Raw genomic sequence first — 70121 nt, 5'->3', positions numbered from 1 at the left:
TTGACAATTGGTGTTATTATCATTATTATTGTTGTTATTAATGTTATTACTGTTGTTCTTCCCTCCATTACCACTGTTGTGTTGGCCTGTTACAGTGAGTGTCAAATGCGGGAACGTTACCATGGATTTTTTTTTTTTTTTTTTTTTTTTTTCCCATACGAGATGGTGGTAGTATAAATATTGTGGTGTGTGTGTGAGAAGGAGCGGAAACGATACCAGTCACTTATCAGATGTCGAGGAGAAGACACACACTACCTGATTGCTTTCTTTTCCCACGTGGGCAAAAGTGCATCTGAAGAGCTCATGGCATTGCTTATAAGACTCATCTGATGTAGTTTAAAAGAGCGTATGTCATGGTAAGAAGGAGTGTTACGATATCAGTAATCTTCAATCACTGAGCATATGTCGAGGAGAAGACGCAGCGAAAGTGCATCTGAAAACCTTATGGCATTGCTTATAAGACGCATCTGATGTAGTTTAAAAGAGCGTATGTCATGGTTAGAAGGAGTATGTTACGATATCAGTAATCTTCAATCACTGAGCATATGTCGAGGAGAAGACACACCCTACCTGATTGCTTTCTTTTCCCACGTGGGCAAAAGTGCATCTGAAGAGCTCATGGCATTGCTTATAAGACTCATCTGATGTAGTTTAAAAGAGCGTATGTCATGGTTAGAAGGAGTATGTTACGATATGGTCTAAAGGGAACGTTGCCATGGATTTTTTCTCATACAAGCTGGCAGTAGTGTAAAAATTGTGGCGTGTGTGCGAGAAGGAACGGAAACAATGCCATATATCGTTTCTCTGTTATGAAATGTCCTCCTTTGCATATTATTTGTTTTGAGAGGACGTAAAGGAACGGTCTGTCATTCTCCGCTGTCCTGTAACGAGACTTTGCATATTATAACTCCTCCCTTTGTTTTGAGAGGACGTAAAGGAACAGTTTGTCATTCTCCGCTGTCCTGTAACGAGACTTTGCATATTATAACTCCTCCCTTTGTTTTGAGAGGACGTAAAGGAACAGTTTGTCATTCTCCGCTGTCCTGTAACGAGACTTTGCATATTACAACTCCTCCCTTTGTTTTGAGAGGACGTAGAGGAACAGTTTGTCATTCTCCGCTGTCCTGTAACGAGACTTTGCATATTATAACTCCTCCCTTTGTTTTGAGAGGACGTAAAGGAACGGTTTGTCATTCTCCGCTGTTCTGTAATGAGACTTTGCATATTATAACTCCTCCCTTTGTTTTGAGAGGACGTAAAGGAACGGTTTGTCATTCTCCGCTGTCCTGTAACGAGACTTTGCATATTACAACTCCTCCCTTTGTTTTGAGAGGACGTAAAGGAACAATCTGTCATTCTCCGCTGTCCTGTGACGAGACCTGCCTTCGACACTCACTGAAATGGGCTATACCACTACTATTACTACTACTACTACATCTACTACTGTTGCTGCTGCTGTTGCTGTTACTACTACTACTACTACTGCTATTACTGTTACTACTGCATCATTGTTTTTGTCTTTCAGTCGCTCGGTTAATGGCTGTTGTTGCTGATAAAAAATGACGTTGTTTTGACATTAGCGCGATCACTGTTGTTGTTGTCGATGTTTTTTTTATTACTATTACTCCTACTATTACTATTACTGCTCTTTCCTCCTTTTTTTTTTCTTATCTGACTCTGAAATTCCGTTAGGCTGTTCTGTTACCTCCAGTGTGCGTGCGTATGTGTGTGTGTCGGTGTGTGTGTGTGTGTGTGTGCCTGTCTTGGGGGTAACGTTCCAGCCTCACCTGTGCCCGCCCTAATGAGGCATCAATAAGGTGTTTCTTGTTGTACCTCCAGACGTGTTGCTGACGTGTTGTGTGTTGCGAGTGTTTCCTCATTTTCATAACTCGCCAGTGTGTTTTTTGAGGATTTTTTGATAATATTGATAATTTTTTTTTTTCCCCTTTTTGTGTCAAGATTTTTACCCCTGTTGTTCTTAGTCTCTCTCTCTCTCTCTCTCTCTCTCTCTCTCTCTCTCTCTCTCTCTCTCTCTCTCTCTCTCTCTCTCTCTCTCTTCTATTTTTTATATTTTTTTTACTTTCGATTCAATATTTCTCTTTCTTTTCTCCTTCATTCTTTCTTTTTCTCCCCTTTCTTCACCTTCCTTCTCTCTCTCTCTCTCTCTCTCTCTCTCTCTCTCTCTCTCTCTCTCTCTCTCTCTCTCTCTCTCTCTCGCTCTTCTATTTTTCATATTTTTTCTACTTTCAATTCAATATTTCTTCCTCTATTCAGTTTTTTTTTAATTTTTATTTTTTTAATGTTCACAATAGTACCTTTTTTTTGTATTCTTCTGTTTTTTTTTTTTATTCTCTTTATTTTATTTTGCTTGTCGTATTTTTTCAGCTTTATTTTGCGCATTATTTTACTCTTTGATAATTTTGCTTTTCTCCGAAGTTTCACAGCTTTTAATTTACTACTATAATTTTTTCTTGCCCTATTATTTTCAGCTTTTATTTTATACTTTATTAATTTTACTGTTGTATTTGATTTTGCTCCACACTTTCTTTCTTCCAGCTCTCATTTTTATTGATTTACAGCTTGGTACTTTTTTTTCTAATATTTTTTCTGCCGTTAAATTTTTCAGTATCATTTCTTTTTATGCCTTTTCTTAATTTCTTGGTTTCTATTAAAATCTCTATGTTAAATATTTTGCTTATATTTATTTATTTCCAGCTTTTTTTTTTTTTTCATTTCTGGTAATATTTTTTTCTCGGTTAATTTTTTTGCCTTTTCTTAATTTCTTGGTTTCTGTTAAAATTTCTTAATTCTTTGCTTAGTATTGATTGATTTTCCTGCAGTATTTTCCTTATAACTAAATTCTTTGCTGTATATTGATTGATTTCCTGCAGTAGTCTCCCCTTAATAATTTTTTTAGTTTACGTTAAAAAATCTCTCTTAAATATTTTGCTTGTTTTCTCTTATTTTGGTTTCTTGCAGTATCTCCCCTTAATGATTTTCTTTGCTTAATATTGATTGATTTCCTGCAGTATTTTCCCCTTAATCATTTTCTTTGCTATGTATTGATTTTCTCGCAGTATCCCCCCTTAATAATTTTCTTTGCTATGTATTGATTTTCTCGCAGTATCCCCCCTTAATAATTTTCTTTGCTTCCTTTAATGAAAATCTTGTAAAACATTTCCTTGATTATTATATTATTTTGTGCCACTTTTTATTTTCCTTTTTCTCATTTATTTTCCTGATTATTATTTCTCTTTTTCTTTTTATTCCTTTATTTATTTTTTCTCTTTCAAAATTATTTCTCTTTTTCTTTTTATTCCTTTATTTATTTTTTCTTGTGCCTTATTTTCTTTACGTCTCTCTCTCTCTCTCTCTCTCTCTCTCTCTCTCTCTCTCTCTTTCGTCTCTCTCTCTCTCTCTCTCTCTCTCTCTCTCTCTCTCTCTCTCTCTCTCTCTCTCTCTCTCTCTCTCTCTCTCTCTCTCTCTCTCTCTCTCTCTCTCTCTCTCTCTCAGGTGCCTTCATTTACCGGTATCTCTAGTTTCTTTAATATTTCTTTCTTTTATCTCAATTTTTTTTCATGTATATCTTCTTCTCTGTTTATTATTCCCCCTCTCCCTCTCTCTCCCTCTCCCCCATTGTGTATTAATATATTTACGCTGTCGTGATAAACAAACATTTGCCTTTCTCCTCTCCTCACCCCTGTCTCCTGTCTTGTGTATTGGACGGCGCAGCGCTTGATTGAGGTATTGTAGTCTTGTAGAGCCGATTCTTGCTCTAATTCCTCCATAAACCCGGACTCTAATCCTCTAACTCCAGCTTCTAACTCGCTAACTGCAATCGCTTCACTCTATACCGCTCTTTGCTGTGATTCTGAAACCTTTTGTCTGCGTTCGTGTTCTCAGCTTTTGGGTCTCACGGCTCTATTTTCCAAGGCCACAAAGGAGGGTAGTTGGGTTTCCATGAGTGTGTTTTTATGTTCATGGTGTGGAAGCCTTGTCAAACTATCATTGAGCTCACAAAACTACCCATGGAAACACCAACACAACAACCTCTACCAAAGCCTTGTCAAACTATCACTAGGCTCATAAAACTACCCATGGAAACACCAACACAACAACCTCTACCAAAGCCTTGTCAAACTATCACTAAGCTCATAAAACTACCCATGGAAACACCAACACAACAACCTCTATCAAAACCTTGTCACACTATCACTAAGCTCATAAAACTACCCATGGAAACACCAACACAACAACCTCTACCAAAGCCTTGCCAAACTATCACTAGGCTCACAAAACTACCCATGGAAACACCAACATAACAACCTCTACCAAAGCCTTGCCAAACTATCACTAGGCTCACAAAACTACCCATGGAAACACCAACATAACAACCTCTACCAAAGCCTTGCCAAACTATCACTAGGCTCACAAAACTACCCATGGAAACACCAACACAACAACCTCTACCAAAGCCTTGTCAAATGAAGGTGTGTGAGCTCCCGAAAGTCTGAAAATATGGACCGTAGATTCACGCGAACATATTTCTTCTGGCATTTCTGTGTGTTAATTACCGGTGAGAGAGTCTTGGGGTAGTTGTGCAGTCTCTCCGTGGACGTGAGATGGAGAGGTACGGAGACTCGACACAATTCCCAGAAGCGTCTCGTAATGGTGGAAAAATATTGAGAGATGCCAGAGGTCGTGTTTGTGTGATGTCCCCTTAATGCTTTCTGATGTTAATTCTTGCTTCCTCCTCCTGCTCTCCTCCTCTTCCTCCTCCTCTTAATATAGTCTTCTCTGCCTCCTCTTCTATTATCCTCCTCCCCTTCCTCCTCCTCCTCCTCCTAATATGAATCCGAACGTTCCCTCTCCTCCTCTTCCTCCTCCTCTTAATATAGTCTTCTCTGCCTCCTCTTCTATTATCCTCCTCCCCTTCCTCCTCCTCCTCCTCATAATTATGAATCCGAACGTTCCCTCTCCTCCTCTTAATATAGTCCTCTCTGCCTCCCCTTCCTCTTCCTCCATTCCATATTTCAGCTTATTTATCCTCCTCCTCCTCCTCCTCCTCCTCCTCTGGTAGCTAACATGCATGCAGTTGTACGAGTAGATAGATTTGGTGTCTGGAGGTAAATGACAACTGGATTTTTTTTATAATACCACTTGTTTTGTATCGGGTGTAACGCTGCGTCTTTGTCTAACGTCATTCTCTGCGCTCCTTCCCCCCCTCCCCCCACCACCCCCGCCGCCTCTATGCCCCCCTTCAGAGTCACTCATTTCGTCCCTATAGTGAAATATGTGATTGATTAAGAAGTATACATGTGAAAGAAAGAGGGTATTGTGTCATGTCTCAAGTCGGACCTTTCCCTTTACTCTGTGTGTGTGTGTGTGTCCGATTCATAATATTTACAACGCATTACGTAAAATAAATAAAAACGTGGAGTTCTTGCCGTAAGTCGCGAAAGCCTGACCCCAAAGAAGTAATGACGTTATATGGAGAATGTCCGCTGTTACACCTGTACGTATAAATACACGCTACGCACCTTATACTAACTCACCTGTTATGTAATTAATAACATTCCGCTTCTCCTGGCGTAGAACTAGATCGCTAACGTTAAACTTTCCTTGCCTTGCCTAATTTTTTTTTGTTATTTTCCATCTATAATTCACTACAGCAGTACCTCGTAATGCCTGGCTTGTCTGACTTAAGTGGCTATTACACTGGGCAAATTTTCCGTGGATCTTCAGTCAAACCACGATTTCTGCTAGCGTGCTTCTCATTTGTTTCTTGTTATTGCTGCTGCTGATGATGGTGAGTAATACCGTCGTCCTTCAGTGAAATCTACCGTAGCTTTGGAAGATCGTGGACACGCCAGAAAACCACGGACATATGAGAACCACGCCAGCGGAAATCGTGGTTTGACTAAGGATAATAGCCCCTTTACAGCTCTCTAGACTAGGACACGAGAGCCTATACTGTCCCGTCTGGGTGTTATGTTCGTCTGTCATGTGTCTGTCCTGTCCCGTCCCAGCACCGGCATAGCTTACGAGAGAGGGCTTGACACACGTAACGGAACGGCTGAATCTGCCTCCCTCTCGTGTCTGGTGTTGTGTTTATTTACTTTATCCGATTCTGCACCGCTAGCACAAAAAATAGACTAGTGTACGGTTTTGTCTCTTTTTATTCCTCGCACTCGCATCATTTTAGTCTAGTCGTACTGTTTCATTTTTACGTTTTCTTAGATGTTTGTGTGTTGGCCCGCCTGGCTGTGCGTGTGTGTCCGTGTGTGTGTGTGTGTGTGTGTTTAACCCGGGACCACGGACACGCTAGCACAGCCAAGCGCGGACGTACTTAAATAGAAGGCTTGCTTAAAGTTCTCCCGAGACTGATGAAGCAAGTGATAAGTGATTTTGCTTTAGATGTTAAGAAGGGAGTTTATTACCACCACCACCACCAACAACAACAACAACAACAACAACACTAACCACACCACTACAACTATAAGTAGAGTTAATACCACTACCACTACTATTACTACTACCACTATCTATGCAATACACTACTCACACCAGTACTATACTTAAAGAGTTAATACCATTACCGCTACTACTACTATTACTACCACTATCTACACTATACACTACCCACACCACTGTTATACTTAGGAGAGTTAATACCACTACCTGCACCACTAATCAAAACTTTAGACGCATTGATGGAACACGTAAACACTGATTCCACAAACTGCAACCAGGCTTAGTTTAGATTCAGTTTTTATATTCACGATCATGAAACGTATTCGAGAAATAAACTTGGGAATTAAGTGACGAGAATTATACCACATCAGGGCCAGAATTAAATGATGAAAATTATACCACATCACAGCCAGGCTTCAAACAGTTTACATTCAGTTTTTGTATTCACGCTCACAAAAGTTCTCTGCAAATAATGGCAATAAAAACTCAGATATTAAATGAGGAAAACTATGCCATATCACAACCGGTCTTAAAACAGCTTAGATTCGCTTTCTGTATTCATGATCGTAAAAAAAGCCTAACCGTAAATAATAATAACATAAAATCACATTGAATAAACAAAACCACGCAACAACAAACATCTAAATCGGTCCGTTAACAAAAATACAATACTTCTTACCTATAATACACAAAATTCTGGCGTACTAAAGACCTAAATCAACGTATCCTACACCAGTTGACACCAGACCCACACCTTATCCACACTAACTTGGCACATAAGCCCCTCCCCCTTCCTCAATTAAGCATCCCATTGGCTGGCCCACAAGTAAGCCACGCCCCCTCACCAACCCAGGCTGCATGTGATTGGTGGAGGCTGGGAAAGGCTGGAGTGGGTGGGGCCTATCTTGGCACATAAGCCCCTCCCCCTTCCTCAATTAAGCATCCCATTGGCTGCCCCACAAGTAAACCCCGCCCCCTCACCAACCCAGGCTGCATGTGATTGGTGGAGGCTGGGTTGGAGTGGGCGGGGCTTATCTGCCAAGTTAGTGTGGATAGGAAAATATATATATGTGTATAGACTGAAGCCACAGTGTATATGAGGTGTTTAGTGTATAAGGGGGTGACCTGTCGTTTTAATAGTCTTAAGGATATTGTGTTTTTAAGCGACCAGACTCTGCCCGTCCCACGCCAGCTGAGTGTGGGTTAAAATCATACAACTTTAGGCCTAGGAATCACTCTTTTTAAGGTTGATTTTTCCTTAATTTGCGTCACCACACGACCCAGCAAGAATTCAGATGCCCGATGCCAAAAAAATAAAGAAAAGTGAAAAAGAAAAGAAAACAACAAATCAATATGAAAAATAGAAAAAAACAACAGAACAAAATGTGAAAAAGTAGGAAAAAACAACAAATCAGTATAAAAAACAAAGAAAAAACAACACAATATGAAAAAGGAGGAAAAATCAACAAATCAATATGAAAAAGAAAGAAAAAACAACAAATCAATATGAAAAACAAAGAAAAAAACAAATCAATATGAAGAACAAATAAAAAAATAAAACAATATGAAAAAGTAAAGAAAAAAAAACAGCAAAAAAATATGAAAAAGAAAGAAAAACAACAACAAAATATCGACTTAATTAGCTTGGTCACCCTCTCACACTTAACGCTTCATATATAACAAAACACTAAACCATAAAAACCTAACAGTCACACTAAACTCGACTCACCAATACACGTTTTTTTTTTTTTTTTTTTTTGAACGACTCACCAATACATGTTTTTTTGTTTGCGTTTTTCCCGCTTCCAAACCAACCATTTAAACACACACTAACCCTAGGCCGTAAGTTGCACCACAGTAAGTACGTACGCTTGTTCACCACACTTACACTAAATATAAATTAAACCCAAATAAATATCTAACATAAGAAATAATAAAAGGAAGTGAGTATATATTTTTTGGTTCTATGCAAGTGTGTTATTTTATGCTTTCACTTATATTTTTTTTTCCGTAAGTTATACCATGAAATTTGTATATAGTTTTCTTTGGTTGTTGCATTATCCTTTTTTTCCTTTTTTTTTATTTGCGGACAAAAGCGTGTGTGTGGAATCCTGAACCTTTATGTAAGCAGGATCCAACACCTTTTGTCTGCAAGTTACAGGGTATTTTCACACACAACACTTAACAGACTGACGTTAAAATCCACGTAACTGTTCACTGTTTAATATTTGTACTAACACGATTTTGGGGCAATGCTAACCGGGCATTACTAATTATACTTTTTGTTTGCTTTGGGGAGCTTTAAAAGAACATAATAACAAAATGGAGATAATTATACACATTTTTATTTAATTCATCAAAGTCTTTGTTATTGTTTGGAGTCAGTCAGAATTTTTCTTTTAACTTGTTCAGTCCATTTTTACAAGTTAACGATTTTTCATAATGACTAAACTGACTTTCTTTTTAACGTTTTAAAATTTTGCTCTTTTAAAACTTAACGTCGAATGGATATTAATTGAATAGAAGCTTTTATAATTGAGCTAACTTTATTTTTTTAACTTTTTAGAATTATACTTTTTTAAAAAATTAACCTTGAATGAATATGAGTTAAGTAGACGCCTTTCATAATTGAGCTAACTTTATTTTTTAACTTTTTAGAATTATACTTTTTTAAAAAATTAACCTTGAATGAATATGAATTAAATAGACGCCTTTCATAATTGAGCTGACTTTCTTTTTTTTACTTTCCCATCAAGATTAAACTCGAGCATGAATTAAAATGAAGCTCAAACACACTTGCTTTTGAAATCGATGAAGTTGCTTTCCGATAATAATAATAAAAATAACAACAATAATAATAATAATAATAATAATAATAATAATAATAAAAATAATAATAATAATAATAATAATAATAATAATAATAAACGCAGTAAACGATGCTCACGATTATAAAAGTATGACCACAATTTGAGTTACGTATTCACTTTGTATACCGTCACACACACACACACACACACACACACACACACACACACACACACACACACACACACACACACACACACACACACACACACACAAACACACACACACTAAAAAAATATATATAAATAAACTGAAAACAAACACACAAACACACAAATAATGATGAAAAAAAATTAAATTGGCACCGATTCCATAACGCAAAAATTTAAAATATCAATAAAAAGATAAAATAAGAACAGATTAAACCCCAAAAAATTACACTGTCGCTGATCCTGTAGTGCAAAAAAAAAATAATAATAATAATAATAATAAAATAAAACTAAAACCCGGGATAAAAAATTTAACTTTCCTTGACGCTGTTATGCAAAAAATAAAATAAATAAATAAAGTAAAATTAAAAAACACAAAGGAAAACGGAAAAAATTAAAATTAAACAAAAGCAAACTATGAAAAAAGAGTAAAGTAAAAATAAAAAAAAACATCCAAAATTATATAAAAAAAAATAAAGTAAAAAAAAAAAAAGAAAAACGGATAAAAAAGAGTAAAGTAGAAATAAAAAAAAATACACCAATGATCCAAAATTATAGTAAAAAAAAACAATAAATAAAAAAAATAAAAAGTAAAATAACCAAAACAAAAGTAAAACAAAAAAACAAGAACCACACTAACAACAACACAACACAACAACACACTAAACCACCTCACCTTCCCATCTAATCCACGTCTCTCTCCCTTCCTTCCCGCCCCGTCACGCTCCGCCCCATGCCGCTCCACCTCCTCGGCCCCGCTCCGCCCCTGCAGCAACTGGACTCCGCCGAGAACAAGGAGCGTTTGATCAAGGAGTACCAGGATCGTCTCCAGAGCAAGATCAACCCCAAGAACCTGAGGAAATACGTCGAGGCCTTCCTGAAGTGAGTGAGGGAGGGAGGAGAAGGAGGAGAGGGGAGAGGTAGAGGGAGGGAAAGAGGAAGGAGGAAGGAGGAGGAGGAGAGGGGAGAGGAAGAGGTGGTTGGGAAAAGGAGAGGAGGAGGAGGAGGAGGAAGAGAAAGAGTGAAAAGTGGGTACGTTAGGCTAGGAAAAGGAGGGAGGAAGAGGAAGAAGGAGAAGGAGGAGAGGAGAAGAGGGGAGAGGTAGGGGTGGTTGGGAAAGGGAGAGGAGGAGAGAGAAGGAGGAAGAGAAGGGGAAAAAAGTGGGTACGTTACGCTAGGAAAAGGAGAGAAAGAAAGGAGGAGAAGAAAAAGATATAGAGTAGAGGAGAAGGTGGGTTCATTAGGCTAGAAAAGGGAGGGAGAGAGGAGGAGGAGGAAGAGAAAGAGTAGATTTAGAGTAGAGGAAGAAGTGGGTTGGTCGCGCTAGGAAAGGGAGAGAAAGAAAGGAGGAGGAGAAAGAGATTTAGAGTAGGAAAAGGAGAGGGAGAGAAAAAAATGGAGGAAGAGAGGAGGGGACTATAGTAAAGGAAGAAGAAGGTACCTAACTATATAAACCAGCCCTGCTCTCTTTTAATACCATATGCATCCTTCTCTCTCATATCCGCCCTTTGTATATGTATCCTCTAACCACCTGCGTCCCTTCCCCAGGCGGTCTGACCTTTCCGGCAAGCTGGAGTCCAAGCTGAAAGTGGAGACCCTGCTGGTGACGGGTGCCAAGGCCTCCCATGTTCACACCGTTCACACCATGCACCAGAGTTGTAACAAGCAGAAGGCCTCCCTGCTGAAGATCGACGATGTTGGTGACGTCCTGGCCGAATGTGTGAGTGTGGGATGAGGTTTTGTTGTGTTGCGATGGGGGAAATGTATTGAATGTGTGTGTTTGTGTATGTTGAATGTGTGTTGTATTCTCCCTCCCTTTCTTGTAACCTTCCCTCCCTTTCCTGTATCCCGTTCTGTCCTCCCTGTAGCTAATCCACCCTCTGTCTCCCTCCCAGCCTGAGAAGTTCGCCCAGTCGCTCCAGCTGTTCTGCAAGGGCCTGGGCGTCCTCACCTCCCTGCCCCTGAGCGGAGTGGAACGCCAGCGCACATTCAGCGGCTCCTCCACCGACGAGGAGTCCTGCCCCGCCGGCAGCGCACGATGAGCATGGAGGAGTACGACACCCCCAACCTGAGACGCTTCTCCTTCTCCTCCACCCAGACAGCCGCCAACTAGAGGCCGCGCGGTGTTAGTGTCCCGCTGCGTGTTGCTCCGTAGCCTAACCTAACCTAGAGGGTCAAACTAAGGCTGGATCTCCCTGTAAAGTGTCATTTTAAGGGCTGCTTTCACAGTCATTTTGTTTTGATCGTTACCAATGGCGGCGATCACCACTATAGTATGGGGTGGTGGCGGCTGCGGGGTTAGCCTAGCCCCGCACCTTACCACACACTCTCAACACCTCGCTTCCTCTGCAGCCGCCACTACCCCATAGGCCAGTTTCATGTGGAAATCTATAGCGTCGATCGCCGCCATTGGTAACGATTAAACAAAACGACTGTGCAAGCGCCCCTTAGGCCTAGCTCACCCCTGGCTTGCAGTAGGGTATGTGCTAAGGGTACACACTAGTCCACTTAGCATCTGGCACATGGAAACTGAGCTGAGATGTGAAGAGTAAATATTGTCCGAGGGTTGAATACTTTACGTTCTGGCGGTAGATTTATATATTTGTTTCTTGGTTCAGTTTTCATGTGAGTGCTAAATGGATGTGTGAGTACTACCAGCAGACATACCTTAATCTCTATCTCTTGAATCATTACATTTGTCCCTCTCTTCCTCCTCCTCCTCTGACAGTCCCCGCCCCCCCCATCCCCACGCCCCCCCAGCCCTGTACACACTTTGAGGCCTTCTCCATGGTTCCCCCAGTGGGTGTGTCCGCCCCAGCACCAGCCCCAGGGGAGGGACGCATTTAACACCCTACTGATCCCACCTCCGGCCTGGTTCTGTGGCTGAACCCCTTGGGCTGACCTGGGTACCTCAGCATCCAGGTCACCAGGGAGTGTAGCCCAGATTCATACTTGTGGGCGCCGGCGCAGGTCGTCCCCCCCAGTTGTGTGACCTGGCTGCTTGGGGCGAGGTCAGGTCAGGTCAGGGAAGGTCAGGTTGCGTGCCACTGCCTGTAAATGGTCTGTTGTTGTGGTATTGTTGAATCCAGGTTATATATATTATTAGAGGTATGTCCTGCCGGCCTGCTTGCCTCGACGCCCCGCCCACACCTCGGCCTGCACCCTATACCGCAGCTTGGGGTGTTAGGGGCGGCAGGGGTGTGGTTGGGGTGGCGGTGATGGCAGGTCAGCACACGTAGGTAGGTAAAGACTAAACGCAGTGGGAGTTAAACGCAATCGAGTATCGTAGAGAAGTTTAGTAGCAAAGCGAATAGACGGACAGACAGACGAGGTGGACTGAAGCGTGTTTGCATGTTTGTTTTATATGCACACACCAACACACACACACACACACACACACACACACACACACGTAAACACACCTTGCTTGTTCACGTGTAAGCGCCGCATCAAAGCGAAGCATCACAAGGTCGCTGTCTCGGGATCTTGTTTTAAAAGCAGCTCAACTTAACGGATTTTTTTTTTTTTTTTTATCGCTCTTGTACATAAATAACTACGAGATACGAATGTGCTGGAGAGGGATTCCGAACCTCCTTCACGTCTGTACACTCGGAGGTGACGTTGATTAAAAAGTATAATGGTGAATGATGTTGATGTTCGCTCTACCTACTCATTGTTACGACACTCACGATATATATTTTTATTGTTGTTTTTTGTACACCGAGTGAGTGAGTGAGTGGCCGGTGCACTCGACTCCACGCACGCAACGTAACAACACAACGCTCGCCGCCTCCCTACAGGACACCAGCCCCGACGGAAAGGATAACCGCTCACAAGTTTTCGGTACATTCGCAATTGTTATGGACGCCGAAACTGCTTACGTTGACTCTCGTAATTGTTATAAACGCCACGAGTCACGCTTCCAAGGCTCGTAACTCTATTGAACAGCTCGTTAAGAAGTCATGACACAAGTGCATCCTCTCCTTCCTTACTTCCTGGTGTCCTTGACTGGGGAAACTAAAATAATCAAATAAATGAAAAGCAAAGGTGCAAGACGCAAACAACAACAGTAATAACAACAACTACCGACTTGATAACTGCCAACAACAACAACAACAACAAAAATAATAATAATAATAATAATAATAATAGCGAGATGATTTGTAACGATTTTTTGCTTCAGCTCTTGCCAGCTTCGTCGCCGACTGCAGCACTCCCATCGGAAACGCTCGCGATAAACAAAACATAAATGAAATATCCAAGTAAATAAACGCGCCTAATAAACAATGCATATCCTGATGATTTTACTATATATGAACTTTCTGGACGCACTATTCAAACCTCCAATTTTTTCTATAGTACCCCCTTTCTCGCCCCTCCCCCTCCCCTCCCCCATCCCCCATCTTCCTCTCTTTCTTTCAAGTCTCGTAAAAGTTAAATAATGAGAGTTTGCTTAAATATCTAAAAGGGAGATCTGATGATGGGTGTTTGCAGTTGCTATTCAAAAAAAGGCTTCTGATATGGGTTAGACAAATGCTGTAGAGTTGTGTGATCAGCTGTCTATTTAGAAACAGAAAAAGACGTACTAATGAGTCTTTGCCCATTGCTTCTGATAACTACGTCTATGGAATCACCCTTATTGTTTCTTCTCGTATAATTCGCACCTTAATTCTGTACATATTTCCTGCCCCTTCCATCCTTTGCAAACTGTGTAGGATGAAGGAAAGGGGGACTTGAGAATTACTGATGTCTGATTAAATACTGATTGTTGTTGCTATCATATTGTTTCTCTGATTGTTTCTAGATGGACAGGCTGGCATGCTTTAGGGATCTTAGAAAGTTATATTAGATGAACTAGGGTACACACACACACACACACACACACACACACACACACACACACACACACACACACACACACACACACACATACATACACATACATACACACACACATGGAACGCACTACCAGAAGAAGTTGTGTGTGTGTCAAAAATATTTATAGTTTTAAAGAAAAGTGTGATGAATTGATGTAAAAAAACGGGACAAAACGAGCTTGACTCAGTCCTGTGAAAATACAATCAGGTAAGAACAATTAGGGAAGAACACACACACACACACACACACACACACACACACACACACACACACACACACACACACACACACACACACACACACACACACACAGTTACCTCCTCCTGATTAGCTCATTCTACAGTTTCTTCTTCCTGCCTCTTAGAGAAAAACAAATGCCTAGACAAATTAATCCTCAAACACACGCAAAAGTAATAATAATAATAATAATAATGATAAACACACTTGTATGTTTGTAATCTTAGCAATTTGTTTTCTCCGACACACACACACACACGCACGCACACACAAACGCAGGTACATATAAATTAACAACACTCTCGTTCTCACCTGTCGTCACGTGTATGTTGACTTGTTTTTTTTTTTTTTTTACTTTTTTTTTTACTTTTTTTTCACCGATACGCAAAAAAAAAAAGTACACACGCACACACTCCTGTATCCACTCACACTTCCTTTTGTTTCACTGTATAATTTTTCTTTTTCACACTGCAGAAAATAAATAATGTACAATAATCACATGTAATTCATATAATTATTATTAATACAGTATTTTTACTAAAGTTTTATGCTGTTTGGTATTTATATCCTGGTGGTGGTGATAGTGGTGGTAGTGATAATGGTAGTGGTGGTGATGGTAGTGGTAGTGGTGGTGGTAGTGGTGGTAGTGGTAGTGATGATAGTGGTGATGGTAGTGGTGGTGGTGGTAGTGGTAGTGATGATAGTGGTGGTGGTGGTAGTGGTGGTGGTAGTGGTAGTGATGATGGTGGTGGTGGTAGTGGTGGTGGTGGTGGTGGTGATGATGGTAGATGTGATGGTGATGATAGTGGTGGTGGTGATGATGATAACGGAAGTGGTGTTGGTAGTGATGATGATGATGACGGTGGTGGTGGTAGTGATGATGATGATGATGACGGTGGTGGTAGTGGTGATGATGATGATGACGGTGGCAATGATCAATAAGATGGTGATGGTGGTGGTGATGACATACTCCTATTTCCCGAGTAATGACCAAAAAATATCGGACAAACTACAACTGCCCACTCCGATGATTGATTGATAGTTTATTGTTGCAAGTAAAACAACAAAGGAGAAGGGAGGAGCATGCCATCCCAACCCCCGGGCAGGACAGAGTGTGATGGTATGACTAAGGATACATGTGTAAGTAGCACCAGGAAACTAAAAAGATACAATGGTAGGGTAGGCTACAAGAAACAAAAGAAGATAACGTCGAATATTAGGAGAACGACTAAGGTTACAAGCACATTTTTCAAGAAGCGAGCACACTAAAAATTGGACCTGGAAACCACTAATGGAGAGACTTACGTATGCAACTGGCAAAAAAAAAAGTCCTTATTATTACATGAAGCCTATAAATATTGAAGGATGTAACAGCACTAAATGAACTCAAGCCCAGTGACCACCATTTGGGAAGATGTTGAGCAGGCTTATTAACCCCCTGGATGTGGATTTCCTACAAGAAGACATCACCAAGCTACAGGAGTGGAGCAAAAAGTGGCTGCTACAATTCAGTGAAGAAAAATGTAAAGTCATGCACCTTGGGAGGGGATATTCAGCATACCAATACCAAATGGGAAACACTCCACTATCCACCACAGAGGCAGAGAAAGACCTGGGAGTGTATGTTACCAGGCTACCAGTGAAGGGATATCCAGCACACCAATACCACATGGGAAACACTCCACTATCCACCACAGAGGCAGAGAAAGACCTGGGAGTGTATGTTACCAGGCTACCAGTGAAGGGATATCCAGCACACCAATACCACATGGGAAACACTCCACTATCCACCACAGAGGCAGAGAAAGACCTGGGAGTGTATGTTACCAGGCTACCAGTGAAGGGATATCCAGCACACCAATACCACATGGGAAACACTCCACTATCCACCACAGAGGCAGAGAAAGACCTGGGAGTGTATGTTACCAGGCTACCAGTGAAGGGATATCCAGCACACCAATACCACATGGGAAACACTCCACTATCCACCACAGAGGCAGAGAAAGACCTGGGAGTGTATGTTACCAGGCTACCAGTGAAGGGATATCCAGCACACCAATACAACATGGGAAACACTCCACTATCCACCATAGAGGCAAAGAAAGACCTGGGACTGCAGGGACGTGCACAGGTAGGTTGCCCAGGTTGTCTGAGCAACTGCCGTTTTGCCCTTCTCGGCTGATGTTGCCCTTCTGAAAAATAGTGTTACTAATGTGTGTATTTTTTCCTAATATTATTTCCTCCAGGGACGTTATTATAGTCCCCGTTTTCTATTTTTACCCTCCCTCCCCTAGTGCTGTTGCAAAAGTAACCAATGATATTTCCGCTTCCAACAAAACATTATTACACTGAAATTACCTATTTAAATATAAGTATTCATCAATCTAAAATTATTTTAACTATTTTCTCACATTTGAAAGCTTATAATATTAGCTATCTAGCTAGTTAATTCATTCCCGCCAAAACGTACTTGAAGCGTCCCTCGCGGCGTCACAGTCACTTCCCCCGCGACCGTCGCGACGCCTTCACACACGTCCCCTCGCAGGTAAAACTCCCCCATATTCACCGTATTTTGTATAGTTAATAACCTTCGATAACATGTGCTGCTAGGTAAATATGTATATGGAAGTAAGCAAGTTTATTTTTTTCAATTTACCTAGAAATAGTGAGCTCAAGTGCTGAATTTTTGTTTTTGCTTATTTGTAATATTCTAATAAAGACAGTGTGCATAAAGTGCAAAGCCTGTTAGGGTGTTTTGTTGTTGTTGTTGTTGCAGTTTGTGTGTGTGTGTGTGGGGGGGGGTTGCCCTTTTTTCAGGTTTGAGCAACTGCCCTCTAAAATTCCTGTGCACGTCCCTGCGGCTGGGAGTGTATGTTACCAGGCTACCAGTGAAGGGATATCCAGCACACCAATACCACATGGGAAACACTCCACTATCCACCACAGAGGCAGAGAAAGACCTGGGAGTGTATGTTACCAGGCTACCAGTGAAGGGATATCCAGCACACCAATACCACATGGGAAACACTCCACTATCCACCACAGAGGCAGAGAAAGACCTGGGAGTGTATGTTAACAGGCTACCAGTGAAGGGATATCCAGCATACCAATACCACATGGGAAACACTCCACTATCCACCACAGAGGCAGAGAAAGACCTGGGAGTGTATGTTACCAGGCTACCAGTGAAGGGATATCCAGCATACCAATACCACATGGGAAACACTCCACTATCCACCACAGAGGCAGAGAAGACCTGGGAGTGTATGTTACCAGGCTACCAGTGAAGGGATATCCAGCACACCAATACCACATGGGAAACACTCCACTATCCACCATAGAGGCAGAGAAAGACCTGGGAGTGTATGTTACCAGGCTACCAGTGAAGGGATATCCAGCACACCAATACCACATGGGAAACACTCCACTATCCACCATAGAGGCAGAGAAAGACCTGGGGGCTGGGAGTATAATATGTTACCAGCAGGCTACCACGCCACCGCGGCGTTGTCAGTTCAAGTCAACCCAACACACCGCAGTTGCCAGTTGCTCTGCCTGCTTTAATTATCGCATTTCTGCCATTTTTTGGTGTGTGTCTGCCATCTGCCATACAATATCAGCCATATGGCATAATTATGACAAAATATGGAGACTGTACCTGTATATGTAATGCCAGGACCGTCAAGCAAATTTTGATGTGAATCATCCAGGTGAATGGTGAGGTTCCGCCGGGGATGAACAGGGAGTGGGGAAGGAGTGGTCGCTAAGAACATTAAAATATTACACTTTGACCTTATTTCCACACCACCCAAGGGGTAAAGAGTCTTGGTGCATTTTTTAAAGAGGTTTATTATTAATATTATTATTATTATGCATTGTCGTGCACCATACTCCCCGTATGAGAGTACACCCCCACTTTTCTCGCGCACACACACACAGAGAGAGAGAGAGAGAGAGAGAGAGAGAGAGAGAGAGAGAGAGAGAGAGAGAGAGAGGCATGGTGTGCGATACGAAGAGATAGTGGTATGTAGTAATTCCTCGGGCGTGCGGAAGTAGCGCCATCTATTGCAGCCCACCAAAAACGTCACTTTTCAGGGGTAGCTTTACTATTTTTGAAGTACCTGCCACAGCACCCTATCCAGCCTTTACTTATTTTTTTCATTATTGTAAAATGATTTATTAATGGGGTAAAGAAAAATATATTTGTTCTTATGTTTTATTAGGTATTATCTACACTATATCAATTTGTTATTTTATGAAAAATATGGTGCAGAAAGCATATATATATATATATATATATATATATATATATATATATATATATATATATATATATATATATATATATATATATATATATATATATATATATATGTGTGTGTGTGTGTGTGTAGCAAACATATCCAGTGCTTTAAATACAAGCAAAGCATACATCATTCTATGCATGCTAGATTACTATAATGCCTTTGCAACTGTGGTAACCCGGATGTCACACTGGTCCTGTGTCCCAGGGTAATGGGTTCCCTAACACCACAGGCTCAAGGGCCAATGTTACAGAGATGAGCACTGAGGCCACGCGCTGCTACAGCGTATGCCCCCAACCGTACCTTTACCTTTTGCAGAATGCTCTTAGCTGAGTAAAAATATCATACTAACTGTACAAGTGTAAGATAATGGCAAGCATTGCATACTGCTTGACAGGCCAGAGAACAAAAGCTTCTAATCATTACAACTGAAATAAACAATGGGAGACACTCAAAGCTTGTTAACTGAACATGACCCGATTCATAACAGGCAAAACCAACAATGGTGTGTTATATACAATGAAAACTATATAAAAATGTTGCAAGGCACATCAATATAAGAGCAAAGCACCATAAAACATTCTGAAATACATGATGGAGGACATCAAGAAGGTAACACATGAGTTGTCTTAAATGGAATGCAATAACTTGGTGGTCTTGGACTGGAGGTGAATATGAGATGTAGGACATGATATGATCTCACAAGCTCTGACCTTGGTGTCAGGGTCATGAAGATATTAAGCTCAGTAGGCACAACTATGCAGCGGAGGCACATATGATAAAAGGAAATGAGACAAAAGAAGGCAACTCATAGTGTAAAAAAATAGCAGGAAAGTTATGCTGCAGTATGTGACACACCAAATAACAGGGCAGAGAGTGATATGTATTTCATAGGCTACATCAGTAATCATGTAGTATTTATTGCAGGAACCACACATTAAAGTTAGATGTAATAAAATATATGTTTTTAGCACACATTAAAATTGGATGTAATAAAATCATTTGATATGAAACTCCTTGAACTGGCCAACCAAACAAACCACTCTCTGCCCCCCGTTCCCCCTTTCCCCTTCAAAAAAGCATTATTTTCACAAGGTTTATGAGGCATTAGTCAAGAATATCAACTGCCATTACATTTTGTCAAAAAAAAAAAAAAAAAAAAAAATCATACCTGTGTGATTATGTATATCATATAAAGCAGAAAAAACATTGCATGCTGTAATACAAACAAGATTACTCCTGGAAGCCACATTAATGATGCCAGACACGTGATGATAGACACTTAGTGTGATGAAATTACAAGCTGTATTTCACATTATGAAACCAAGCCAAGTGTCACTGCAACACATTATTAGGTAAGGCAGACACCAAAAGCTTGTTACCTGAACAAGATTAAATATAACAGGCAAAATCCACAATAAAGCATTGCATACTGATGGCTAGGGAAGAGAACAAATGCTTCCAAGCATTACACCTGAAATAAACAATGGCAGATATTCAAAGCTTGTGAGCTGAACAAGACCTGATTTATAACAGGCAAGACCAACAATGGTGCATTACATGCGATATCTGGCAGGGGATTCCTTGCATTACAATTGGAAAGTGGCAGACACCTAAAGCTTGTGAGCTGAACAAGATCAACATGGTGCATTACATGTGATATCTGGCAAGGAAGATAAATGATTCCTTGCATTACAACTGGAAAGTGGCAGACACCCAAAGCTTGTTAACTGAACAAGATCTGATTTATAACAAGCAAGCCCAACAATGGTGCATTACTTGCAATATTTGGCAAAGTATATGGAAAAAAATTCTTGGCGTAACAAGAATAATACTAAATAATGGCAAATCCCACGGAGTTTCTCTTCTTTTGACAAAGCCTGTGCTCTTTGCTGCAGGGCTGTCAGAGTCTGTTTGCTCCAACCAACATTTACTGAAATACCCCTGAGTCATGAGTGAAGTGTTGAAACTGAAGGCAAGTGAAATACTGTGCTCAGAAATCTATTAGCATTTGGACTTTGATAGTATAAGGCCAGAGCAAACCTCCTCTCTTGTAACCCATATCTCTTACTAGGCTTAGATCTTGGCATCTTGCAGCATGTTGAACCTGACCTCAGAAAAAATCCATCCCTATTGGATCTAAAAAATTGCTGGCTCTGGGCAAAAACTGCCCAGGAGTTGTAACAGCCTGGGCTTTGAGCTGCCTTGCCTCCCGGTGCAGACGACAGACTGTTTTGTGCAGCAATTTTCACTTTTCAAGTCTGAAAATACATGCAAAAATATTTAATCACAATTCTAAATAATAAAATATGTGCATGTAATTGCATTATTGTCAGTGCTATAAGGACAGTGAATCTAAGCATTGATATTATGTCTGCACGCCAGCTTCGATGGAAGGCTTCACTTAGATTGCCTGACAAGAGTAATATTTTCAGGAGAGATGGGGGAGAGGATACAACTGGAGACTCTTGACAGATATAATGTCAAGATCTACAAGCACCCATTTACCATATATATCTCTGATGATCAGTCCATACTAAAACATTTGTCAATGTGTTGCCACACTAAAAATCTAAAAATTCCCCGTTTCTTCAATGTTAGTCATACCTAAGCCCTGCTAAACCATCCAAGTGAATCAAGAATGAGTTCTGGGCGGCAGCATGAGCCAATACTAAATGGCACCACTATAAAAAAAATTGCCTGCATCATGATGGGCCTGGGCCGACCGCCAGGCGCCTTAAGAAAATCTACCGGCGCTATAGGCAGGTGGGGAAAAAAAAAAAAAAAAAAAAAAAAAAGATCACATCAGAAGAATGGACAAAGGTTTGTTAGTGGCACTTCAAGGTTATGCTACCTCTTCAAAGATTGGCCAGTCATGGTTTAAAGTGCAACAGGATAAACAAGAAACAGGTAGATATCTGTGGACACTACTGTTACTATCAATTGCCAGCCTATGGCAAAATTTGAACCTATGCTATCAAAAACATAAGACCCATATGCTGATCACTCGACTAATCGTAACGGTACTACACCCATAGAAACATAATAAAGAGTTTAAATATATCATTCAAAATTTCAACCTTTTTACATAAGTTTTTTTTAAGATATGAAGCCTACTGGTGTAACAGTTAAATATTGAACTCAATTTGTATGCAGAGATGTGAAGTATGTTATTAAGCTGTAATGTTTCCAACACATTAGTTGTGATTAAAGCAACATGAAATAGTAACTAAAGAGGATAAATTATCACTGAGAACAAGAGGTTCCTTACTATATTGTGGTGAGCTTGATGGCCGAGTCGAGTTTCCTCCAACCCCATCAAGTTCACACCCTGTTGAGAGGCAATTTTTTAATCAAAGTGAAAAATGGATGGAAATAGTCACTAAAACTAGTAATTATACTTGGTGTCGCAAATTTGGGCAAAGAATTTAGGGAAGGACTCCCGGACTTGGCGTCACTGATGAGGTAAATGATCTCGTGCACTCATTGGGCTATAATATATACATTGTTATAATGTGTATTATTGTCTTGTTGCTATATATTACCTACTTATAATGGAAATACATGTCAGGATTAATCATCAAATACAAGGAAAAAAGAATCATGTATGGAAATTGTGAACTTTTAAGTTCATGTAACAAACAAGGTTTATTATACACAAAAAGGTTGGATACTTCAGATGTAAAAGATTTTTGGATATAACATCACCCCCTTCCTCCATATTGGTTCTTTAAAGCAAGGGTTGACTATAGCTGATTATTGTTTGCGGCAGGTTACACGACACTTTTTTTAGTGCAAACCATCTGGAAATCAATGATCATTATAAGGAATACTTCTCATGAGTAGCTACTAAAACTTGACAACCTAGAAGGATGCACCATCAGACTGTAAAGGATAGATATATTATAAGACATAGATACATTGGTGGATCCAAAGGGGGGCCCAGGCCCCCCCAATGTTCCTGAGTGATACAGGAAAACTAGCTCAAAAGCGCGCTGCGGCTAAAACAATGCTTTGGCACAAAGTCCAGGCCGTTATATCCATTGATTTAGGTCACTCCACCAGTTTTTCAAGATCAGGACTGCCTAGAATGGCTAATCGGTAATGCTAATGCTCCTTCCACCCGCAAAAAGTCTGACGTCCTCCCAAAAACTCATTTCCTGGATCTGCACCCAAAGACATACCGTAACATGGTTCAGTGATCATGGACAAAAAAAAAATGTTAAGACAATCAATATCCAATCATTTCAGGATACATAAATCAGCATCCATATGAAGGAATTCTACAACTTAAAAGTGATGTTGAGCAAGGCATGTGTTAAGTGACTTCCACAGTCTATTTTGTGAAGTCATAATTAGATTAATAACACAACAATCAACAAATACTAGATGAAGTATTCATACCAAAATCAGTACATGGAGCTGGTGCACTGCAATGGGGAGCACATTCCTGCAGCTCACCAAGAGGGTTGGATGCTGCCATGTACTTCAGGGGGGGTGGCTAAATGTCTTCACCCTTGGCCTCTTTCTTGGACTCTCCCCTTCAGCTGCCACATACTCTTGGATGATATCGGACGTGTTCGGATCTGTTGGGATGTGGTTGTGTTAGATGTGGAATAACATACGACAGTGGAACATGGAAGGAAAGAAAAAATTCTTTGGATACTGAAAGGATGTACGGGGACAACTGGGTGATAAGGGAGAGAGATGCAGAATTTTATGTTAAAGAGCTAGTTACACCAATGAAGACTTAAGGCATACACATTCAGAAAGACCACAATTTTGGCTGCTAGACGGAAAAGCACTAGATGTCAAAGTGCCAGGACATTGAAGGAAGTAATAGTAAGAAAAGCAATAATAGTTGATGAGTATAAATATATTTCTGATATTTTTGTTTATCTTAATACTAGTATTGGAATTTTCAAACACTAAGAATATAATAAATAAATATTGATAAATTAATGAAAATAAATACATTAATTGTACTAATACTACCACTAACAATATTAACAGCACTGCACCTAATAGACTGAGCAATAAACTGAGTCTGATATGTAACCATAATTAAACTGTCTCTGTCTGAGTGTTATGTGAAGCTTGCTCCATGCACCATGATAGGAATGGCATAGATGCATGCAGGTTGCTGAGATGCTTACAGTCACCAGCCACTTGTAGATATGGCACCAAAATGTGTTGGAAGCATTGGCGGCCAACTTCCATTTATTTAATTATTATTTTCTTTAAACAAAGGAGACAACTCAAGGGCAACAAAGCGTACTAGAAAAAAAGCCCCACTACTCACCACTCCCAAACAGACAAAAGTAGAGTCTTGATACACTCTTCTTGAAGGTCAAATTATAGGCACGAGGAAATGCAGACAATGGAAGGCTGTTCCAGAGTTTATCAGTGTAAGGGATGAAAGAGTGGAGATACTGGTTAACTTTTGCATAAGATGTTTGGCAAGACAGAACACGCAGTAATTGACTTAAATTAGAAAAGTATAGATTTAGGAGGGCAATGGGCAGGCATTGGCTTAGTAATAGGGTGGTGGGGGAATGGAATAGATTCAGCAATCACATAGTGAGTGCAGGGACGATAGCTTGTTTTAAGAGTAGACTGGATAGCTACATGGACGAGGATGACAGGTGGTAATGGGGAGGAATCTGGAGCTGCCGTGTGTAGGCCATTCGGCCTCGTGCCTTGGGAGGAGGGGAGGCATGCAGTTAGCAAGTTCAGAACAACTGTCAGCGTGAAAATGATTAGAATTTCCACATTATCATTATTTATATATATATATCACTTACCCCGGCTGGCATCCTTCCGTAATAAATGTAGCTTCACACCAGGCTGTGTCCTCTTTATCACCACAAAGGGACATGATTTGAGGCTCCGGCTGGTAAGCGTGGCGGCCGCGGCGGTGTTATGATTTTTGAACGAGGCAGCGTTGCCATCGGAGCAGAGAAAGATATTGCTGCGAATAGCGGTATAATAAACAGTATAAGTTAAGACCAAGATAATTATATTCACCCACTCTTTCCCCCTACAAACCAATGACTCAATGTATATATATCATCATTACTGATGGAAGTCAGCGTGCGTGCTAAAACAATGAGTTTGGAAGAAAAAACATGATTACATAGTTTTAAAGAACAGCAGTTGGGCTACAATTCCTTGGTTCATTCCAGTATGTATACAGAAAGGTTAAACACATAAAACACATCTAACCACACATGCAGAGAAAGTAATATAATTGCGGTATAATAATATAACAGTAATAGCATTACTCATGACATGCAGTCAGGCTATATCTACCTTGTAAATATATACAGTATATATAGTTCCTACTGTTCATTTTAATATTTATCTACCTTTATTTTTTTATTTAAAATGGGAAATAACCAGACTGAAGAAAAAAAGTAGCAACATTTGCTGCTTGATCCCATGTAGCAACACTGCTGATTGGTTCTGGGGGTTGGGGGGGGTGTCTGGAGGGGGGGAGGCGCCTGGATGTAAACAAAGCTGCTCCTGCGCCATCTGTTGCAACCGACATACACCAACACCCGCCCACGGTCTCCCATAGAGGCCCCCTCTCCTGTTCTATAGTCTCCTTGGTGTGCGAGGTCAATTGGAAACGTGGCAACGGGGTCTAGCGGGCTGTCTACGTCAGAGCCGCCACTTAAGATTTGCCGGACTTTAGTGACGCTCGGCGCTCGCCCGCCCGCCTCCATGTGGTATCACGCGATATGGGCCCTGTGTGTAGACGCTGAGTCACTGCCCCGCTGACGGTCTCCTCAAGTTCCCACCATTTTGTTCTGCTTTCCGTTTCCGTCACAGCTCCCGTTTCCATTATTTTATTATTTGATTTATTTATTGGAGTTACTGGATAATTCTTCATGTCCGATTCTTTTTCTTTTTTAGGTTGCTAATAATTATTTTTATTGTTATTAGACTATGATCGAGTACATCCATAATAACTATACATGCTATTTTTTTTTTCGAAAAAATAAATATTCACTTCATTCAGAGAGAGAGAGAGAGAGAGAGAGAGAGAGAGAGAGAGAGAGAGAGAGAGAGAGAGAGAGAGATTTACAAAGATTTACATAGAAAATTAGACCACACAGACCCCATGGTACAGACTAGGTGGTCTGTCCTTAAACCTAAGTGATTTTACATTAATCAGAAGGCTCCTAAACGTTGCATTTCTACTCTAGTTGATATTAAGTTGAAGGAAGAGAGAGTTTTCTTTACAGGAAATTTGTTTGGGAATTTCATCAGAAGTCATTAAGAAAAAAAAAACTCCTTTGGGTACCGGTACCGGTACCGGTACTAACGGTACTTGAGTTTTCGGTACCGGTACTACCGGTACTCAAATTAACGGTACTTGCCCATCCCTACCGATCAGCTGGTCCCCCCTTTAAATGGGGCGGGCCAACACGGGTCGGCGCATGCGCAGTAGAGGGGGGAACAGGGGGGAACGTTCAGTCCTTGGAATTATTCCTTAACGAAGGCTGTTACGCTGCTGCTCTGCGGTAAATGTATCGGTGAGCTCGGTTATAACCCGCCGCTCACAGCAGGGCAGGGACGGACGTCCGTCACGGTCGACGACTACTTTATAAATGACTTCTTTCACTCCGAAGGACGCCCCATGCATAGTTGTTGGTGATTTTCGACTGCAAGTGACATATAGTTCCTCAAAATAGATATACTGAATGATATACTAGGCGATATAAGTTTTTAGGAAAGTAACGAGTGTCGGAGCATGTCCCCATTGGATAATGTATGGGGGGGAGAGATCCTCTCGCCGCGGACTCACTTGTCGTTCTGCCGGGGTGCGGTACGATATGTTGGATCGGTCACTTTTTCAGATCGGTCAAAATATCTCGCCACACCGCCACACCGCCACTTAATTTGCAGGAAGGGAGGGTGGGAGGGAGAGAGAAAGAGGGAGAAAGAAATTGTAAGATGTTTCGAAAGACGAAAGGAAGTAAAGAGAATGGAAGAAGGGAGAAGATTCCAGGAAGGGAGAGAAAGGGAAGGGAAGGGAAGGGAGGAGATAATTATTATGAGAGAAGCAAAGGGAGGGAAGAAGGTAGGTAGAGGTAGGGAGATGTTTTGGATCCTTCTTTTCTTGTATTTTAATTTTTACTTTTTTATTTCATTTGCATTAGCTTGTATTAAAACAACTCTTTCATCACTCATTAATTACTCCATAAATGATCTCACCGTCTCGTATCCCTGGTAGCGTGATCCGGCTTAAGTTGTTATTGGAGACTGGTGTTCGGGGATAAACAAGGGAAAAAGAAAATATACATTTATTTAAAATTAAATGAAAGTAATTGCCTTACGCAATATTCTATGCTCAGACGATCATAACGCTGGCATATTCAGCAATGGATACAACATATGACAAACGACATGTCTTAAACATAATACTACAATATGTGCTCAGTTGTTGCCAATAATAATAACACTCATCATTCCACAAGCAGTGGTTTGTTTCTCTCTGCTTACATCACAATATTTAAATACTCTCCTCACATCCTGATAACACATTCCTATAGTATAATCTACTACAATTTCACGGAAGCACCAAATTATACCACACCCAGTGCTTTCTACCTTTGCTTTACATCGCAAACAAATAATCACAATCCTGTCCCACTCACAATCCTACAACACATCTCCTACATTATAATCTCCAGGACAAAACAATCGGTTTCCCTTAGATTCTCGAATTTCTACTCACGATTAAGATCACAACAGCCATTCTCAGCTGAGTGAGTAGCAAGTCTGCTTGAAGCGAGTGCAAGGCTCGGTCTGCCCATATCACTATTGTCTAAGTCACATTTTTCCTTGCTTGAGGCGGAACTACATCTTTGACACGCCTTCATTTTCTACATAACCAGTAGCCAATACTTCCTGTCAACAACCGTTGGCTCGCTCATTATGTTATATTGTTTACTTCTACTATTTGTGATTCACTCTTAAGACACTCCCACAGTGACTTCTCTTTTCAGTTATTCGCTTATAGCATTTCGTCACACCGCACGTGACATGTTAGAGTCCTCTTGAATGGTTATCCACACTTCCTGACCACGCCTACTGGGTATCTGTTTTCTGTATGTGGGTCTGGGTATTTTCCATAACCTCTCAGTAGTGTTAGTGCTTATCAGATGTTTACAACTTTGTATATCTGACTAATTTTTTCCTTCCCTCTCCTATCATATTTACAATTCTTGTCTCCATATCTCCACTCGGTATTTGCCTCTGATTGGGGTCACTATTAATTAACTGTGCTGCTATGGTCGTCTTCTGTTTGTCCATATTCTGGGTCCCAACAGATGAAAAGGGAAGGGAGAAGGGAGGAGGAGAGAGGAGGAGGGAGGGAAGGAGGGAGTGGGAGGATGAGGAGGAGAGAGAGCGGTGAGAAGGGAAGTGGGAGGGGGATGAGAGAGAGGGGGTCAGGATGTTCTCCACGGTGGTAGGCAAAAGTTTAGCCCATTCTCCCCTGAACCTGAGAAGTGGGAAGGTGTTTCTGTGGTGAGTGGTGGGTTGGCGGTGCGGTGGTGGTGGTGCGTGGTGAAGCGGTGGTGGTGATGGAGTGGTGAGGCAAGGTATTGTATACTAATTATTTGATGGTAGACACGTACCAGATGCAGAAAATAACGAGGAATCCAATTTGGCCTCAGAATGGTGTCACAGCAAAACCTAACGGAGGTATCAAATGAAAAGTTGGAAATTTCGTTTAGTCTGCGCAACATCTGTGGTCATATGCCGGAGAGACAGAAACATGGAAACATGGAAACGCAGGCAACAGAAAGCCTAATGGCTCATTACGAGGTTGCCCGCTTTGGTGATTTAATCTGCTCGACAGCCTGGGGCCTGGGGAGCAGATGAAAGCACCTCGACATTGAGGAGCAGATGAAAGCACCTCGATATTGAGGAGCAGATGAAAGCAACTCAATATTCAGTTTACTCCCGACGCAGCGAAGTGACGGTCGATTCTATATTTGAAGGAGTTGATGGTATTCGCATTTACTACTTCTGAAGGAAGATTGTTCCAGTGACGGATGACTCGGTTTGAAAAGAAACTCCTTCCGATGTCTGTGTTACATCGACTAGACTGAATGGGTAAACCGTTATTTCTAGTTCTTAGGTTGGTTTGCAATTCAAAGAAATTGGAGTAATCGACGTTATTGAATTTTTTCAGATACTTGAAGACTTGAATCATATCTCCTCGTAGGCGTCTTTTCTCTAATGTAAAGAGATTGAGTCTGGCGTTTTACTCTCGAAGTTCCTCGCTATGAACCCGAGCATAGTGTTGGCTTTGTTGTATGCTTTTTTACAGTGATTCGCGTGTTTCAGGTCACTGCTGATAGTGACTCCAAGATCCTTTTCCTCCTGCATCGCTTGCAGAGGTCTCCCATTCATGATGTATGTGTGGTTACTATTTCTGGACCCAATGTGCATGACTTTGCATTTGTCAACATTAAAGGACATTTGCCATTTTCCGACCATTCGATAATGTGATTGAGGTCTTTCTGAATGATTTCGCAGTCGGTCTTTGTGAGGGCCTTTCCCCCCACCTTAGTGTCATCAGCAAATTTCGATATTGTGGATTTCAGTCCTGCTTCGAGGTCGTTGATATATATGATGAAGAGAATGGGTCCCAGCACTGACCCTTGAGGCACTCCACTAGTGACTGGAAGCCAATCGGAAGGCTGTCCGTTGAGTAGTACTCGTTGTTTTCTGTCGGTGAGCCAATCTCTTATCCACGCGATCAGATTGGCTCCAATGCCCGCCGAGTGCAGTTTTTTAAGGAGTCGCTCGTGCGGTACCTTGTCGAAGGCTTTCTGAAAGTAAAGGTATATAACATCACTGGGGATGTGGGCATCCCAGTTCTTATATATACCTTGGAAGAAGTCTAATAAATTCGTTAGGCAGGAGCGCTTGTTTCTGAAGCCATGCTGGGTGTCGGAGATTACATTATTGTCTTCTAGAAACTTAACAAGTTTGTCTCTAATAATCTTTTCGAGTATTTTTCCTGCCACTGATGTCAAACTTATGGGCCTGTAGTTTAATGCAACACTTTTGTCTCCTTTTTTGAAAATTGGTGTTACGTTCATCATCTTCCAGTCTTCCGGGACCTTTTTCAATTGAACAGACTGGTTGAATATGTTAGTGAGTGGCTGAAGTATTTGTTGTTTAAGCTCTTTTTATAACCGCGGGGACAAACCGTCAGGTCCTGTTGACTTGTTCGTGTCGAGTTTATCCAAATACTCTTTCACTTCTTGGTCGCATATTGAGTCAATTTTCAGGGGCGTTATTCCCCTCGGCGGGTCAGGGTTCTCGGGCATGGTTTCGATGTTCTCGACTGTGAATACGGATGCGAAGTTACTGTTGAGGATTCTGGCCATCTGTTTACTGTCCTGAGTTGCAGCTCCAGTCTCGTCTGTCAGGGGACCAATATTGGATTTTACTTTCTTTTTCGATCTGATGTATGTGAAGAATTTTTTTGAGTTTGTCTTGATGTCACGCGCTATTTGTTTTTCGTAGTTGCGTTTACTACTCCGAATAAGGGTGCGACAAGCTCTGAGGCTGTTGTGGTACTGAGTACGGGCTTCGGCCGTGTCATTCTCTTTCATTAGGTTATAATTCCTTTTTTTTAAGTTTACCGCCCTTTTTATTTCTCTGGTCATCCACGGTGGATCTACGGCACCATTTACTCGCCTGGGTTTCGTCGGCACTGTAGCCTTTTCTACTCCCAAAAGCTTATCTTTGGAGTTGTTCCACACGTTGTCGATTGTATTGTCGGTTAGGTGAAGTTGGTCCCAGGTCGCAGAGGGAAGCAGCTCACGAGCTAGGTTGAAATTTGCTATTTTGTAGTCTGGTATCACTGACGGATTGTCTACGAGTTTGTGACTTATGTTGACATTGAAACGGATTAAGTGGTGATCGCAACCGTTAATTTTTTCACCAACTTCACAGTCGCGAATGAGGTCGGGGTCGCTTACTAATACTAGATCCAGCAGATTGTTTTCTCTTGTTGGTTGAGTTACAACTTGAGTGAGGAACGAATCCTCCACCATTTCTATAAGCCTGTTACCCTCTTGATCTCCAGTCAATTGTCCCCAGTCAATGTTAGGGCAATTAAAGTCCCCAATTATTATTGCTTTACTTTGTGTTAAAGAGTGAAGCTCTTCGTACAGGGCAGTGTCATCGGCTGCCTCTTGTTTTGGAGGCCTGTATACGGTCGCAAGTGTTAGTTTCTTATTATTCGCAGTTATTTCCACATAGACGGAGTCGTAATTCTCTGCGTCCTGTTTGTCTATTTTTATGGCAGGGAGCGTACTTTTTACGTAGCAAATTACTCCTCCTTTCTTGTGCATTCGATTTTTTTGGAAGCTTTCGTACCCGGGAAATGACAGTTCAGATACTAGATGTGCAGAGTTGGCCCAAGTCTCTGTGATGGCTACCACATCTGGTTTCTCAGTTGCAATATACGCCCTAATTTCGTCCTTTTGGGTAATAGACTGCGTGCATTTGTGTACAAAATGGAAATGTGACTACTGGTTTGGCCGCGTCGTGTTGAATGAGTTCGCTTGTCGGAGGCGTCGTTGGTTACACAGTTTCTTGCAAGCCGCATCGACGCTACGGTTCGGTTGATCAAGGGTTGCCTTTGCCTTGCCCTCGCCTCCAGTTTTTTGAATAGCTTTTCGAGAAGCTTTCAACTGCATCGTTCAGGAGCCTTCCTAGCCGCGCCGAACCAACCTCGTTCAAGTGGAGTCCGTCCTCCCAAGACAAATCTGGGCGCTGGTTGAAGTGATGCCATGCGTTCATGAACCCTACGCCTTCATCGTTACATAACTGCTTTAGACTAGTGTTGACGCCGTACGCTTTACTGTTGTTGTATCCGGCGAACGTATTGACTCTCGGTAGAATTCCAGAGACGATGATGTGAGGAGACTTGGTCTTGTATTTCCGAATGACTTGACGGTATTTTGCTAACAGGTCCTGAATTTGAGTTGACTGAAGGTCGTTGGTTCCCGCATGGATCAGATACACTGTGTCGTCCTTCGCATTTACTGAAACTGCATCGACAGCTGATTCAATATCGTCCAGTTTGGCTCCGGGGATACAGAAACGCTGCCGTGTCAACGTATTCCGACCGCAAAACTCCGTAAGTTGGCCTCTCACCACACTGTCTCCAACTAAATTGACTCTAGTAGTTAGTTTGCCCATACCAGGAAACAGCGTCTGGTTCGTACAAGTGACAGCTGGTAGAATGGTCTTGTGATTTCTTCTGGAAGGGCGCGAGGTACAAGAGGGAGCGCGGGCTAAGGTGGGTTTGGAAGTGGTGGTGGTGATAGTAGTGGGTGGTTGGGGAAGGGTGGAGGGTGAGGTGTGGATGGAGGGAGATGTGGTATCAGAAGTGGAGGAGGAGGCGGAGGTTGAGTTCGTGTTGGAGGTGGAAGTGGAGGATGGAGTGGTGATGAGGATAGGGGAGGAGTCAAGGGTGTTGGAGGGAGAGGAAGGGAGAGCGGGAGAAAGGGGAGTGGTACTGTGGATGGAGGTGGATGGGGTAGGAAGGGAGGTGGATGGAGTAGAAGGAATGGTAAGGGTGGCGGCGGGTTCAGGCGTGGCAGAGGAGATCGTGTTGAAGGTGGAAGGGGAAGATGGAGTGGTGATGAGGATAGGGGAGGAGTCAAGGGTGTTGGAGGGAGAAGAGGGCGTGGGAGTGGATGAGGTAGCAAGGGAGGTGGATGGGATAGAAGGAATGGTAGGGGTGGCGGCGGGTTCAGGCGTTGCAGAGGAGTGGGGTGGTTGAGGCGAGGCAGAGGAGATCGTGTTGGAGGTGGAAGGGGAAGATGGAGTGGTGATGAGGATAGGGGAGGAGTCAAGGGTGGTGGAGGGAGAAGAGGGAGTGGGAGTGGATGAGGTAGCAAGGGAGGTGGATGGGGCGGAAGGAATAGTAAGGATGGAGGCGGGTTCAGGCGAGGCAGAGGAGGAGGAGGAGGTATGTAATTGGGTCAGAACGTCAGAATATGAGTTTGAGGAGGAGGAAGTTGGAGTAGGAAGGGCGGGGAAAGAAGTCACAACTTCCCATATCAATACGTTTGAGCGTTTCAGCTCATCGTTAATCGAGCTAAGTGCTTGGATACGCGAGTCCAAGACACAATATTTACATTTAGACTCGCTGAGTTGAAAGTGGATCGTGGCAAATTTCTGCGAACAATTACCGCAAGTGAAATATTTGGGCATGGTTACAATTCCTTTTTTCTTTTCTTTTTTCTGTAGCAAGAAACTTTAGTTATGATATATTTAGAAACCGCGTGGGTGGCTTGCTGATTACCAAGAAGGAGCTCAACTGAACACCTGGAAGGAGTTAGGTAGGGGTCGGGTCGAGTCCCGCGGGGGTAATTAGTTGGACGGTAGAGAGGCTTGTTTAGTTAAAGGAACACAAAGGAACACAAAGGAGGAGGAGGAGGAGGAAATAGTTAGAGGAGGAGGAAATGGTTAAAGGAGGAGGCGGAGGAGGAAATATGGGTTTGGGCGGAGAAGGAGGAGTAGGGAAGGTGATTAAAATAGAAATAGAAATACCTGTGTTGATTAGGATTATTTAAGGAGTGCCGGGTGGTTTCCTTCGTTAAGCCCTCGGTGGCTGTGGGATATGGGCGGGTGTGTGAACACCTGGGTCTTGGTGTGAACACCTGACTGTCTTGGTGAGGGAGTGCCGGTGAAAAGATTAGCCGACCTCACTAATCCCGGAAAATTTCAGACTTAACGGGCGGTACCGGGAGTAATTATACCCCTGGGAATAAATAGGGCGGGGTTCAGGAACGATTGGTAATGAACAAGAAAATACAGTGAGTTGTGATCTGACCGTTTACTATAGTAATAAAATAAATAAAATACTCGCTATAATAAGTGTGTAAATGTATCACTCGGGTTTATGTTTAAACAATGTGTGTGCTGTTGTTGAAATACTTTACTTTGTTACCCTGTGACAGGTACGGGAAGCAGTAGAATTATGACACTTAGCGTTCCACAGCGGCGGTGATGTCTGCTAGGCAGTGAAGCGACGATGAAGTTACCGATGAGCGATGTCCAACCTCTTCAAGTAATATCAACTACAGTTAAAGTCCTCGATGGCGTATAAAGATTGCACAACACACTTGGTGAACACTAATTCACGGAATCACGGTTAACAGTAAATTGAGGAATCACGGTGAGCACTGAATTACGGAATCACGGTTAACACTGAATCACGGTATCGCGGTTAACACCGAATCACAGAGTCGCGGTTAACACTGAATCACGGAATAGCGGTTAACACTAAATCAAGGAATCACGGTTAACACTGAATCACGAATCACGGTTAACACTGAATCACGAATCGCGGTTAACACTGAATCACTGTATCACGGTTAACACTAAATCAAGGAATCACGGTTAACATTAAATCACTGAATCACGGTTAACACTGAATCACGGAATAGCGGTTAACACTGAATCACTGTATCACGGTTAACACTAAATCAAGGGATCACGGTTAACACTGAATCACTGTATCACGGTTAACACTCTAGCCGGAGCGAGCGGGGGTCATGACCTTAGCCTAGGAGGGTCAGGAAACGAGTGAGCCTAGGAAGGTCAGGAAACGAGTGAGCCTAGGAAGGTCAGGAAACGAGTGAGGAGGGTCAGGAAACGAGTGAGGAGGATCAGGAAACGAAGGGGAAGGGACGGGAAAAAGTTGGAAAGTTTCGTTTAGTCTGCGCAACATCTGTGGTCATATGCCGGAGAGAGACAGAAGGGTAAGGAAAAAGTTGGAAAGTTTCGTTTAGTCTGCGCAACATCTGTGGTCATATGCCGGAGAGAGACAGAAGGGGAAGGGACGGGAAAAAGTTGGAAAGTTTCGTTTAGTCGGCGCAACATCTGTGGTCATATGCCGGAGAGAGACAGAAGGGGAAGGGACGGGAAAAAGTTGGAAAGTTTCGTTTAGTCGGCGCAACATCTGTGGTCATATTCCGGAGAGAGACAGAAGGGGAAGGGACGGGAAAAAGTTGGAAAGTTTCGTTTAGTCGGCGCAACATCTGTGGTCATATGCTGGAGAGAGACAGAAGGGGAAGGGACGGGAAAAAGTTGGAAAGTCGTTTAGTCTGCGCAACATCTGTGGTCATTATGCCGGAGAGAGACAGAAGGGGAAGGGACGGGAAAAAGTTGGAAAGTTTCGTTTAGTCTGCGCAACATCTGTGGTCATATGCCGGAGAGAGACAGAAGGGGAAGGGACGGGAAAAAGTTGGAAAGTTTCGTTTAGTCGGCGCAACATCTGTGGTCATATGCCGGAGAGAGACAGGAGGGAGAAGGAATTATAGAAGAGAACAGATCCCAGGAGACGGGACACAACGCCCGATTAATACCTGGTACCCATTCACTGCTGGGTGGACAGGGACGTAGGGTATCGGAAAAGCCGCCCAATTTTTTCCACTCCACCCGGGAATCGAACCCAGGCTCTCTCGTGTGCTAACCACTGCACCACGAAGCCCCCTGAGGTATCAAAGGCATTCAGATACTACCGACTCTCGCAAGAACAAACTCAGCATTCTGTTTTATCTCTGGCAATTGTGTATTGAATAAATGAGAGAACTGTGATTAGTTTGATCTAAAGGTCGACAGACTTGAAAAATAGAGCAGGAGTGCGCTTGAACGAACTAGATAAACTATGAGTGGACGGGGAAATGGGGGTGACTGAGTGAAGTGTCTACTCAGCGAATAAGTTGTGGTAAGTTTGTGGAAGGATGGCAGACTCCTCCACTCCACAGATGTGTAGGTTGACAAGCTTCCTCCACCTTATGATTTATGTTCTTGTAATTAGTGATCCGTGGCTCTTTAAAGTTGTTATATAAAGAAAGGTCAGAGGAGTTAGAGCAGACTTAGGAGATTTGAACCCTAAGCAAAGGTGGAATTTGAGTCTGTAGATTTGTGTCGAGAGGAGGAGATGGAGAAAAAAGAGGAGGAGGAGGAGAAAAAAAAGAGGAGGAGGAGGAGAAAAAAAGAGGCGGAGGAGGAGAAAAAAAAGAGGAGGAGGAGGAGAAAAAAAAGAGGAGAAGGAGGAGAAAAAAGAGGAGAAGGACGAGCTAGACAGACTGCATGACTGGGCGGGGAAGAGGGAGAGACTGAGGGCCGCTTTCACAGTGGTCTGGTATACGCACCCTAACCAAAGGCCCTACCCTCCTGGCAACAGCCGTTATCATCGCCTCGATCCGCTTTCACAGTCGCTGTTTTCGTGGTATCGGCGACTACCAGCGTGGTGACGGTCATGACAAGACGAAGCGGCGGGAAACGTCAGCATTACATCAGCTGAGCGGAGGATTATGAAGGAGTAATGTGAAAAATAAACGTACAAAAACTAAACGTGAAGAATAAACATAAAGAGTAATTGTGAAGAATAAATGATGAAAAAATGTGGAGTGTCTCGCTGATACACCGCTCAAATCTGCTGATAGCCTAATATTTCCTAGGCGGAAAAGGTGAAATAATGGTGAGAAGTATTAATTAAAGTTCTCTTATATTAGCAGATGTCAGCAAGACAGACTCTTCACCTATATCAATTACATTTATTCATTATTTACACTTATTTATCAGACTTCACATTTATTCTTTACTTAATAGGGCTGATTTCGTTATATATATGCCCTATGCATACATGTTAGGGTTAGGCTAACTAGAATAATACGAGTTTGGCCAAGAAGGCATAACAGGTGAATAATGGTGACAAGTATTAAAGTTCTCCCTTCTTCTTTGTTGTGTACTTTTGCAACAATAAACCATCAATCAATCAAATTGAAATTCTCAGCAGGACGTTTACTGGTCAGCAGGTGAAGTGAGTTCATGACATTCAAATTCTTCTAAATTTGTTCTCATATTACTATTGAAGCCGTGCAACGGGTTGCTGTATTGTTTAATATTTTTTCACATCTATTTAAAGAAATAATATAACCAATTGAGAGCAAGAATTTGTATAATTTACTAATTAATGTCATTGGTAAGCTCCATTGGGGAGCCCCCGTGGCCACCAGAGCTCCGTCACCAGAGGTTCCAGTCTCTGGTGCTGTGCAAACAAACAGCGCCGCGAAAGACGACTGTGAAAACGAATTTGTTGTTGGTCGCGGCGATCATTGGTAACGATCAACACGAACAAACGTGACTGTGAAAGCGGCCCCTAGTATACTCCAGGACGAGGTAGACAGACTGCATGACTGGACGGGGAAGAGGGAGTGAGACCGAGTGAAGTGTTTTTGATCAAGGTATAAGTCTGTGAATGAAAGGAAGGATGGCAGACTCAAAATACTCCAGGACGAGCTTGACAGACTGCATGACTGGACGGGGAAGAGGGAGTGAGACTGAGTGAAGTGTTTTTGATCAAGGTATAAGTTTGTGAATGAAAGGAAGGATGGCAGACTCAAAATACTCCAGGACGAGCTTGACAGACTGCATGACTGGACGGGGAAGAGGGAGTGAGACCGAGTGAAGTATCTGCTCAGCGAATAAGTTGTGATAAGTTTGTGGAAGGATGGCAGACTTAAAATACTCCAGGATGAGCTAGACAGACTGCATGACTGGGCGGGGAAATGGCAGATGGAGTTCAATGTCGGTGAGTGCAATGTTCAGATTGTATATGGAAAACTAATCCCCCTTCACGTAACTCCTCTTTAAATGGCAGACTCCTCCACTCCCCAGATGTGTAGGTTGACAAGCTTCCTCCACCTTATGATTTATGTTCTTGCAATTAGTGATCCGTGGCCTTTTAAAGTTGTTATATAAAGAAAGGTCAGAGGAGTTAGAGCAGACTTAGGAGATTTGAACCCTAAGCAAAGGTGGAATTTGAGTCTGTAGATTTGTGTCGAGAGGAGGAGATGGAGAAAAAAGAGGAGGAGATGGAGAAAAAAGAGGAGGAGGAGGAGAAAAAAGAGGAGGAGGAGGAGAAAAAAGAGGAGGAGGAGGAGAAAAAAAGAGGAGGAGGAGGAGAAAAAAAGAGGAGGAGGAGAAAAAAGAGGAGGAAGAAGAGAAAAAAAGAGGAGGAAGAGGAGAAAAAAGAGGAAGAGGAGAAAAAAGAGGAGGAGGAGAAAAAAGAGGAGGAGGAGGAGGAAAAAGGAGATGGAGAAAAAGAGGAGGAGATGGAGAAAAAAAGAGGAGGAGGAGAAAAAAAAGGAGGAGAAAAAAAAGGAGGAGAAAAAAGAGTAGAAGATGGAGAAAAAAAGAGGAGGAGGAGAAAAAAGAGGAGGAGATGGAGAAAAAAAGAGGAGGAGGAGAAAAAAGAGGAGGAGATGGAGAAAAAAAGAGGAGGAGGAGAAAAAAGAGGAGGAGATGGAGAAAAAAAGAGGAGATGGAGAAAAAAAGAGGAGATGGAGAAAAAAAGAGGAGGAGATGGAGAAAAAAAGAGGAGGAGATGGAGAAAAAAAGAGGAGGAGATGGAGAAAAAAAGAGGAGGAGATGGAGAAAAAAAGAGGAGGAGATGGAGAAAAAGAGGAGGAGATGGAGAAAAAAAGAGGAGGAGATGGAGAAAAAAAGAGGAGGAGATGGAGAAAAAAAGAGGAGATGGAGAAAAAGAGGAGGTGGAGAAAAAATTGGATGATATGGAGAAAAAAAGAGGAGGAGGAGAAAAAAAGAGGAGGAGAAAAAAGAGGAGGAGATGGAGAAAAAAGAAAAAAAGAGGAGGAGGAGAAAAAAGAGGAGGAGGAGAAAAAAGAGGAGGAGATGGAGAAAAAAAGAGGAGGAGGAGAAAAAAGAGGAGGAGATGGAGAAAAAAAGAGGAGGAGGAGAAAAAAGAGGAGGAGGAGAAAAAAGAGGAGGAGATGGAGAAAAAAAGAGGAGGAGGAGAAAAAAGAGGAGGAGATGGAGAAAAAAAGAGGAGGAGGAGAAAAAAGAGGAGGAGATGGAGAAAAAAAGAGGAGGAGAAAAAAGAGGAGGAGGAGGAGAAAAAAGAGGAGGAGAAGAAAAAAGAGGAGGAGGAGGAGAAAAGAGAGGAGGAGGAGAAAAAAGAGGAGGAGATGGAGAAAAAAAGAGGAAAAGGAGGAGGAGGAGGTAAGATAAAGGGCAAGGAATAATAATAAAAAAAAACAAGAAAAAAAAGTCAACAAGGAAAATCTCAAATAACACACACACACACACACACACACACACACACACACACACACACACACACACACACACACACACGTTCGAGGACACAGGAAATATAGGTTCGATTTGATGATCTCATTATTATTATTATTATTATTATTATTATTATTATTATTATTATTATTATTATTATTATTATTATTATTAGTATTGTTGTTATCTGCGTGAATCGGTGGAACGCGAACCTATCTGATCATTGTCAACAAGCTGGAGGAGGAAGGAAAGGAGAAAGATATCGATGTAGTGATGAGTGATTGCCAGTGTATAGTTTTTTTTTTTTTTTTTTCTTACAGTGAAGGAGGCAGTCGAAGGGGAAACACATACAGCATAAAAGCCCGCTGAGTGGATGTGGTTCACCCGGTAGCTGCGGGGGTCATGTTTCTTAGGTCAGGTTAGGTCAGGTCAGGTTAGGTTAGGTTAAAGGCCCCTATACGTAAAATAATGAGAAAGAATCATCACTCACGCAAACCATTTCATAATATATATATATATATATAGATATATATATATATATATATATATATATATATATATATATATATATATATATATATATATATATCACCGCATGTGTGATCAGTTTATGCATCATCTATTTTGGGAGGTTTATATCATGGCAGAAATTTGGCCCGTCGCTGGTACACGGTAAAGCCGCAAATTTGTCCCATCGCTGGTACACGGTAAAGCCGCAAATTTGGCCCGTCGCTGGTACACGGTAAAGCCACAAATTTGGCCCGTCGCTGGTACACGGTAAAGCCACAAATTTGGCCCATCGTTGGTACACGGTAAAGCCGCAAATTTGGCCCGTCGCTGCTACCGGGCTAAGCTATCGTGATTCATGAGTGTGGGCGCTGGATGGGGTGCCTTCTCCTGGCCTGATGAGAAACGCTAGAGTGACCCAGGGGTCGGCAACCTTTGGCACGCGTGCCAGACTTGGCACGCAGAGTGCTTGCCTATGGCACGCCACGTGATTCGAAGAGGCAAAGAAAAAGTTATAACAAAAAACAGAATAATGAGAGAGAGAGAGAGAGAGAGAGAGAGAGAGAGAGAGAGAGAGAGAGAGAGAGAGAGAGAGAGAGAGAGAGATGTGATTATTGTACATCCTTACTTTTATCACAGTTTAAGTTTTCGAACGATTTTAAATCATTCTTTCCTATGATACATTGAATTAAAACGAAAATGTTTCGTACCCGCGATGAGGAATACGTGAGTACAACGAGATGTAAACGAGTATGAGACACGTTGCCCCCAGCCGCTGCTGACGCATCAGTCACGCAGCGGCAGCGTTGCTATTTCTGCTTCAGTAACTATTTAGCCGCCGTGAGTGACATTCTTTCTAGTTACTGTCGCCATGGCTACTGCGAAAAAAGTCAAGCTTGATGTCCGATCATTTCAGGCATCATGGACAAATGACTTTGGATTTATTCAGCAGAATGATCGTGCTGTGTGTGCTCTCTGCTGCGAGAATGTCGTGTGCCGCACATCGAGTGTTAAAAGACACTTTGAAACAAGACACGAGAAGACTTTCAAGGACAGTACAGACAAGGCTGCAGCGATTAAGAAAGCAGTATCGCGCTATGAGAAACAAAGTAATGTGTTTAAGAACCTGAGTGCTAGCAAAAACAATGCAACTGAGGCCAGTTACAAACTAGCTCTGTGTATTGCCAAGCATGGAAAGCCTTTTACTGATGGAGATTTTATAAAAGCAGCTTTCCTAGAGTGCTCTGAGGTGTTATTTGATGGCATATCAAACAAACACATGATCATCTCAAGGATAAAAGACATGCCTGTCTCAGCTAGGACCGTGGAGAGACGTATTTCTGAAATGGCTGCTAATGTAAGTGAGCAGCATACTGTTGCTTTAACAACTACACCTGTGTTCAGCGTGGCCCTGGATGAAAGCGTGGATATAAATGACATTCCCCGCTTGGCTGTTTTTGCCAGGTATAGTGACACAGAGATACACGAGGAGCTGTGCTGTCTTAAACCTATGTGTGGCACTACCAAGGGAGAGGACATACTGAAGACATTCACTGATCATTTTGAGGACAGAGGGGTTGACATAAGAAAGATTTTTGCAGCTACAACGGATGGTGCCCCTGCCATGGTAGGAAAAAACAAGGGTTTTACCAAGATGGTTCAGGATGAAATTGGGCACCCCATTCTGAAATTGCACTGCATAATTCATCAAGAAAATTTATGTGCCAAGATCTGGAGCTCTGATCTCAACAAAGTGATGCTACTGTTACAAAAGTAGTGAGTTTTCTTGTTGCACACTCTTCTCTTTCGCACAGGCAGTTTCAAGCTTTCCTTGAAGAGGTGGACAGTGCTTACAAAGATATACCCTTGCACAGCAGTGTTAGCTGGTTAAGCTGTGGGAAGGTATTGGAGAGATTTGTGGAATGCTTTGATGAAATAAAGATTTTTTTATCAGAAAAAGCCCAAGACTATCCTGAGCTGGAGGACAGAGACTGGACTGTGAAACTTATGTTTCTCTCAGACATCACCAAACATCTAAATGACCTCAATCTTATCTTGCAAGGTGCAGGAAAAACAGTGATGGATTTGTATGACATTTGGAAGGCATTTGTTGCAAATCTTGCAGTTTACTCATCAGTTATCAAAACTGGTTCTTTCCGTTACTTCAAAAACTTGAAGAACTTAACTGCAATTCATCCTGTCAACACTACTGATCTTCAGGTGTACATGCAAGAATTGAAGTCTGAGTTCTCAATCAGATTTCAAGATTTCCAACACTGGCCCAGTGTTTTCGTTTTTAATCAGACCAGACACCTTTCAATACAGTGAGTTGGACGAGTCTCTCTTTGAGTGGATGGAAACTGAGGAGTTGGAAATGCAGTTGATTGACCTTCAGGCCTCATCATTGTGGTCAGCTAAATTTAAAGATCTTCGAGAAATATTGGAAACTAGTACGAATGGTCATGCAGCCTCCATATTAAGTTCCTGGACCTCACTGCCTGATAAATTAAATTGCATGAAGAAAGTAGCTTTTGCATTGCTATCAGCATTTGGATCTACATATCAATGTGAGCAGATATTTTCACACATGAGGCACATCCTCAACCCCCATCGCCGCAAGCTTACAACGGATCACTCTGAGGGTTGTGTGAGGCTCAAGGTGTCCAGATACTCACCTGAAATTTCAACTTTGGCCAAAGGGAAGCAAGGGCAAGGATCGCATTAATATTGTGAGTATAAATTTAAAATAAAAAAAAATATGTTTTTAGTTACAAGGAATGCTAATTGCTAAAACATGTAACATTTCTGTTATACATGTGCAGGAAAATACACTTTACTTTAGTTATAATGGTCACTACATACTCTGTGTCTAGGATTATGATCTCAATTTCCACAGGACATACGCTTTATAATGTGGGAAAAAATAACCCCTGGCACGCAAGGTAGTAAAAGAAAACGCATTAATTAGACTTGGCACTCTATGTTCAAAAGGCTGCTGACCCCTGCGCCGCTAGACTGGGGGCCATATAACAGAATGCAGGGGCAGGCTCTGAAGCTATATACAGATTAAACCAAAGGGGTTCATCGGGTAGGCAGCTAGTGGAGGGAATTTACAGGTCAGTTCAGCAGGTTCGTGTGATGTTAAGCTGCCAGACATGTGAGTAATGCGTCCCATCTTTTTTTCTGTGTAATTTACCTTATTTTATCTGGTTATGTGTTCTTGACATAAAACAAGATTTGGAGATGTTTTAGTGTAGGAGATGATTTTAACTCAACATAGTTTTAAGGCTTCCTAAGCTGTGGATTCTGTATGATAACCTGGTCTTGATTCTCGAGTATCGATCAGCAAGGATGTTCAAATTATTCAGAGCTATCTTGACATTCACAGCAGCAACACTCATCACCGTGTTTGCCTCCCCATAGAGTTATCAGTTTGCCCCCATCTTTGAATACTTCAGTGTTATATGAACTTAAGCCAACATCAGCACCCATTTAATGTAAGTAAGCTCTGCATAGTTACAGGAAATGGTGGAGTGCTTTTTTTATTTTTTATATGGACCTATAGTCTTCCAAATATATCGAGGCCGGTCTGGCGTAGGCTCCCGCGGGTCCTTTCCTCCCCTCTGCTCTGCCACACCGTCCCAACACCTATCCCTTCCTAAAGCCAACGCCAAAACGGACTCGACAATTTGGTTTCACTATAACGAGTGTAGGGATGTAGACAGTCACTGTAGTCACGGGTTATGGCGGGGGGGGGGGAAACCAGGTGAAAAAAGTTTGGGAACCACCTCGCCATAGAGACACATGAGCCGCCTGTGATTTCCGACCCTGAAGACCCCTTGGGCAATACTTCCTTTGGCTGTTGTTGTTGTTGTTGTTGTTGTTGTTGGGTGTATATACGTACTCGAGTTTCCTTTCCACTTTCTCCCTCATTACGTCTTTTCTTGTTTTTGTTTTTTTCTTGTTGTTTTGTCTTCCTTTCTTCTTCTCCTGTTTCGTTACTTTTTTTTTGTAGTGAAGAAGAGGTAGAGGAAGAAAAAAAAAAAAAAAACCTGGCTTTTAATAAGGTGAGTATATTCGTGAACAACTTCCTTAATAAAAAATAAAAAAACGGTACAATAATGTGAAAGCAACAACGAGAAGAACATCAACAGTAAGGGAGGAGGAGAAAAAAAAAGAAAACTTATATTGAGGTGAAGGTAATATTACTGACTACATTAAAAACATCAACACATTATAAATATTTGTTTCTCCAATAATAATAATAATAATAATAATAATAATAATATAAACAAGGAGAACAAAGAGTGAAGAATCTTCACTCTTTGTTCTCCCTGTTTATCTTCTTCTTTTTCTTCTTCTTCTTCTTCTTCTTCTTCTTCTTCTTATTATTATTATTGGAGAGAGAAACAAATATTTATAATGTGTTGATGTTTTTAATGTTGCCAGTAATATATGAGTTTGATATTAATGTTTGCCTACTTTTTGTTTTGTTTTCAGAGAGAGAAAGAGAGAAGAGAAGAGAAGAGAAGAGAAGAGAAGAAACCACAACAGACCTACAGCAACCTACCTACACACACACACACACACACACACACACCCACACACACACACACACACACACACACACAAACGTACCCATTCACTCTCTCCCTCACACACACACACACACACACACACACACACACACACACACACACAAACGTACCCATTCACTCCCCACACACTCCCCCACTCCCCCCCAACCCCCCCCCCCCCCACACACACACAATGGAAGGTCTAATACTATTGAGGTCAAGACCGACCCTGCTTAAAGCCACCTTCCCCCTGCTGCGCACCTGTTACTATCAAAGACCGGTTCCTGCTGCCCTCATCTCTTCTGCTGCTTACACATCTGCTGCCCCTACTGCTGTCCCTGCCGTGCCTCTGCCAACCCATGCCAGGTAAGGAAGGGGAAGGAGGAGAAGGGAGGGGATGGAAGGGAAGGGAAAGATTGGAAAGGGAGAATATTATGGAAGGGGAAGAAAGGAGGGGGTAGGAAGGGAAGGGAGAGTGTTATGGAAGGGGAAGAAAGGAGGGGGTAGGAAGGGAAGGGAGAATGTTATGGAAGGGGAAGAAAGGGGAGGGAGAGATTGGAAAGGGAGAATATTATGGAAGGGGAAGAAAGGGGAGGGGGGGTAAGAAGGGAAGGGAGAATGTTATGGAAGGGGAAGAAAGGGGAGGGAGAGATCGGGAAGGGAGAATATTATGGAAGGGGACGAAAGGAGAGGGGGGGTAGGAAGGGAAGGGAGAGATGAGAGATTGGAATGGGAAAATATCATGGAAGGGGAAGAAGGGGAGGGGGGTTGGAAGGGAAGGAAGATGAAGGGGTAGGAAGGGAAGGAAGTTTAAGGAAGTGGAAGAAGGGAGGAGGAGGAGGGGAAGAAAGGGGAACGAAGGAAGAGAAGAACTGCACTTGGACCTTGAAAACCACACTTGAAAACCCGGGAGCGAAAGAAGGGAGGAGGAGGAGGAGGAGGAGGAGGGGAAGAAAGGGGGACGAAGGGAGAGAAGAACTAGACCTTGGCCTGGAAAAATCACCCAAGAAAACCCAGTTAACCTTCTCTGTGGCCTTGGAAAATAGCCGTAGGGGGCGCCAGATACGTTTAAAAATGTTGTTCCACGCGCAGGATGGTGACGTCACGCGGTGGCTGTCATGAATCTAGAGCTTGACTTTAGGGCCGTACCAAGAGTCGTGAAGGTCGAGCCGCGTACCTTCCCTTCGACAATATAGGCACGACCTCAGACCGTGCCTTCAATCCTTACCACAAGTCGCTCGGGAAGGTAAATGCACATACACAAACTGCTATTACAGCCATGATATTGTCCGTTTCATTCCGTCTGTCCACTCGTGAACGCAGATGTGGCACCTGCGCATTGTGAGTTTGTGATTGCGTGAATATCATTTGAATGTTTGTGTATCCAAAAAATCCTCAAACCATCGTATAATTATGAACCGCAAACAGAAGATTTGCATCGATAATATACCATACAAGGATACGAAGAAACAACTTGTATATCAAACAGTATAGTTTGATCATACTCGAACGATCTATCGCCTTTCAGATACTCATATTTCATCTCATTAAGGGATATAAAGTGACATACGACTCTGCAAGTCTCTATACATAACGAATTTGATGTTGCATGTATAAATAACATGGGTAGCCTAATATATTCGAAATAGCCAAGCATCGCATTCAACAGTTATTATTTATTATTTCATGTTTTTTTTCCATTATTAATCGTTATTTGCATGCAGTAAATTATTAAGATACCCTTTGTTTGCACTTGCAGAGCCAGATGTCTTAACTGAAATGAGAGTTTGAAAAAAAAAACCTACCTCTGTGCTTTGAAGGCGTGTGTTGTTGTTGTAAACAAGACAAACATATTCGCTGCAACTATAATATATGTCTTTCCAATAAGGGAAAATATTCTCTCCGGTTGTTTTAACTGAACCGTAACTATTGGCCACACCAAATTTGGAAAATAAACATATTTTTCCTCGAAGGTCTGAGGGAAGACACGGGGTAGACCTTGCCTTCCCTTCGTCTCTCCCGCAGACCTTCGTTCCAAAAATGCTAGTGACTTTAGATACGCACCGTCCTGCCCTTCGATCTTCGTCGCTAAACCTTCGTGACTCTTGGAGCGGGCCCTAGTACGACACCAGCCTGGGTCATCATTAAGAAAACTGTTATCAAAGTCAGCCAGGGGTTTGTTATTGACGCTTTGGATTCTTTTTAGGAGCAGCGAGTAGCGGGCTTTTTTTTATTAATGTTTACTTTTTTGTGCCCTTGAGCTGTCTCCTTTGCTGTAAAAAAAAAAAAAAAAAAAATGACACGCAGGGATATACAACGTCAATATATATGAACACGATCAAGGAGGACACCTGCTGGGGTATAAAAAAAATAAAAAAAAATATTAGAGGCAGGGAGGACTATGTTATTGGTGCTCGTATCAAGTGACACGTAATTAATATATAACTACAATAGATTAGAACAAGAACAAAGAAGAAGAGGAGGAGGAGGAATTTCTGGGTTACCATAAAGAATTCTAATATCAAAGGGATGACTCGTGCGTGACATGTATAGAACGTGTTTGAGACAGCGGAACCCGGCACGAGGCAGCAGAACCGTGGGATGCCATGCGCGGAATGCAACTTTTATATTTTTCTTCTTCTTTTTCTTCTTCTTCTCATTCCCCTTCTTCTTTCTCCTCATTTTGTTGTTGTTGTTGTTGTTCTTCTTCGTAATATGCCCCCCTTTCTCACCCCTAACACACCCTATCTCACCCCTGCCACAAGAGAAAGTATGATGCAAGGAGCGAAGTGTATAGACTGAAGATGGACATACGTTTTTTTCTTTTTTTTCTTGTGATATTCCATTTTTTGTTTTAAAATTATTTAGACAAAAAAAAAAATTACTTTCTCGCCCCTGCCACCGTCACCAGGGAGCACGTGGTCACCAGCCCCCTGCCCCCCGTGACCCTGCCCACCGGTGACCTGCCCACTCTTCTCTACCAGCGCCTCGAGAAGTATAGACACCTGGACGCGATCGTGAGTACTGGTGGCTTTTGTTTCGTCTATAGTTTTTCTTTTGTTTATTTTCATACTGTTGTCATGATGTATAATATTGGGCCGATATTATTTTTCATTTTTTTGTTTTGTTTTTGTTTCTTTTGTAACTGAAAAATAACCTGGGATTTTTTCTTAGCATCAAGTGATATTTTCATCTCATATTCGCGTTTCTGTTTTCTGATTTTCCTTTCGCACTCTCTCTTGACATTGATATAATTAGTATGATCCTGTGAATTGTGACAGTTTATATTTCTTAGACAGTTTTCTTTTTTCGACGATGATTTTCTGCAGGAAATTAGTCATCCACAACGGCTTGTGGTTCTCTGTCCTTCGTGGCTTTAGTGGGATGAATTTATTTACGCTCGCTGAGATTTGTGCAGTAAAACGATTATACATTTCTTGAACACTGACGGTATTGAGCAAATTATTCCAATTTACTGATGCCAATTATCTTCTTAGGTCCGTAAAATTAGCTTTACTATAGTTAAGTATTAATAGTGAATTTTCTCGTGCATTTGTTTCAGTATTTAAAACACATCTGATTATGTTTTGATCGCTGCTTGCAAATGGCTCGCCGACCTCACAGGCATTTATGAGGTTGCTGTCGGTCGTGAAGACTAAATCGAAAATGTTGTTTCCTCGTGTCGGCGTGGTAACTGTTAAATAAAGAAATGTGTCTTGCGCAAAGTTTATTAATCTAGGTCATTCTCTGTCGCCAGAGAGTGCAGACCAGTTAACGGGAGGGTTACTGAAGTCACCGCATATTATTGCATTTTTATTTCTGATAACTTTATTTATCTCTGCGTAGAGATTTTCATCAATGTCTTCATTTGATTTAGGAGGTCGGTAAATTACGCCCAGTACATACTTTTCATTATTGATCGTCGCTTGTTCATACAATAATTCATAAGCCTCTGTCTCGGTTGTGTTAACTGAATAACTTCTAAATTACTTCTCGGATATATTATTACACCTCCACCTTTTTGTGTAGACGACACTTAGCAAACGCGTTGTAACCATTGATAGCCACTTCACTTAACTGATGCTTGTCGCGCGTATTCAGCCGTGTTTCCGTGATCAAAATAAAGTCGGGTTTTTCAGCAATTGCATGAATTATCAAGTGGCTACGCTTCTGAATAATGCTACGGGCATTTACATAGATGATGTTTAATTTATTCGCCGAGTGTGCGCCATATATCAACTGTCGTTTCACTGGAATAGTGCGTCAGACCCGACTATCTACAACTACCTCTACCTCACCACCCGCCTGTGTGGCTGTTGACCTGGCCGCTACCTCAGTGCCCCTCGCTTGTTGGGGACCTGGTGACCTGACCGCTACCTCAGTGCCCCTCACCTGTGTGGCTGTTGATCTGGCCGCTACCTCAGTGCCCCTCACTTGTTGGGGGTCTGGTGACCTGACCGCTACCTCAGTGCCCCTCACCTGTGTGACTGTTGACCTGACCTGAGCTCGAGGAGAGAGACGTCCTTTCGCCTCAAGTGTCGGCCGCTGAATGATTCAGAACTCAAACTTTTCCTTTTCCTACAAATGTCTGACTTTCTCAATCGTCTCACTTTAATTTTTATCTCATTTTTGACTTCCCTTTTTGGATAACTCCTCGTAAATAATTATACTCTCTCTCTCTCTCTCTCTCTCTCTCTCTCTCTCTCTCTCTCTCTCTCTCTCTCTCTCTCTCTCTCTCTCTCTCTCTCTCTCTCTCACACACACACATCCGTCTCCGCCCGTTATTTCCCTTCTTTCACCCTCTTCTTTCTTTCGTTTCCTCAGTTTCCTCTTACTCCTTCTTTTTTTGTCAGTCCTCCTCCTCCTCCTCCTCCTCCTCCTCTTCCTTTTATCCTTTGTTACTTCATCCTTCTTCTCCTCCTTCTTCTTTCGTCTAATTCATCTTGTTTGTCACATTCTCATTCTTTCGTAAATTCATCTTCCTATTCCATCTGTTCCTTGTACATTATCATTTCCTCCTCCTCCTCCTCATCATCATCATTTTTTCATCACCTCTTTCTTCTTCCTCTCCTTTTCCTCTTCTTCCTCTAGGTTGAGGTGGGGAGGAATCGTCAACAGTGCCTTGCCTCCCCCCTTCGCCTTCCTCCCCACTCTCTTCCTCATTCTCTTCCTCCTTCTCCCCATACAGGAATGCGTGGTTACGGGGAGGAAATACACGTTTGGGGAGGTTCTGGACTTGGGGTTGAGGTGGGGAGGAATCGTCAATAGTGTCCTTCCTCCCCCTTCGCCTTCCTCCCCACCTGCCCCCCGAAGTGTGGCTCTGCTCTCCAAAAACAACCCCGAGTTCCCAATCATCCTCTTGGGCACACTGGCGGCGGGGGCTTCCGTGGCCACCATTAATTGCAACTATACGGCAGGTGAGTGTCGGGGGGGGGAGGGGGGGGGGGTTGTGTGTGTGTGTGTGTGTGTGTGTGTGTGTGTGTGTGTGTTACGGTTATAGTGTCCATGATTTCCTCCTCCTCCTCCTTCTTTTCCTTTTTTTCCTTTTTCCTCCTCCTCATCTTCTTTTTTTTCTCTTTTTTCCTTCCTCTTCTCTTTCTCTCTCTCTCTCTTTTTCCTCTGTCCTCTGTTACCTGTCTGTGTGTGTGTGTGTGTGTTTTACAGCTAAGGAGACAGTTCAAGGGCGTAAATAAAAAAATAAAAAAAAGGCCCGCTACTCACTGCTCCCGAACAGAGGTCAAAGGAGTGTCCAAAAACAGAGGTCAATTTCGGGAGGAGAGGTGTCCCGATACCCTCCTCTTGAAAGAGTTCAAGTCGTAGGCAGGAGGAAATACAGATGAAGGAAGATTGTTCCAGAGTTTACCAGCGTGAGGGATGAAAGAGTGAAAATGCTGGTCGACTCTTGCATAAGGGGTTTGGACAGTATAGGGATGAGCATGAGTAGAAAGTCGTGTGCAGCGGGGCCGCGGGAGGAGGGGAGGCATGCAGTCAGCAAGTTCAGAAGAGCAGTCAGCATGAAAATATCGATAGAAGATAGAGAGGCAACATGGCGGCGGAATTTGAGAGGTAGAAGACTATCAGTATGAGGAGGAGAGCTGATGAGACGAAGAGCCTTTGACTCCACTCTGTCAAGGAGAGCTGTGTGATTGGACCCCCCCCACACATGAGATGCATACTCCATACGAGGGCGGACAAGGCCCCTGTAAATGGACAGCAACTGTGCGGGGGAGAAGAACTGGCGGAGACGGTACAGAACGCCCAACCTCGAGGAAGCTGATTTAGTAAGAGATGAATATGAAGTTTCCAGTTGAGATTTTGAGTTAAGGATAGACCGAGGATGTTTAATGTTGAGGAAGGTGATAGCTGAGTGTTGTCAAAGAATAGGGGATAGTTGTTTGGAAGATTGTGTCGAGTGGATAGGTGGAGAAACTGTGTTTTCGAGGCGTTGAAGGACACCAGGTTCTTCTTGCCCCAATTGGAAATAATAGTAAGGTCTGAGGCTAAGCGTTCTGTTGCCTCCAGCCTTGAGTCGTTAAGTTCCTGAAGGGTGGGTCTTCTAATAAAAGAAGTTGAGTAATGCAGAGTGGAATCATCGGCGTAGGAATGGATAGGACAGTTCGTTTTGGAATGAAGATCATCAATGAACAACAGAAAGAGAGTGGGAGATAGGACAGAACCCTGTGGGACACCACTGTGTGTAACGGTTATCCTTTATTTCTCATGTTTTCTTCGTTTTATTCCTTCTTTCCCATTCTTTTCCTTCCTCTTCTCTCTCTCTCTCTCTCTCTCTCTCTCTCTCTCTCTCTCTCTCTCTCTCTCTCTCTCTCTCTCTCTCTCTCTCTCTCTCTCTTCTTCTTCTTCCTCCTTTGTCTGTTTCGTTGCTAAACTATTTATCTTATCTGTGGGGGGAGGGGTGCAGGAGAGAGAGAGAGAGAGAGAGAGAGAGAGAGAGAGAGAGAGAGAGAGAGAGAGAGAGAGAGAGATGATGAAGGTTTTGTCCTTGTCTCAGTGAGTGGCGGCTGAACTGTGATCGCTTGCTACTTATTTAAGCCTGACCGATAGCCGATAGATTAGTTTTTTAACAGCGATTGGTATATCTTTTATCGCAACGTTTGTCTAAGTTAGGATGACAGCTGTGACTAGGCTTTCTTCTTAACTGCAATATATCCTACAGGTTGTATTATAACTGGTATTTGTTACTAGCACTACCATTAACAAAGCTTTCATGAGTTTAGGGCAATTCCAGGGGTATAGTTTTATGACCCTTTCCTTCATTCCTGCCTACGACTTGAGCTCTTCCATGAGTTTAGGGCATTTCCAGGGTATAGTTTTATGACCCTTTCCTTCATTCCTGCCTACGACTTGAGCTCTTTCGTGAGTTTAGGGCATTTCCAGGGTATAGCTTATGACCCTTTCCTTCATCTGTGTTCCCCCTGCCTACGACTTGAGCTCTTTCGTGAGTTTAGGGCATTTCCAGGGTATAGTTTATGACCCTTTCCTTCATCTGTGTTCCCCCTGCCTACGACTTGAGCTCTTCCATGAGTTTAGGGCATTTCCAGGGTATAGTTTTATGACCCTTTCCTTCATTCCTGCCTACGACTTGAGCTCTTTCATGAGTTTAGGGCATTTCCAGGGTATAGTTTATGACCCTTTCCTTCATCTGTATTCCCCCTGCCTACGACTTGAGCTCTTTGGTGAGTTTAGGGCATTCCCAGGGTATAGCTTATGACCCATTCCTCTTTCTGTGTTCCCCCTGCCTACGACTTGAGCTCTTTCATGAGGAGAGCATCAAGACACCTCTCCTCCCGAAACTGACCTCTTCTAACCTCTCGCGCTGTTTTCTTTCATTGGAATAGCGCCTAGCTGTTTTTTATTGTTGCTTTCTTTTGTCTTTCGCCCTTGAGCTGCCTCCTTTGCTGTATAAACAAAAATACATGAAATAAAAATCTGAAGGATGATAAGGTATCGCCGTGTGTCGACCAAAACAAAGACCAAACAAACTGGGCAGCAAAAAGCCACTTCAAAAAAATAAAAATAAAATAAAATAAAGAGATAAGCAGCCTACACCTTGCGCAACACACACACACACACACACACACACACACACACACACACACACACACACGCGTTTCTTTATCATTTTCCCTCTTCCAATTTTCTCTTCCTCCTCCTCCTCCTCCTGCTGTCCTTCATCTTCCACGTCTGCTGTTGTTTGTTCTTCCTTTGTGTATCTTTGTGTTCCTCCTCCTATTTCGAGATGTAGGCTGCTTATCTTTTTTTTTTTTTTTTTTTTTTCAAGTGTCTCTTTACTGCGCAGTTCGTTTGGACTTTGTTTTGGTCGACACACGGCGATACCTTATCATTCTTCAGATTTTTGTTTAATGTTTTTTGTTTATACGGCAAAGGAGGCAACTCAATGGCGAAAGACATAAAAAAGCAACAAGAAAACCAGCTAGGCTCTACCAGGTATTAATCGGGGGTTGTGTCCCGTCTCCTGGGATCCCTTCTCCTATAATTCCTTCCCCTCCTGTCTCTCTCCAGCATATGACCACAGATGTTACGCTGACTGAACGAAACTTGCCAACTTTCCTCCCTACCTCCACATCTTATCTCCTTCCAACTTTTCCTTCTCCTCCTCCTCCTTCTCCACGTTATCATCCAAACACTCAAGACTACACTCAAGATTATAGTCTAGAATTGTGGTATCGGGGTCATTGGATTATGAAGGAGCGAGGGAGGGAGAGAGGAGGAGGGAGAGGGGGAGAGGGGGAGTGAGGGGGGAAAGAAAAAGAAAGAGGAAGAGGGGGAGAGGGAGAGGGTGTGAGTGAAGGAGAGAGGGAAGAGAAAGATAGAGAGAGGGAGAGGGAGAGGGTGTGAGTGAAGGAGAGAGGGAAGAGAAAGATAGAGAGAGGGAGAGAGGGAGAGGGAGGAGAGAGTGTGGGTGAGATGTCCCTTCACCTAATCTTTGGATGGCCTCCTCTTGTGTCCCTTTAAATGCTTTGTGTTGTTGTCAAATTGTCTGTCTGTCTGTCAATCTGTCTGTCTGTCTGTGTTTCTGTCAGTCTGTCTGTCTGTCTGTCAATCTGTCTGTCAGTCTGTCAATCTGTCTGTCCGTCTGTTTCTGTCTGTCTGTCTGTCAATCTGTCTGTCTGTCTGTCCATCTGTGTCTGTCTGTCTCTGTGTTTCTGTCAGTCTGTCTGTCTGTCTGTCAATCTGTCTGTCTGTCTGTCCATCTGTATCTGTCTGTCTCTGTGTTTCTGTCAGTCTGTCTGTCTGTCAATCTGTCTGTCTGTCTGTCAATCTGTCTGTCCGTCTGTGTTTCTGTCTGTCTGTCTGTCAATCTGTCTGGCCGTCTGTGTTTCTGTCTGTCTGTCTGTCAATCTGTGTGGCCGTCTGTGTTTCTGTCTGTCTGTCTGTCAATCTGTCTGTCCGTCTGTGTTTCTGTCTGTCTGTCTGTCAGTCTGTCTGTCCGTCTGTGTTTCTGTCTGTCTGTCTGTCAATCTGTCTGTCCGTCTGTGTTTCTGTCTGTCTGTCTGTCAATCTGTCTGGCCGTCTGTGTTTCTGTCTGTCTGTCTGTCAATCTGTCTGTCCGTCTGTGTTTCTGTCTGTCTGTCTGTCAATCTGTCTGTCCGTCTGTGTTTCTGTCTGTCTGTCTGTCAATCTGTCTGGCCGTCTGTGTTTCTGTCTGTCTGTCTGTCAATCTGTCTGTCCGTCTGTGTTTCTGTCTGTCTGTCTGTCAATCTGTCTGTCCGTCTGTGTTTCTGTCTGTCTGTCTGTCAATCTGTCTGGCCGTCTGTGTTTCTGTCTGTCTGTCTGTCAATCTGTCTGGCCGTCTGTGTTTCTGTCTGTCTGTCTGTCAATCTGTCTGGCCGTCTGTGTTTCTGTCTGTCAATCTGTCTGTCCGTCTGTTTCTGTTTGTCTGTCAATCTATCTGTCCGTCTGTCTGTCTGTCAATCTGTCTGTTCGTCTGTGTTTCTGTCTGTCTGTGTCAATCTGTCTGTCCGTCTGTGTGTCTGTTTATCACTTAATTTGCTGTCTCCATCTCCCCTTCCAAGAGCAACTGCGCGAAGAGAAAGATAGAGAGAGGGAGAGAGGGAGAGGGAGGAGAGAGTGTGGGTGAGATGTCCCTTCACCTAATCTTTGGATGGCCTCCTCTTGTGTCCCTTTAAATGCTTTGTGTTGTTGTCAAATTGTCTGTCTGTCTGTCAATCTGTCTGTCTGTCTGTGTTTGTCAGTCTGTCTGTCTGTCTGTCAATCTGTCTGTCAGTCTGTCTGTTTGTCAATCTGTCTGTCTGTCAATCTGTCTGTCCGTCTGTGTTTCTGTCTGTCTGTCTGTCAATCTGTCTGTCTGTCCATCTGTGTCTGTCTGTCTCTGTGTTTCTGTCAGTCTGTCTGTCTGTCTGTCTGTCAACCTGTCTGTCTGTCTGTCCATCTGTATCTGTCTGTCTCTGTGTTTCTGTCAGTCTGTCTGTCTGTCAATCTGTCTGTCAGTCTGTCTGTTTGTCAATCTGTCTGTCCGTCTGTGTTTCTGTCTGTCTGTCTGTCAATCTGTCTGGCCGTCTGTATTTCTGTCTGTCTGTCTGTCAATCTGTCTGGCCGTCTGTGTTTCTGTCTGTCTGTCAATCTGTCTGTCCGTCTGTCTGTCTGTCCGTCTGTTTCTGTTTGTCTGTCAATCTATCTGTCCGTCTGTCTGTCTGTCAATCTGTCTGTCCGTGTGTTTCTGTCTGTCTGTCTGTGTCAATCTGTCTGTCCGTCTGTGTTTCTGTCTGTCTGTCTGTCAATCTGTCTGGCCGTCTGTGTTTCTGTCTGTCAATCTGTCTGTCCGTCTGTCTGTCTGTCCGTCTGTTTCTGTTTGTCTGTCAATCTATCTGTCCGTCTGTCTGTGTCAATCTGTCTGTCCGTCTGTGTGTCTGTTTATCACTTAATTTGCTGTCTCCATCTCCCCTTCCAAGAGCAACTGCGCCACTACTGACTTGGGGTCGCCGAAGAGGCCCCTCAAGAAAGCCTACAGGCTCTATACGGAGCACGTTAACATCCCAAAAATCTAGCATCACAAAAAAGTCCATGAAAAGCCCAGCAGCTTCTACGAGAGGCTTTTAAAACAGGCCTACTATCAAGACACATCTCCCCCACCGTTGCCAGATCACCGTACTCAGAGCGTAGTATTTACCGGTTTCTGACGCCTAACTATTGCCAAGAAACATCAGAATCTAACTCTTTTAACGATAACTATAAATGAGTTTCGTTATTGGAGCCCAGAAGACAGTTTTGGGGTAGGAAATCTGGCAACGTTAAAATTTCTCCACCCGAAGTTGACCTCTCTTTTGGCTTCTCTCTGTACTTTTATCTTTTTTTAGGAGCAGCATTTAGCGGGCTTTTTCTCTACACTTTTTTTATGCCCTCAAGCTGCTTCCTTTCCTGTAATCAACAACAACAACAAAAAAGAACTAAGGGTATTCAAACAGGCGAACTATCAAGGCACCTCTCCACCCGAAATTGACCTCTCTTTTGACACCTCTATACTTTTATCTTTTTTTAGGACACTTTTTTATGCCCTCAAGCTGCTTCCTTTCCTGTAATCAACAACAACAACAAAAAAGAACTAAGGGTATTCAAACAGGCGAACTATCAAGGCACTTCTCCACCCGAAATTGACCTCTCTTTTGACACCTCTGTATACTTTTATCTTTTTTAGGACACTTTTTTTTCATGCCCTCAAGCTGCTTCCTTTCCTGTAAACAACAACAACAACAACAACTAAGGCGCCAATACATTTAAGAATACAGGCAAACTATCACCTTCCTACATGACCTGAGAGGATGTCACGGCGGGAAGGAAGGCACAACAGTCACAATGCCAGTAATTGCCTCACCCCGCGGGCCCAGGTCACCTCCACGACACGCAAGACACGTTCCTATTGTCCTGTGTGTTCCTGTGACATGACTGCGGGGCGTGGGGAGGGATGGGGGGGGGTAAAGGCAGGGCAGGCGTGGGGAAGGAAGGACAGCCCTGCCTCCCCTGCCCACTTCCTCCCACGCCCCGCGGTTACGTCACAGGAACACAGCAACAGGAGCGTGTCTTGCGAGTGAGTCCTGGAGGTGACCTGGGCCCGCGGGGTAAGGCAATTACTCGCATTGTGACAGTTGAGCCTTCCCGCCGCGACGTTCAAAAGGTCGTGGAGGAAGGTGCATGATTTTTGCTTGTATTTTTAAGCGGATCGGCGCCTTAGTTCTTTTTTTTTGTTGTTGTTGTTGGGGAGGGCAGGGGAGGCGTGGGGAGGGCAGGGCAGGCAAGGGGAGGGCAGGGCAGGAATGGGGATGGCAGGGCAGGGGAGGCATGGGGAGAGCAGGGGAGGCATTGGGTGAGCAGGGCAGGTATGGGGTGAGTAGGGCAGGACAGGCGTAGGGAGAGTAGGGGAGAGCAGGGCAGGTGTGGGGAGGCCAGGGCAGGCATGGGGTGAGCAGGGAAGGCATGGGGAGGGCAGGGCAGGCATGGGGAGGGCAGGGGAGGCATGGGTAGGGCAGGGCAGGCATGGGGAGGGCAGGGGAGGCGTGGGGAGAGCAGGAGAGGCAAGGGCAGGCATGGGGAGAGCAGGGCAGGTGTGGGGAGGGCAGGGGAGGCATGGGATGAGCAGGGCAGGTGTGGGGAGAGCAAGGCAGGAATGGGGAGGGCAGGGCAGGTGTGGGAAGGGCAGGGGAGGCGTAGGAAGGGGAGGACAGGGCAGGCAAGGGAGGGCAGGGCAGGAATGAGGAGGGCAGGGCAAGCGTGGGGAGAGCAGGGGAGGCAGTATCTTCAACAATTTTACGTCTGCATATTTCCCACGTCTCGTGAGTCCTAACGCTGTCACATCTGTCTCTAAAACTGAGCTTTTCGATCCAATATCCTGATAATTCCACTCTGGACGATTCAGGGCATATTCCTCCTACTGCTTCCCTTTCAACTTCACTACGGTTGATATTTAAATTCCTTAGTGATGTTTTCTGTGTGTGTGTGTGAGAGAGAGAGAGAGAGAGAGAGAGAGAGAGAGAGAGAGAGAGAGAGAGAGAGAGAGAGAGAGAGAGAGTGTGTGTGTGTGTGTGTGTGCATTAGCATCACCATCCCCTCTCCCCCCAACAGAGGAGGTCGCGCGGCAGCTGGCGGGGTCCGAGGCGGGTATGCTGGTGACGGACCCCCAGCTTGAGGGCGTGGCAATAGAGGCGTTGGCGAAGCTTGGGAAGAACCTGCCCGTGTTTGTTAACGGCGCGTCGAGCGGAGGTCACGCCAGCATCCCAGAGCTGCTGAATGACCCCAACAGGCCCTACTGCGATCTGGTGGAGGTGAGAACGGTGAAAGAGGGAGAAGGAAGGGAGAAGAGAAGAATGGAGATAGGGAAGAGAAATGTATGAGGGAGAGGGAAAGGGAGGAGGAGAGAGATGGAAAGGATATGTAGAAGGGAGTGATGAAAGGGAAAGGAGAAGGGAGAGAAAGGAAAGAAGGGAAAGGTAGGAGGAGGGAGAGAGATGGAAAGGATACGGAGAAGGGAGTGATGAAAGGGAAAGAAGAAGGGAGAGGGAGAGAGGAAAGGGAAATAGAGAAGGAGGGAGAGGAGGAATGGAGAAGAAGGAAGAGATGGAAGGAAAATGAAAGAGGGAGTTGGAGGGAAAGGGAAGGGAGATAGATGGAAGGTAAATGGTGGAGGGAGAGAAGGGAGGAGGGAGGGATGGAAGGGATATGGAGGAGGGAGGGAGAGAAGGAGAAGGAGGGAGAGAGATGGAAGAAAAATGGAGAAGGCATCGTTTTCTTTCTCTTCCTTTCATAATCCTTTCCTCCTCCTCCTCCTCCTCCTCCTTCTTGTTCGTGTTCTGGGCTCGTAGTTTCCTTATATCCTAGTGTGTATCCTTGCGTAGCCTTCTGTATCCTCGTGTATCTTAGTGTATCCAGGCATAGAACACCAATAACAAAGATCAGTAGGACGGAGATTGTTCAGTTCAGTTGAAGGTCGGGGGTTGAGGGGTGGGTGGGGGGGGATAGCCTTTGCAACGGCCTCCCCCTTAATTGCTTCCTGTGGTCTATTCTTGGATGGTTGTAGTCCGCTGCGCTTCCTATTTTTTTCCCAGGACTCGTACATAACTCGTTTGACCTCCTTTTTTTATCACTGTGGTCTTCGAAAAGTAGTTCAGCGGTCCAGCTTTCTTTGTGTGATTGTTGGAACCAGGAGTCGGTGTTGGAGTCGTAGTCGTAGTCGGAGTCGTAGTTGGAGTTGTAATCGTAGTCGGAGTCGTAGTCGTAGTCGGAGTCGTAGTTAGAGTCGTAGTTAGAGTCGTAGTCTTAGTCGTAGTCGTAGTCAGAGTTGTAGTCGTAGTCGGAGTCGCAGTCTTAGTCGTAGTCGGAGTCGTAGTCGTAGTTCGAGTCGTAGTAATAGTCGGAGTCGAATTCTTTTATACCCGACTCCACAGCCCTGGTTAGATCGGAGCTTGACTTTTTTTCTCTTACGTCACTGTATAGACGACTTAACTTGCCTTCATATCCTTAACCGACAACCGCCGAGGCCACGTGTCGCTATAGGCCTAGTGCATGCCCTCAACTTACCCAATATTTTTCCTCCTCCCGCAGTCGCCGCCCGAGTCCATGGCCGTCATGTTATTCTCCAGCGGGACCACGGGGCCTCCCAAGGGCGTAGTATTGCCTCACCGAGCCTTTACCTCCAACTTAGCCATGTTCACGCACCCGGGCATTCTCGGCTTCCAACTACCTGCAGGTGTGTGTGTAGGAGGGGGTAAGGGGGTGGAGGGGGGGGGATGTGGGATATGTAGGGGTGTAAGGGAGAGGAGAGAGGGTATCCAGCAGAGAGGGGACACTGTTTAATTAAGGGAAGAGGAAGAGGAAGGTTTTGAGGGAGATGTATGTATGGTATGGCCGATAGTGTGTGTGGGATGCCTAAGCGTGTGTGTGTGTGTGTGTGTGTGTGTGTGTGTGTGTGTGTGTGTGTGTGGTTGGGTGGGGGGGTAATAATTTGTAATGGAAGAATGTTGAGAGAATGAGGAAGAGAGGGTAGGACGGAGGGTGAAGGAAGGAGGAAAAGCGAAGTGAAGAGAGAGGTATTTTAAGTGCCAAGATAAAATGGAAAGACTACAGAGCGAGCGAATGAGGGAGAATAGAGTGTAGGAGGGAGCGTGAGAGAAGGAAGAAGAGCGAGGTGGAGAGGGAAGAAGTGGCATCACCGCCCCTTGAGTCAGCCACTCCTTAAGTGCCAAGATAAAATGGAAAGACTACAGAGCGAGCGAATGAGGGAGAATAGAGTGTAGGAGGGAGCGTGAGAGAAGGAAGAAGAGCGAGGTGGAGAGGGAAGATGTGGCAACACTGCCCCTTGAGTCAGCCACTCCTTAAGTGACAAGATAAAATGGAACGATTACAGAGCGAGCGAATGAGGGAGGAGACAGTGTAGAAGGGAGGGTGAGGGAGGAAAAGCGAGGTTGAGAGGGAGGAAGTGGCAACACCGCCCCTTGAGTCAGCCACGCCTTAAGTGACAAGATAAAATGGAAAGATTACAGAGCGAACAAGATCCGAGCCAGTTGGTCTGGTGATGCCTTTCGTGTTTCCATGCTTCCTCCTCCTTCTCCTCCTCCTCCTCCTCCTCCTCCTCGTTTTTATTCCTGTTCTGCCTCACACACTCACATACCCCCTCCTCCTCCCACTCACACACACATCCCACACACACATACACATACCCATACGCACACTCACAGTCTCACACACATACCCACATACTCTAACATACCCTCTCCTCCCCACATACTCTAACATACCCTCCCCACCCCCACATACTCTAACATACCCTCTCCCACCCCCACATACTCTAACATACCCTCCCCCCCTCCACACACACGTACCCTTACCCCCTACCTCCCCACCCACCCACACATATACCCTCCCCTCTCTCACGCATCCTCCCCCTCATATATCCACAGAGGGAGAGGAACAGGATACGGTGACCGGCCTAATGCCCTTCTATCACATCTACGGCCTCTATGTGGTTACTCTGATCAGTATGCACCAAGCAGCCAAGGTGATGTCGTTCCCCGCCTTTGACTCCGCCACCTTCACGAGAGTCATCCGGGAACAGAGGGTGAGTATTGGGAGAGAAGTAGAGGAGGAGGAGGGGAGGGAAAGGAAGGGAGGGGGCAGGGGAGGGATGAGGAAGGGAAGGGAAGGTATAGGGGAGGAAAAGGAAGGGAGGGTGGAAGGGGAGGGAAAGGAAGAGGGATGAGGAAGGTGATAGAAGGGGAAGGGAAGGGAGGGGAAAGAGTAGGGGAGGAAAAGGAGGGGAGGGGGCAGGGGACCGAAAGGAAATAGGGGGAGGGATGAGGAAGGGAAGGGAAGGGGAGGGAAAGGAAGGGAGAAGGGAAGCGAAGGGAAGAGATGCAGGAAAGAGGAATGAGGAAGGGAATAGAAGGGGAAAGGGGGAAGGGAAGGAGAAGAAGGCGCAAGATGATAAAGAGAAGGAGTAGGGAAGAATGGGAAAGGAAGGGGAGAGGGAGAAGAGGAATGAGAAATGGGATAGGGGGAGTAATTAAGGAAGGGAGGGGAGAAGTAGTGAAATGGGGAGTGGAAAGGGGAGAGAGATTGGAGAGGGGAAGGGGAAGAAGAGGGAAGAAGGAAAGGAAGGGAAAGAAAGATATTCACATTCATCTTACAACCATTTCCTTCTCTTTCTCCTCCTTTTCCACCTCCTTGTCCCTCCTCCTCCTCCTCCTTTTCCCTTCTCCTCCTCCTCCTCCTCCAACACCTTTCGCTTCTCCCCGCAGGTAAGAGTCATACACCTGGTGCCACCCACGCTTAATTTCCTGACCATGAGCAACCAGGTGACCTCGAATGACCTGGCCAGTGTGCGGGTTGCAATGTGCGCTGCGGCCCCCGTCCCCCCAACCGTCGCCAAGCTCTTCAAGGATAAGGCTCCCAACCCCGTCATTTTCCAGGAAGGTGAGAGAGAGAGAGAGAGAGAGAGAGAGAGAGAGAGAGAGAGAGAGAGAGAGAGAGAGAGAGAGAGAGAGAGAGAGAGAGAGAGAGAGAGAGAGAGAGAGAGGAAAGGATAGATGAATAGGTTGATAGAGGGAAAGGAAAGAAAAAAGATGGATGGAAGATGCAGGAGAGAGGATAGATAGATTGATAGATTGACAGATAGATAGTTAGTTAGTTAGTTAATTTGTTTGCTTGTTTTGTTAGAACGTAAACTCTTCGGAACGAGCAAACTGCCATCTCTGGTCCTAAGCGCGTTGAGGCAAGGTCCCATCTGGTTTACTAAAGCATTCGGCAACAGTCCAAGACCTCTTTCAAGACATGCCCGACCCTTTCACATCAACACCCAAGACCTCGTGTACCCTAGAGTCGTGGGTAGTCGTGGCCCAGAGTCGGGGGCTTTAATAGGGTGAGTCTTTTATTTCCCCAAGCTAAGAGTAATGAGGAGGCTGTTCACTCTCACACACCTCCGTCACCCCCTCCAGGTTTCGGCATGACGGAGGCACTGGGGACCCACATGACCCCGCTGAACGAGGAGCGGCTGGGCTTCTGCGGCAAGGTGGTGCCCAATACGGAGGCCAAGGTGGTTAACGAGGACGGCGAGGCGCTACCAGAGGGACATCGAGGAGAACTGTGCATCAGGAGCCCGTCGGTGAGTGTGTGTGTGTGTGTGTGGGGGGGGGGGGGGGGGTCTGTCTGTGGTTACGTGACTTCGCCTCCTTTTGTCTGTTGCTGCGTTGGATGGAATGGTTGTTGTCTTTCTCCTTTTATTTACCTGCAGTGAGAAAGATAGATAGATAGAGAGTAAGAAAGTAAATATGGGGGGGGGAGAGGGGAATGATACAGTAAAACCCCGATTATCCGGCCCACGGGTATCCTGAAACCCCGATTATCCGGCCCACGGGTATCCTGAAACCCCGATTATCCGGCCCATGGGTATCCTGAAACCCCGATTATCCGGCCCATGGGTATCCTGAAACTCCAATTATCCGGCAACAATCTGTGGTGGTAGTAGTAGTAGTAGTAGTAGTAGTAGTAGTAGTAAAATATCTTATCCTTCTCTATTTCTGTCTATCTGTCAATCCATCTATCTAACTACCTCCCTATATACCTAACTCACTCACTCACTAACTTAACTAACTAACTAACTAACTTTATCTCTCCCTCCCTCTCGCTGCTACCTAACTCACTAACTAACGAACTAACTAACTTACTTTCTCTCTCTCTCTCCCTCCCTCTCGCTGCAGCTGATGACGGGGTACTACAAGAATCCCCAGGCTACCGCTGAAACACTGGACGCTGAGGGCTGGCTTCACACTGGCGACGTAGCGGTACACGAGGACGGTTTCTTCAGCATCGTCGACAGGATTAAGGAGCTCATCAAGGTCAAGGGATTCCAGGTACATGAGGGGGCAGGTGGATTGGATAGGTGCACAAGTAAAGAGGTGATTAGCGGTACAGGTAAATGGCTTAAGAAGTGATTAGAGGGAGAGATGAAGTATTGATGTCATTGTTTCCGCTTGCATTAGGAAGTTGGACAGCAGATGGATTCTTCTTTTCTTCTTCTGCTTCTTCTTCTGCTTTTTCTTTTTCTTTTTCTTCTTCTTCTTCTTCATTTCATTGTTGCTATTCTTCATTTTGTTCTTGTTTTTCATATTCGTATTATTTTTATTATTCCCTTATTATCATTATTATCATCATCATTGCTATCATTCTTGTTCATCTTGTTCTTCTTTTTGTTCATTTCATTATCGTTGTTCTTCATTTTGTTCTCCCTTTTCACATTCGCATTCTTCTGATTCTTCTTCTTTTCCATCTTCATCATCATCATTGCTATCATCCTTGTTCATCTTCTTCTTCTTCTTCTTCTCTTTCTTCATTTCATAATCGCTGTTCTTCATATTGTTCTCCTTTTTCACATTCTTCTTTTTCTTCTTCTTCTTTTTCTTCTTCTTCTTCTCTTTCTTCATTTCATTATCGCTGTTCTTCATATTGTTCTCCTTTTTCACATTCTTCTTCTCTTTCTTCTTCTTCTTTTGACCTATAACGCTTTGTATCGCTCCTCCTCCTCTCGTTCCTCCCTTCCTCTTATTCACACACCTTCCTTTTCGATCAGTGCTATGTTATATTCTAACCTGAAATAAAGTCACTTATCTTCACTTATTCAGACATTCGTGCCCTTTTTTCCCAGCACTGCGCGAGGAACACTTTTGACAACCTTACTCATTCTTCTTTTCAATCATCATCATCATCATCATTGCTATCATTCATTCCTCGCTCCCTCCCCACGCCCAGGTTTCCCCCTCGGAGCTGGAGGACACACTTCTCCAACACAAGGGCGTGACAGATGTGGCGGTGGTGGGAGTCCCTGATGACCGCGCCGGGGAGCTTCCAAGAGCTTACATTGTGAAGTCCTCGGAGTCCTGCAGCGCGGAGGACATTCACGGCTTCCTACGGGATAAGCTGGCGGACTTCAAGCAGCTTCATGGAGGGATTCGCTTCGTGGACTCCCTCCCCAAGAATCCTACGGGGAAGATCCTGCGGAGGGAGCTAAAGGAGATGGCAGCGGAAGATATTGACCCCTAATTTTGTATGCGAGTATCTGGTAATGGTGTTCAATTTCCTCCGTTTTCTTTCTTTCTCCTTTTCCTCGTTTTCTTTCCTTTCCTTTTCCTCGTATTTTTCCTCTAAGCCCTCTTTTTCTTTCTCTTCCTCTTTCTTTTTCTCCTTTCCTCACACACTTTTCTTTCTCTTCCTCTTTCTTTTTTTCCTTTCCTCACACACTTTTCTTTCTCTTCCTCTTTCTTTTTTTCCTTTCCTCGTGTTTTCCCTCTCTTAGCCCTGTCTTTTCTTTCTCTTCCTCTTTCTTTCTCCTTTTCCTCGCGTTTTCCTTATTAGCCCTTTCTTTTCTTTCTTTTCCTCTTTCTTTTTCCTCTCCTCGTATTTTTCCTCTAAGCCCTCTTTCTCTTTCTCTTCCTCTTTCCTTTTTTCCTTTCCTCGTGTTTTCCCTCGCTTAGCCCTGTCTTTTCTTTCTCTTCCTCTTTATTTCTCCTTTTCCTCGTGTTTTCCTTATTAGCCCTTTTCTTTCTTTTCCTCTTTCTTTTTCCTCTCCTCGTATTTTTCCTCTAAGCCCTCTTTTTCTTTCTCTTCCTCTTTCCTTTTTTCCTTTCCTCGTGTTTTCCCTCGCTTAGCCCCGTCTTTTCTTTCTCTTCCTCTTTCTTTCTCCTTTTCCTCGTGTTTTCCCTATTAGCCCTTTCTTTTCTTTCTTTTTCCTCTCCTCGTATTTTTCCTCTAAGCCCTCTTTTTCTTTCTCTTCCTCTTTCTTTTTTCCTTTCCTCGTGTTTTCCCTCGCTTAGCCCTGTCTTTTCTCTCTCTTCCTCTTTCTTTCTCCTTTTCCTCGTGTTTTCCCTCTTAGCCCTTTTTCAAACATAAACAGAAGGCCATCCGGTGTGTCCGTGAGGCCGCGCCGCACAAAATACACCCACCCACACTTCCTTAATGCCTCCAGCCCCGCCCACTTTCCGGCCGCCAGACAGGCCACATCTTATAGTGTGTGTCCGCCTTTAGCCCTGTGTTTTTATTCTCCTCTTTCTTTTTTTTTTTTTTCTTCTTTTTCCTCCTCTTTCTTGATTCCTTTCCCCGGGCGTGAGGCGGAGGAGTGATTTGAACCGCTGCTGTGAATCTATTAGCAATGCCTTCAGGGAACGAATGATAAGACAGGACATTGTGCCTTTGTAATAATAATAATAATAATAATAATGATAATAATAACGATAGCTGATAATAGCCACTTGTGCTGGACTCGTACTTAAGCAATTGCCGGCAATCACCACGCGTTAAGTACCTACTTGACGCGTGGTGAGGAGAGGTAGAGGTGAGAGGTAGATTTGTGGAAGCTGAGGTGAGGAGGGATAAGGTGGGGAGAGGTAGAGGTGAGGAGGTAGATTTGTGGAAGCTGAGGTGAGGAGGGATAGAGGTGAGGAAGGATAAGATGAGGAGGGATAGAGGTGAGGAAGGATTAGGTGAGGAGGGATAGAGGTGAGGAAGGATAAGATGAGGAGGGATGGAGGTGAGGAAGGATAAGGTGAGGAGGGATAGAGGTGAGGAAGGATAAGATGAGGAGGGATAGAGGTGAGGAAGGATAAGGTGAGGAGGGATAGAGGTGTGGAAGGATAAGATGAGGAGGGATAGAGGTGAGGAAGGATAAGGTGAGGAGGGATAGAGGTGAGGAAGGATAAGATGAGGAGGGATAGAGGTGAGGAAGGATAAGGTGAGGAGGGATAGAGGTGTGGAAGGATAAGATGAGGAGGGATAGAGGTGAGGAAGGATAAGGTGAGGAGGGATAGAGGTGTTGAATGATAATGTGAGGAGGGATAGAGGTGAGGAAGGATAAGATGAGGAGGGATAGAGGTGAGGAAGGATAAGATGAGGAGGGATAGAGGTGAGGAAGGATAAGATGAGGAGGGATAGAGGTGAGGAAGGATAAGGTGAGGAGGGATAGAGGTGAGGAAGGATAAGATGAGGAGGGATAGAGGTGAGGAAGGATAAGATGAGGAGGGATAGAGGTGAGGAAGGATAAGATGAGGAGGGATAGAGGTGAGGAAGGATAAGGTGAGGAGGGATAGAGGTGAGGAAGGATAAGATGAGGAGGGATAGAGGTGTGGAAGGATAAGGTGAGGAGGGATAGAGGTGTGGAAGGATAAGGTGAGGAGGGATAGAGGTGAGGAAGGATAAGGTGAGGAGGGATAGAGGTGTGGAAGGATAAGGTGAGGAGGGATAGAGGTGTGGAAGGATAAGGTGAGGAGGGATAGAGGTGAGGAAGGATAAGATGAGGAGGGATAGAGGCGAGGAAGGATAAGGTGAGGAGGGATAGAGGTGTGGAAGGATAAGGTGAGGAGGGATAGAGGTGAGGAAGGATAAGGTGAGGAGGGATAGAGGTGTGGAAGGATAAGGTGAGGAGGGATAGAGGTGTGGAAGGATAAGGTGAGGAGGGATAGAGGTGAGGAAGGATAAGGTGAGGAGGGATAGAGGTGAGGAGGGATAGTGCTGCGTTTTACCAGACTGTCGTACTTCGCCTATTAAGTTTTCCGATTTCCGACCCCGAACTGTCACCTCCACTCCAATAGCTACGCTTATTTATAGTTACCGTTGAAAGGTTTAATTATTAGTGTCTTTTTGATATAGTTAAGTGTTTAAAACAGTAAATACGGTGCTGGATACGATATTATGGCAACGCTGCCCTCCATAGCAAAAGATTAAGTATTAGTTAGAGAACATTGCAGGAAATACATCGCTTCACATTCATATATCTCTATACAAGGAATGTGGGTAGACTACGATACCACTGTAAATAATAATCGTCATGTATTATTACTTAAGGAAACAGATACAATAAATGATATTTTTAGTTATTTAACGTGAAACTTCTTATTTAATGCCTCTCGATATATATTAACCTCCATTACGTCCTTGAGCCTAAAACAAAATGGCATAAAAAATCACATATACACTATTAAATACTTTCACTATGCATTCTCGCCTCCACGTATGACCTCCCATGACAGATTCCAGTACTCTATCGTTGCCTTATTTCCCTTATATTCTTTGGACCAATCAATGAACGCGCTCAGAGTCAATGGCGGTCAGTTGGTCTCCAGAGGTCGAAGGGGGAGTGTGTGTGTGCGTGTTCGTCTCCAGGAAGTAATGATGATTGATTTTTGTTCTGTTTCTTTGCACCGTAAGTATGTTTTGGTTTTAGAGGGTTGTATAGATATTAGTGAGAAGAGTTCTATTTTCGTAATCTGTTTATTTGAGTTTATGATTGATAGTTTATGCTTGTCAATAATCGTAGAGTAATTAAACAAAGACCAATATGTAATACGGTCTTCTTCAGCCGTAACAAATATAAAGTAAAGAAAAAAATAAACCCTAGATATGAATAACGCGATGACAATCAGTAGACCTAAGCAAACAATTATGAATATTCCTCGTGTTTCAGAAACTTTGGGTCGGAGGTTCGAAGCAGTACGTGTCTGGTATCGCAAGTCTGAGGCAGCAGTGGGCGAGGCGAGGCATTATGAATATTCCTCGTAGTGAAGACGATGGTAAGGGTGGTAGCCCGGTAGCAGTAGTTGTCGTAGTAGTAACACAGGACCGTAATTTTGGCAGATTTTTATTTTATTTATTTATTTATTTTTTTTTTTTTTTGGGGGGGGGGCATCATAGGTTTGAGGTGGGGGAGGGGCGGGGTACCGGATGAAGCGAGCATGCACAGGTGGGGGAATTCTCTTAAAAATAAGCACAAGGCCGCCTTCATACGAGCGGTTTTCTCCCGCGCGGTAGTAAGGCCGCGCGGGTGAGTGTCTTAACAGGTGTGTCTTCACACGAGCGGTTATCCCGCGCGGTTCGTGTGCAGCAGTGCACAGAATACTTGTCAGTTTGTCGGTGTTTGTTTGAGATGGAGGACGTACAGAAGAGAGTGATCTCTGTGTATAAAATGAACTGGGTTTTATAAAGAAGCGACTACGTATATGGTGGATCCACCCAATAAATAAACAACCCTAGGCTCCTTCAAGGATCATTCTATATACTATATTCTGACCTGAAAGCTTATGAAGAAGCGTTATTCAATTTTTTTCCGCATGTCATCTTCTAATGAACTGCCGCTCGGAGAAAAACCTCCCGTCTGAAGGGCTCCATAGACTTGTACAGTATTCTTAACCGCCTGGCGCCGCGCGGGCTAGCGGTGCACGCGGTTGGTAAATCACTCCCGCGCGGGAAATAAGCGTGTGAAGGGCCTTCTTGAACTTCATTGATTTCTAAACCGCGCTGGAAAACCGCGAGGGAGAAAACCGCTCGTGTGAAGGGGGCCTAAGGGGCATTTTGAGGTCGATACAGAAAACTAGCCCCCCCAGCCCCCCAGAAATTACGGCCCTGTAACAGTAGTAGTAGTAGTAGTAGCTGTACGTAGTTTTGGTAAGAACGCTTCGTTTTATGACTTGTTTCAACTCCCGCGCTCAAACCACGGCAAAGCTAATTGTACGAATGGTATCCTAATGGTTCGGTTGTTATTCTGAGAGCTGCGTCATTTTTTTTTTTTATGGGGTTGGTGAATTGTCTTACCCTTCATTGTGGTTTCGAGCAGTTTCTTGTTTTATTTTTTTGCGCCAATGAGCTAATCACACTCTGCACTGCCTGGGGGTTGGGATGGCATGCTCCTCCCTTCTCCTTTGTTGTTTTACTTGCAACAATAAACAATCAATCATTCAATACCTCCGTGTGCAAAAAGTTAAGGGAACGATAATTGATAGTAGTTTCTATTATGTGCATTAGTTTCGAAGGCCCAATTCTTTGTTTCCGTCTCTGCAAAAAGTTATAAGGGAATGGTGGTTGGTAGCAATACGTGCCTTCTCCACATTTGACTACGTTTTTCCCTCTTCCTTCTGTTCTCTTTCATTCCCTTTTGTCTCTTCCTTCCTTCCTTCTTACGTTTATTTCTTTCCTTCCTTTCTTTCTCCCTCTTCCTTCTGTTCTCTTTCATTCCCTTTTTTCTCTTCCTTCCTTCCTTCCTTATGTTTATTTCTTTCCTTCCTTTCTTTCTCCCTCTTCCTTCTGTTCTCTTTCATTCCCTTTTTTCTCTTCCTTCCTTCCTTATGTTTATTTCTTTCCATCCTTTCTTTCCTCTTCTCTTTCTCTCCCTTTATTCCTTTGTTTATTTCTTCCTTTCTTTCTCCCTCTTCCTTCTGTTCTCTTTCATTCCCTTTTTTCTCTTCCTTCCTTCCTTATGTTTATTTCTTTTCTTCCTTTCTTTCCTCTTCTCTTTCTCTCCCTTTATTCCTTTGTTTATTTCTTCCTTTCTTTCCTCCTCTTTCTCTCTTCCTTTCTTTCCTCCTTTCCTCTTTCTCTTTATTCCTTCCTTTCCTTCCACCTTTTCTCTCTTTATTTCTTTGTTTATTTATTCCTTTCTTTCCTCCTTTCCTCTTTCCCTTTATTCCTTTGTTTATTCTTCCTTTATTTCCTCCCTTTCTCTTAACTCTCCCTTTCTTTTCTTCCTTTATTCCTTCCTCCCCCACCCTCTCTCTCTCTCTCTCTCTCTCTCTCTCTCTCTCTCTCTCTCTCTCTCAAAGATGGTGTATTCTTGTATTAACTCTTTATTCCAATGCCTCATACATTATACAATACACATCTCAGCCACTGGGGGGGAGGGGTATAGGGGTCACACTGGGGGAAGGGAGGGGGGAGGGGGGGGCAAGGCATTACCCAGTTGTATTATGCATGGTTAGGATGTATGTGTGTATGTATGTATGTATGTATGTATGTGTGTGTGTGTGTGTGTGTGTGTGTGTGTGTGTGTATAATTTTTCTTTTTTTTTCTATTTCTTCCTCCTCCTATTCCTTCTCCTTTCTTCATTTACTATTCTTCCTCTTCCTATTTATCATTTATTTGTGAAGGCTATGTGTATGTATGTGTGTGTTCGTGCCAAATCTATCTCTATCTATCTGTATCACCCAAACTAACCAGAAACATATATACAAATAGGTGTGTAGGTTTTCAAAGGCTAACATCGTCACTTTCACCTCTCGAGACAACTCTTTCCCAAGGCCACAAAGGAGGTTAGTCAAGTTCTCATGAGTGTGTGTTTTCACGTTCATGTCGTAGAAAGAAGCCTCGTCAAACTACCACTATGGGCTCCTCAAAAAACTAAAGGCCTACCCATGGACATACTCACACACGCACACTCAACCTCTACAAAAGCCTTATCAAATGTGGGTGTAGATATGTTTGAGTGTGGGCCTAGGCGTGGGTTTACTAGGAAAGTGCGTACCTATTTACTATACCAGCTGAACAAACTAGAAATATATAAATAGGGGTTCAATAGGGCCATATGACAGTATTTACTAGGAAGGTGAGCCTGCCAAAGGTGTCAATCTACTTACTGTATAGCTGAACAAACTAGAAATGTGTATATATAAAT

The 70121-nt window shown here is 43.6% G+C and overlaps 3 protein-coding genes and 2 long non-coding RNA genes across 60 annotated transcripts in view; 2 read left to right on the top strand and 3 right to left on the bottom strand.

Moving 5' to 3' along the window:
• LOC126985726 (uncharacterized) overlaps nucleotides 1-3726 on the bottom strand; it is a 4963-nt gene extending 1237 nt beyond the window's left edge. Inside the window, exons 1-2 of the long non-coding RNA XR_007738993.1 lie at nucleotides 442-3726; nucleotides 1-300 (exon numbers count right to left, since the gene is read on the bottom strand). The exon at nucleotides 1-300 is cut by the window's left edge and continues 1237 nt beyond it. This is a non-coding gene — a long non-coding RNA (uncharacterized LOC126985726). The remainder of the gene's footprint in view (nucleotides 301-441) is intronic.
• Nucleotides 1-15152, top strand: part of LOC126985724 (uncharacterized protein ZK1073.1-like) — a 68722-nt gene extending 53570 nt beyond the window's left edge. Inside the window, exons 7-10 of one of the 2 annotated variants that reach the window (XM_050840959.1) lie at nucleotides 3733-3744; nucleotides 10264-10373; nucleotides 11040-11211; nucleotides 11387-15152. In XM_050840959.1, coding sequence (XP_050696916.1) covers nucleotides 3733-3744; nucleotides 10264-10373; nucleotides 11040-11211; nucleotides 11387-11533 — 441 coding nt within the window. In that variant the 3' untranslated portion in view covers nucleotides 11534-15152. The remainder of the gene's footprint in view (nucleotides 1-3732; nucleotides 3745-10263; nucleotides 10374-11039; nucleotides 11212-11386) is intronic. The other variant, XM_050840960.1, reaches the window with a different exon arrangement.
• On the bottom strand, nucleotides 3751-10257 carry LOC126985725 (uncharacterized). Of its 4 annotated transcripts, none has more exons than XR_007738991.1 (3): nucleotides 9158-10257; nucleotides 4201-9065; nucleotides 3751-4131 (listed from the first exon to the last, which is right to left on the bottom strand). It is a non-coding gene; the product is annotated as an uncharacterized LOC126985725 (long non-coding RNA). The 4 variants fall into 4 exon arrangements; XR_007738989.1 differs by having other exon boundaries at nucleotides 3751-4188; nucleotides 4258-9065; XR_007738992.1 differs by having other exon boundaries at nucleotides 3751-4188; nucleotides 4327-9065.
• A 3829-nt stretch (nucleotides 15153-18981) lies between the features above and the next one.
• LOC126985722 (uncharacterized) lies at nucleotides 18982-33610 on the bottom strand. Of its 3 annotated transcripts, XM_050840956.1 has the most exons (5): nucleotides 27657-33610; nucleotides 24715-24881; nucleotides 23315-23496; nucleotides 22182-22241; nucleotides 18982-21171 (listed from the first exon to the last, which is right to left on the bottom strand). In XM_050840956.1, the coding sequence occupies exon 1, from the start codon at nucleotides 33170-33172 to the stop codon at nucleotides 31577-31579; it is 1596 nt and encodes a 531-aa protein (XP_050696913.1). In that variant the 5' UTR covers nucleotides 33173-33610; the 3' UTR covers nucleotides 18982-21171; nucleotides 22182-22241; nucleotides 23315-23496; nucleotides 24715-24881; nucleotides 27657-31576. The 3 variants fall into 3 exon arrangements, with proteins under 3 accessions (XP_050696913.1, XP_050696914.1, XP_050696915.1); XM_050840957.1 differs by lacking the exon at nucleotides 24715-24881; XM_050840958.1 differs by lacking the exons at nucleotides 18982-21171; nucleotides 22182-22241; nucleotides 23315-23496; nucleotides 24715-24881 and adding an exon at nucleotides 24888-25660.
• A 10703-nt stretch (nucleotides 33611-44313) lies between these two features.
• On the top strand, nucleotides 44314-66563 carry LOC126985721 (uncharacterized). 50 transcript variants are annotated; one of them, XM_050840954.1, is made up of 13 exons: nucleotides 44314-44517; nucleotides 47063-47168; nucleotides 49340-49568; nucleotides 57268-57467; nucleotides 58744-58888; nucleotides 60099-60256; nucleotides 60936-61110; nucleotides 61632-61798; nucleotides 62394-62546; nucleotides 63442-65292; nucleotides 65448-65494; nucleotides 65712-65757; nucleotides 65975-66563. In XM_050840954.1, the coding sequence occupies exons 1-10, from the start codon at nucleotides 44345-44347 to the stop codon at nucleotides 63730-63732; spliced, it is 1797 nt and encodes a 598-aa protein (XP_050696911.1). In that variant the 5' UTR covers nucleotides 44314-44344; the 3' UTR covers nucleotides 63733-65292; nucleotides 65448-65494; nucleotides 65712-65757; nucleotides 65975-66563. The 50 variants fall into 50 exon arrangements, with proteins under 50 accessions (XP_050696911.1, XP_050696910.1, XP_050696909.1 ...); XM_050840953.1 differs by lacking the exon at nucleotides 65448-65494 and adding an exon at nucleotides 65619-65649 and having other exon boundaries at nucleotides 63442-65308; nucleotides 65743-65804; nucleotides 66146-66563; XM_050840952.1 differs by lacking the exon at nucleotides 65448-65494 and adding an exon at nucleotides 65619-65649 and having other exon boundaries at nucleotides 63442-65308; nucleotides 65743-65804; nucleotides 66053-66563.
• Nucleotides 66564-70121: the final 3558 nt, after the last annotated feature.

The sequence above is a fragment of the Eriocheir sinensis genome, chromosome 60, assembly GCF_024679095.1.
Source record: "Eriocheir sinensis breed Jianghai 21 chromosome 60, ASM2467909v1, whole genome shotgun sequence".
Lineage (NCBI taxonomy): Eukaryota > Metazoa > Arthropoda > Malacostraca > Decapoda > Varunidae > Eriocheir > Eriocheir sinensis.
Note: the sequence above shows the minus strand (reverse complement) of the source record. Positions and strands in the feature narration are given on the sequence as shown.

Coding starts and splice junctions, on each gene's coding strand:
- LOC126985722 (XM_050840956.1), bottom strand. CDS start 33,172: ATGCCCAAATATTTCACTTGCGGTAATTGTTCGCAGAAATTTGCCACG.
- LOC126985721 (XM_050840954.1), top strand. CDS start 44,345: ATGGAAGGTCTAATACTATTGAGGTCAAGACCGACCCTGCTTAAAGCC. Junction 57,468..58,743: donor CCTACTGCGATCTGGTGGAG/GTGAGAACGGTG, acceptor CTCCTCCCGCAG/TCGCCGCCCGAGTCCATGGC. Junction 61,799..62,393: donor TGTGCATCAGGAGCCCGTCG/GTGAGTGTGTGT, acceptor CTCTCGCTGCAG/CTGATGACGGGGTACTACAA.